The 56,641-nt window shown below is 33.6% G+C and overlaps 2 long non-coding RNA genes across 2 annotated transcripts; one reads left to right on the forward strand and one right to left on the reverse strand.

Moving 5' to 3' along the window:
* Positions 1-2,824: 2,824 nt before the first annotated feature.
* LOC143238694 (uncharacterized) lies at positions 2,825-46,591 on the reverse strand. Its single transcript, XR_013020715.1, has 3 exons — positions 46,103-46,591; positions 13,534-13,587; positions 2,825-4,182 (listed from the first exon to the last, which is right to left on the reverse strand). It is a non-coding gene; the product is annotated as an uncharacterized LOC143238694 (long non-coding RNA).
* Positions 46,592-46,734: 143 nt separating this feature from the next.
* On the forward strand, positions 46,735-49,198 carry LOC143240671 (uncharacterized). Its single transcript, XR_013021873.1, has 3 exons — positions 46,735-46,923; positions 47,347-47,454; positions 48,785-49,198. It is a non-coding gene; the product is annotated as an uncharacterized LOC143240671 (long non-coding RNA).
* The last annotated feature ends 7,443 nt before the right edge of the window (positions 49,199-56,641 follow it).

Here is a 56,641-nt window from a genome sequence, read left to right on the forward strand (position 1 = left end):
TTCTTTTCCTTTATAATAACAACTGAAAATTACCAAGCATTTTTCATAGGTTTTAATCTTTCATTCTTCAACATCTATTCTATTTTTATCGTGACGGTGTCTCTGGCACTGCGATAAAAAGTATACTAAATAGTTATTTTATTGTGCATATGCTTTGATTCGAATCCTCGTTTAATTTGGACAGGTGTAACCTGTATATATATATATAATGATATGTTACTGTTGTTTTACCCAGGTGACAAATCTTTTTTCTAGCATATAAACAAATTTCATTTGCAATCCATTGTGCTTTTGTTTCTGTGCTAGTAGCGTATTCAGGAGTCAGAAATTTGGTATGTTTGAAAATTCAAACATTAGACTGTTTTGGATTTCATATGGCTGTAGTGATGACAGTTATATGGCTGGTTTGTCTCTGTTGCTATTCTGACAATCACATCAGCTGGAAACTGGAGAGCCAAAAGCCATAATTACAGATAGAATTGGCATATAACTAGCATTTAGTCAAATTGCTGTTTGAACATATGCATTTTGAGTTCTAGACAAAAATTGTGTGTTTATTCCACTATATCTTTCACTGCAAAGAGAACTACAATGCAACAGATTAGTCTAAAACACACCGCAGGGAGGAAGTACTTCTTCCTCTCTAAATGTATGTGCACAATATGTTGGAACTAAGTGTTTTACCCATAGAATTTCAGTTCATCTGCTACAAAAGTGAAATAGTAGCTCCACTCCTAAGACACTGATTTCTGAGACCAAACTTGGTGATGAATATCTTCATACGTCAATCAACTTTTCCAAGACAAAGTTACATATGTGCTTCTACTATAATACGTAGCTCACTATCGTTTACCAGAAAAACGTTTGTGTTAACTCGCAAGTGTGCTAGTTTATGTTTAAGTGCTAATGTTTCATAATGCCATGCACCTTTCTGACTGTTTAAAAAAGCCTTATTTCCAAAAAAAATCGAGTAAGGTTCTGAATGCTCTGGACTCTTGTCCATGTATCATTAAAGTCACATACAATATGGCACCAAATCTATAGTTGACCATACTAGTCTTCATTCTCTCCGTTCCGGTGTATTATAACTGTTTCATATATTTAACAGGTGGTCAGACCCAAATCAGGCTACAATAATTTAATCTAGTTAAAGTAGGGGCAAACATAGTTTACCATTGAGTTTCTTTAGCATTTGTTGTAATGTCAAACAAAATGTTGTTGTTGTTGTTTTCACTTGCTATGAGAGTGTATAGATATCCTTTATCAAGCGACCTGGTAAGACGAAAGAAAACAAAGGGTCTACAGTCAATACATTTTCATGAGAGTTACTTCTGCTACCTAGGTAGTGTAGACATAACAAATGAATCTGGAAAAATCACATTGTTCCAACGAACACTGTTGTATAACACCACCCTGCGGTGTCTCAAGAAAAGCCATCTTCATCTTAGTGAATTCTAGAAATACGTGTATTCTGATGACGTAGTGTTAGCATTTTAGGAAACGGTAGTATTAATACCTCAAAGCATAGGGATACGAGCCATTACTGCATTCTAAATCAATATAAACTGCTGGATGCAGTCTCCGAACATTTTAGTGTAACTTTCTAGTCTGGAAGGTTCTAAGTGCTCTAAGTGTCTTTGAAATTAAGATGACATTAGTAAGTACTTCCACTTTCCTAGTTAGTTTTGACAATCATGTGTCTGTTACATGTCACTCTTATTACAGATAATCCTGCCATTACCTGGGTTACTCAACAAAGTGCAGGAGTACCATAGATACCAACCTAACTCGGTCTCAGGAAGTTGAAGCTAATCATTGCTACCATGCCCTGTCTATGTTATCTCATGTTCCTATGTAAATAAGGTAATAAGTAGATGTGAACTTGCAATATCCAAGACTTTTCCAAGTTCTTCTTAAACATTACAATTCCGAATACACAAGAACATGTACACTACTGGAGGAAGTTTTGTGCCAAAGAAAGGTCACTCCTAGTTTTTGCTGTTATCTCAGATTATGTCCTCGAACAAACTTGCAGTTTGCAGCAAACTTTGTATTTTCAAAATTTGTCCTCTTTGATCTGTGATGAATTTACTATTATATATTTATTCTAATATCGACATTTGTTTAACTTAAATTTATATTTAGAAATGTACATAACTTATACTTTTAAATCTTCACTGTGAAATTCCTGCCTATTCAATAAAGTTGTAGAAAATTTTCGAGTGCAAGAATCAACAGTACATTTTTGTGCAAAAAACTAGTGCATCATCAGTATTGTTCTGTGAGCTGAAATTTCTAGAAACTCTCCTCACACATATAAATGTAGCAAACGCTACACGCCAAGAGACATTATTCTTTACTAATTTACCACTGTTAGTATACAATAAACCACTGAAGTTATAACTGCGATTAACACTTATTAATCGGGAACATAAGATATTTGACCAGGAACGTTTATAAATTTCGAACGTTACAAACTGTTTAACTTCAATGGATTAACATTGAATGTTAGTATTTTTACAACGGCATTATGTAAAATCAGCTGTGAAAAACTCCCGTATGATTAACGAAAAACCCAGAGCTAGCTAGCTCCCCGTTAAATGAATTGTACTTATATCAGCTCGAAATTAATTCGTTCATCGTGAACCTTCAATAAATATCAAGGGGTTCCGTATCAGGCAAAAGATTCAATATTGTGTGTAAGTTTGTAAAAATGTTGAATATAGATCATTATTTGTAATAACCGTTATTATATATTGTGCTATTGTTTGTATGTTAAAATATATTTGTATTAGAAAGAATAAAATTGTGGGTATCAGTCTTGTTGGCAAGTATCATAAAATGAATACATATAGACATTTATTAACTTCTAAATCTAAATTACAATTTAACTCAGTGTCAGGCTGTTTGGAATTTAAAGTTTCCCAATAATAAAAAAGGTTAAATAAAAAAAAACAAATCACATTCAAAGTAAATATTTTGATTAGTGACACCAAAATACCAATTTATTCCATGGTAATCTAGTCCACTTGTGTTTGAATAGTGAGTACCTATTATTACACTTATGTTATTTTGTTTTGTTGAATTTCGCGCAAAGCTACTCCATGGCTATCTGCGCTAATTTAGCAGTGTAAGACTAAAGAGAAGGCAGCTAGTCATCACCACCCACCGCCAACTCTTGGGCTACTCTGCCACCAACGTGAGATTGACCGTCACATTAAAACGCCCCCACAGCTGAAATGGCAAGCATGTTTGGTGTGAGGGGGATTCAAACCCGTGACCCTCAGAATACAAGTCGATTGCCTTTACCACCTGGCCATGCCGAGCCCTTATGTTAGTAATGAAGCCATTACCTTGCAAGGGAATAAAACGAGTGATAACTCGCGTGCCCCCCAGTGGCTCAGCGGTATGTCTGCGGACTTACAACGCTAAAATCTAGGTTTTGATACCCGTGGTGGGCAAAGCACAGATAGTCCATTGTGTAGCTTTGTGCTTAATTCAAAACAACAACAACAATAACTCGTGTATATGAAAGAAAATTATATTTATTCTTTGCACACAAATTGCCCAAGTATTTTATGTTGTAAACTTTCTTTGCTTTTAATTTGATGAGTAGGAACTCATTATGAGACAATAAAGTTTGAAGTGAGCTAGAATGGGTAAAAAAATGTTATTACAAGTAACAAAAGTATAGCGTTTCATAAATATTATGTAATCATTAGTGTTGGAACAGTATCGTTGCTGGAGCAGGGAGAAAACTTCTGGTGTTTTGGTCCAAAAACTTCAGAATGAATTGTGTCAGTGACATGTTATTAAGGTGTATCAAAGTCCTAGTGCGGCAACACATTTTTAGCTTATCAACATCAGTGATCGTGTCTATTTTATATATTCAAGGGTAGAAAAACTCCCAACACACAGCAACTTATAAAATCTTCTGTCCCTCTCCTATATTTGGGTATAGCTCTTATTTAAGAGAAGCAGTGATAAGGTAGTATTGTTTTTATCTTCCACAATTTGAACATCCCCTTTTTTTTATTTTACTCGATGTTGGTAGTGATAAGCTTGCTTGGAACATCGTGGTTTCTTTCCATACTTGAAGATCCTTGTCCATTTGCTTTCTTTCATTCCACTGGATATGCTTGTTGACTTGGACATCACTTTCTTTACTACACTTCTGAGTTGCTGTAATTTGAAAAAGTAGCATATTGTAGATTCCCGTACACTAAACCTCATATGCTTTTCTTAATGGTTTCTTTTATTTTTTTAGGTTTTTTCTATGTCACTCTTTATTGTTTTCATTATTCGACTTTTTAAATAATTTTCTTTTTAATGTCATGAGTTCTTTGTTTAAAGAGTATTTCCATGTTCTGATTATTAAAACATGGAATCAGCTAGTTTCTTCTCATTGTTTAATTAAGTGAAGTATTTTAATTTTAAGAAAATATATTGAATACCTCAAGCCTGTGTCAAAATATGACTAAAAGTAAGCTTAAGTCACTCTGTAGAGATTTAAGAAAATGATATTGTACAGAGTTCAGAAGATTCAAGAAATTAAGATGTTTTTATGCAATATGAAATTACATTCTGTTTTGAAAAATGAAACGTTTGAAAGACAAATTTATTTCTATAAATTGAGCAACATTTTTAGCTATAAACATAAGTGGTGGTAGTACTAAGAGAAACGAAATCTGCATAAAAGAAACAGCAGCAAAAATTTGTGCTGAAATGTTACTGAGCCACGAAATATCTGATGATGAACGCAACCTTGGGTAAAGATGATGAGTGCCTCAGCCCGTCAGGTATCTGCTGCTCATATAACAACGAACCGTACCCTAAACATCTACTTATAAATAAGTACTGTTTGCATTGAAATGAAAGGTAGTTAGACAGTGAAACTTTATAATGCAAGGCGTTCTACTTTCATTTTTATTACCTTCTATTCATGGCAAGGGTCAGTGGTTTAAAACTACGCCCTTTGTGTTCCGAAACTGCTATTAACCGGGCTTAGTATGTGACCCAGCAATCAGTTCAGTTATGTGAACCTGTTTTGCGTTTTACAAATTAAAGTATTGGGCTACAAATAACCGAAATTTAGCTGGATTTTATACCATCTTAACTACCCCTTATTTCTTCAACAGTAAACTAAACAAGTAGTGGTAAAATTACAGATTTTGAATTTCACGTTTTGTTACTCAAGGTGGTTTAGAAAATAGAAATTAAATATGATAGTTTATCGTTATCCAGAAAAAGTATCAACATTTTTCTCGCCTTATCTAAAATTAATTTTCGAGATCTCTAGAATTATTAAGGGTTCTTTCCTGGCACAACGTTGTTTAAACGCATAGATTGTGTGCACTCAAAGAGAAAAGAATCTAACTTGTTGGTGTAGTCTCCATTCTTTGTTTGGAATAAAGCTACACAATCAGCTATCTGTGCTCTGCCCACCACGGGTATCGAAGCCCAGTTTCGAAAAGTATGATTCTCCAGACATGCCGCTGTGTCACTAGGGGATGGCAAAAGTAGGTAGCTGCTCCCCTTACAATTCATAAAAAAAAAAGATGCGCTTATTATGATGCAAATTCAACATCGTAGTTAAATCAGATATTTTTTGTAATTTTTATTAAAAGTTTAAATTTGTGTTTAAGCCACATAACAGATATTATTTCAGCTTGTTGACTTACACAGTAAAAGCTGATTCCTACCATGCACGTGTTGTTCCCCCTTGAAAATATTTCTGTTGATGCCCACATTTACTCTTTGTGCTAAACAGAGAAAACTGAGAGAGAGTCAATTTAAAGCAGTTTAACGCAATATATGAAATAACTTTGAAATTTAGGACAACATAGATATAGACCTAGGTTAAAATGGGGGAATGCGATATAAACAGGATATCAAGGATAAAATACCGGTACTTTAGCGTAGAAAAAAAGTTTGTATTCTAGATTTTCTTTGTTAAAGCGATACAAAAACTCTTATGCAAGTTATAATCTGGTGCTGGAATACCTTTGTAATTTCTGAGTTGTTTTACGGTCTATTTGTTTCTTGTTAAGTAAAACGTTACACAAGGACTTAGTTACCTCAGCTCTATCCATGGCAGATGTTGAAACCAGACTTACCGCTAAGCCACAGGGGGCTTGATTTACAGAATTAGTTTAATAGCATACAATATTAACGAAAAGAAAGTCAATAATAACGTTATAATTATATAGAAACAAAGCTCTACAGTCGTGATTTAAAGTTTATTAAAATATTAATAGCAGGAGAAATAGTTAGAAATATTCAAGTTGTGTACTTAATAATAGTGTTAATGTAGTAACCAAGTTGCTGATTATATTTTGTTTAATAATGCACTTACAGAGGAAAAATATATTTAGTAACCTATCCCATGCCTTGCTATCATGAGCTCATTAATACACTTATAACGAGAAAATATAGAAACAATGACCTGTGACTTCTCGCATTTTACTTGTTAAACCCTAAATAGGAAAAACGTTGATAGATACTGAGTTTTGGGCTTGTTATTGTGCATTTATAGCACGAAAACCGAATTAGGAACCACACCATCTTGTGTTTAGTATAACACGCACAGAAAAAAAAAAACAAGCCGTGACTTCCTACAGTATGTGTAATAGCGTGACTTCCTACAGTATGTGTAATAGCAGGATCCTTGAAAAGTTCTAGTATAGTAAAGCTTGATATTAGTGAATATGAGCAGATAACCGTTAAAAGTGTATTACCATTTCATACTTAACAAATTCTTAAAAGTTGTCAACTTGATAACATCTTTGTACAGTTTGGTTAACATGTCTTTCAGCAAATATAAGGTTCACTTCAGGGTAGTGACTGTAGCTCATAAGTTGTTGATTTGTATTTATTTGAACTTTGGTTTTCAGTCACAACAAAGCAAGACTAAATCAAAACTGTTAATTTTACTAGCGTTTATAGCTGAATTAATGTTTAACCGAATTTCCAAGGTATATCGACAATATTGGTTATTTATCAAAACTTGTTCGTAAGAATACGTGTATTAATATTCTTGATATTTCATTATTTACTAAGTCTGCTTATTATTATGAATATCTTATACATGTTAGCTAGTACTCAACATTTAACTTCACTGATTTAGCTCTTCCTTATCATTTTGTTGAATATCTTCCTAAAAGAGGCAAAGAAGGAGCTTTAGCGTTGTAGTGAACAAAGTAATTCAACCATGTTGTTATTGATTTTGTCATAATGTCATATGCCCTCGAAGGCTTACCAGGTGTTCTAAGCATCGACATAAATACATTGATTTTAATTCTGAGCCTCCAAGTTGTATAACTTCAGGGAAAATAATTCTGTTGCTTTTATCCTGGTGCTCTGTTTGTTCAATCCAGGGATTTTGACAATCTTTAGCATAAACAGTTTATCTCTCATGTCAAATCTGGAAATTATCATTTTAATTACCATCATATTGTCCTATTTCCTTAACTTTATACGTTACTAAAGCTATAAAACACATGATTAATTCTAATTTACTTTGGTTTGTTGATTTTATGGCTTGTTTCCATAGTAAACGCAATTTTGTAAAGGAAGAAGTATCATTACCTGTATAATTTGACTTCAAAAATCTATTAAACTAACCCTGTCTACCCATAGCTAGATAATGTAGCTGTCGTTTTGAACATTGAAGTTGTCGTTGACAGTGTTAAAATTAATGAGCTTAGGAAAATAGGTGTTTTCCGCTAAGAAGGTCGGCTTTAGCTCTCTCCTTATAACTATTTATGTAGACGTTCTTTCTGCGTCAAAATTCAAAACACGTATTTGAAGGTTAAGCGATCATGATAAGCAAAAAGTAATAAAACAAAATTTACTGTTTTTATTAACGTGTAATATTTAGAATTATGTTAAATCTATATCATCATTTTAAAAGATACTTTACAATAACTCTTACGAACGATAAGCCATTTCCAAAATGATACCGATATAATCATTCGGAAACATGATACACGTTCAATGTTAGATCTGTTATTCAAATTTTTAATTCCTTTGATGGCGAGAAAACCCACTTGTAGAGAAAATTATATACTTAAAAACGGCTGGTATGGGTAGAGAATTAAACAACCGCCTTCAAACATGTAGTCAACTATCGGTCAGTAACCCTTTCTTTCTTTGTGAACTTAACGATGACCGAAGAAGGTCGAAATGTTGTTCGCTCCTCTGTTAGTACTCTCTCTATCCATACCAGCCGTTTTTAAATATATAATTTTAATTACTTTGTACTTTTCTCAAATTATACTTTCTTTAGGGCCCAAAAATCAATTATACGACACTTTAAAGAGAGTATATCTAGTTTTCAATGTATAAATCCTGTTTGCTCTCACGTATAACATGTTATTAATGATTTGCTGCTTTCTGTGTTTTAATACATTATGTTTCCTTATAACACAAAATTGCTTATTAGAGTAACAGGTTAGTAAAAAAATTCTTACTAAAAATAAACTTAATTTATAGTTAACAACTCTGAAACCAGAATGTTCTCACACATATCACTGTGTACTTGGAAATGCAATGGCTAATATTGCGTACGTAAAACGTATATGACCGGGACTACATAAGAAGTAACTACGAAGAAAAGCTCATTAGTTAAATACAGTTTAAAATTTTGTTTTGACACAAGTCCTATGATGATACGAAAATACTTCATATTTCTTCCTATTGTTTTATAAAAATAATCAAATGTTAGTTTAGTTTTCTTGTACTATGTTATTCTGTATTTTATGTCGTCCAACTTTTTACAATCAATAATTGTGATTTACATTTGAAAAGAAAAAGGCCTGTCTGTATACCGTACACTCTGTGTTCTGATGATAAATGATAAATACCACTTCTCTTTATAGTCCGGTATAGTCAGGTTGTTAGGGCGATCGACTACTAACCTGAGGGTCACGGAATTGAGTCCTCGTCACACCAAACATGCTCGCCCTTTGAAATGAGAGGGCGTTATAATGGTACAGTCAATCCAACTATTCGTTGGTAAAAGAGTAGCCGAAGAGTTGGTGATGACTAGCTGCTTTTCGTCTAGTCTTACACTAAAGTATGTATAGTAGGCGCAGATAGCTCTCATGTAGCTTTGTGTCAAATTCAAAAAACAAACTTTATTTTACACAACTGCTTTTTAAAATTAACATTTATATTCACAGTTTATATGTAATCTTTACTGTCATAGCATGCTAATAATCTAGATCAAAACATTTAATTACCAGTACTTAAAATGGATGACACACTTATGTTCTGATTTATTCTACCAGTGACCTCAGTTTGCCTCAGCAATGAAAAGTGTTTTTTTTCTAACAACAGTGTTGTGTAGTGTGTGCACTTGGAGATTAGTTGCAGTGTGTTTGCTTTGAAATTTGTCTCCCTATTGATGATCCCTTAATTTTAAGCCTTGTTACTTAATATTAATAGTGTGCCAAGGTGTAAAATAATGCAAGATAATAAACCTGGGAAGAAATAAAGTATTTTAATATATAATGTTGTTAAATATTTGCCTATATGTTCATTACTGGTAACTTATTTAATCTCTGTAAACCACACCTCCAAGGTATTTCAACGTAATATTCACAAAAGCATTAGGAATATATTAAAGTGTTTATTAGCAGTGAATTAAACAACTTACTTGAAGCAAAGTGATGGTGGTTACTATTTATGTTCCGACATGGGTAATTTTCCCATGATGTTCCTTCTGTAGTATTTATCCAAAGGTAAAATGTTTTTATATTGTAAAATTCGCACAATTAAATCACTCACAAGCAACACAGTGTGAATTGTTTAAAGTTTAGCAATTTAAATAATGATATAAGCTGTACGAAAAAAAAACCACAGCTTGAACGGTTACGTTAACTATTAACAAATTTTTCATTTTTTCTCAAAATTGAAAAACAATCTTAGTGTTTCTAAATTGTTGAAGTAATACAACAAGCATCAGAATACGAATTATTCAGTTGGTGCATCAACAAGAGATTGGTTTAGATAACTTGTGTAATGGAACATTCTGGTGTATTATACTTTCTCCCTGTCGCGCCAAACATGCTCGCCCTCCCAGCCGTGGGAGCGTTATAATGTTACGGTCAATCCCACTATTCGTTGGTAAAAGAGTAGCCCAAGAGTTGGCGGTGGGTGGTGATGACTAGCTGCCTTCCCTCTAGTCTTACACTGCTAAATTAGGGACGGCTAGCACAGATAGCCCTCGAGTAGCTATGTACGAAATTAAAAAAAATAAACAAAACAAACAAACGTATTATACTTTCATTGTTCACATGTTTAAATCATGCTTGGTTCACAATTATAAATAACCCCTTAGTATCGGAGTGGCTATGATTAAAGTTCAATGTCTATGCATATTTATGGCGTTCGAAAAATAATAGTTGATATTTGACGTATTGAAACCATTGATTAGTTTACATCAATATTTAAGATATAATGGTATGATTCATAAGAGTCTTTGATATTTGTTAGAATAATGACATATTTCGTTTAGGATATGGTTTCTCCGAAGAATTCCCAACAATTGTTTTTTGAGTTTCAAACTGCTCTTCTACTTAAACCATGGATGTTAACCTTTTTAAGTAGCTGTATTCTAGCCACCTATTTAGAGAGTTAGACAACTAATATTCCTTGGTTTTAAATTTATGATGCACAGGCCACTTGGGATCCCTATGTAACTTCCAATAGTGTATTTATTAGCACATTTATAATTAATTAACAAAACTATACTGATATGAATCGGATCATCCTTAACATGTAGCGAATTCTCGTAAAGTATTTTTAACACAGTACTGTGGAAATAAATCATTATGAATTCAAATCTGTAAATCCCGTTATGCATTTATTAATATACATATAACAGGAATAAACATTTATAAACCTCTCTTTCTGACTTTCAATAGACAATGTATTAACATATTTATTACCAAAAGATATTAGATAAAGCAAAAGATGGGACTTAAAATAGTGTGTTTATTAAGACATTTATGAAGGGAATATTTATAAACAAAGATGTATGACTTCCCATTATCAATCAAGATTTATGACTTTTCATACTATATTTATTAACACATTTATAATGTAAAGAAATAGTTATAAATATTGTATTTATTAATACACTTACTGCGCAAAGAACTATTCGTAAACTAAGCTGTAGTGTATTTGGTAACGAACTTTTAACGGACATTTATAAACGAAGCTCTGTGACTTACCGCTCTATATTTGTTAACACTCTAATAATAACATAAGTATTTATATACTAAGCTCAATGTTTCCCTTGTTGTATTTATTATGGAGCTTATAATAGAAAATAATATTTGTTAATACTCTTGTAGCGTAAATACATAATTATAAACAACGATCTGTCTCTTTTCATAGAATATTTAGCCATGTATTTACAAGGAAAAGCTTCAAACAAGATCTACGTTTGTAGTAACGCATAATTTACGAAATGTGGACCGTGTAGTGAAAGTTCTATGCAGTTTTGTTGTTGCTGTTTTTTATATTCTTACATTTATAAATATTTTTTTGCTTGGTTTGTTGTTAATAAAAAAGCTTCTCAATAGGTTGCCTCTGTTGTGCTACAACGGGTATTGAATACCCGTTTTAGATATATAAGAGTTCAGACTTACCAGTAAGCCACTGGGAAGCTTTTATAATATGAAACAAAACTGTAAAGTAAACATCATGGTTTATCAATTAATGTTTAATACAAAAAACGTATACAGACCCATGTGATTGCTCATCGTAAGTAAAACTGTTAAGTTCTTTAAACCAAATCATGTGATCGTTATAATGAGCTTTTAACAGAATTTGTATTATATTAGGTTGAGGAATAATTCGTGAGCGTTTTTAAATAATTTCATTCAAGTATTACATGCAAGACTATACAATACTTCAATGCATGAACACATTACACCCAAAACATTTATTATGATACTTTATTTCATGTAATACCTAGGTATATAGTATGCATTGTTTTAAACGAAATTGCAAGAAATTAAATGCGAAAAGCAGATGGTGTCGAAAATGCTCGATTTTGTCCACTTGACATTCCATTTAATGAGCTGAAAATGAAAGCAAAAATTAAAGACATATGAAAATCAAACACACCATCTATTAGAGCAAAAAATTATCTACCAAATGACATGAAATATTTTGCGAAAGCGTTTCATTTATGAATATATTTTTTAACTTGAAAAAACGCTCACGAATTATTCCTCAACCCAATATTTTCTATGTTATAATTTGGGTGTTTCCTAACCATGGTGACGGAATAATAAAACTTTGTCTACTTTATCGGTGAATTTCACTAACCTGTATTCGAGACTATATGCGCTAGCCGTCCATACTTTTGAAGTGACAGATTAGAGTTGAGGCTGCTAATCAACATGCACATGAGTTACTCTTTAGCAACGAGTATTTGGGATTAACATTTACACTATAACATTCCCATGGCTGAAAGGGTGAACATATTTGGTGAGGGATTCGAGTCCACGACCTGAAAGTTGAGGGCTAAGCACCCGAACCACCAGGCCATGGCTGAGCTAGCTTTGTCTTGACTACTTCAGTTCTAAATATGAGAAACAAATAATGAAAAAGCAGCTGGTTCAGTAATTGTGAATGAAGTAAAGTATTTAATAAGAAGTTACTTGAATATTAGTTGAGAATTTTATGTTGTATTCAATGAGTCGATTCTTAATGAGACATTAATGCCATGATAATTGCTCGGGGTAGACATCGAGTATTATCTTTTCTGCCATTCAGTTACGTGGTTATTTACGAGTTACTTTATTAACCAAAGCGAAGTAATTTAGGGTGAGGTACTATTAGCTTATTATTTATAGTCAAACAGCGTTTGTGAACTTAGGCCTACAACTTGTGTTAAAGTGAAAGTATTCTGTAGAAAGTGTTATAGAAGAAATAAATTAATTCGTTATTGTTAAATACACTTATTTGTTTGGAATTAAGCACAATGATACACAATGGTTTCTAGCGCTATAAGGAGCAGACACATCCATGTGTCCATGGGGGGTGGGGAGATTAAGTCAAATTGTACTTTACGCTATTGTCGCCAAAAATTAAAAAATATCTTCCGAATTATAAAACACTTACAACACTGTTGTTATAAGTGCAGGTTATTTTGGTGAAAATTAAATAGAAGTTTGACTAAGCTTTAACGTGATAACGCAATCATGAAACAAGATCGATATTTTACTGGAGACAATGAAACAGTTAAAGAGAATAGAAAAGAAAGATATTAAAAATTAGAAAATCGGGACAGGAGATTAGAAGAAATGTTAGAAAATAAAAGAATGCCAATAAGAAATCATGCATTTGACAAACTAATGGATAAAAGAGTACCATGGGAAGCATATTGTGGCTCAGATCGAAATACTGATGGAATAGTAAATAACAAGCTATTCATCTTAGTGCTAATTTAATAAAAATTAACATTAAATAACCATTCAGATGACAGTTGTCAAAATGCCAAACATCAACACTTACCTTATCCAACAGATTTGGAGCGACACAACAGAAAAACGAATCCAGAGCAAATTTCTGAAACAAGATACGAAAGAAAGAAATTATCTTAGCTAACTTGTGAAAAATTTTAAAAGTTTTGTCCAATAACGTAACAAGAATTTTCTCATGAATTTATGTAACAAATTTATAGATTCCATAAAAACGGACACCAGTAGTACAGTTGGATGTCAGCGGACTTTTATTGCCGGAAAACATGTTTAGATACCAGTGGTGTGCACAGCACTAATAGCCCTTTGTGTAGCTTTGTGCATAATACCAAAACAAGCAAACAAAATCCATGAAAATGAGTATATGAAAATTTGGTTGAGAAAAACTAGCAGTGCATCTTTATAGGAAGCACTTTAAGTGTCAATTGTAACAGAATATGTTAAACTTGCAGAGAAAATGTTAAAGAAATCATCTAGAAGAAAAAGGATCATCATACCCAGTAGTATCGAAATATCAACTATGTCTAACAACAGTCCATTATAAGTGAAAAGATTAGTTAGAAAATGTGTGACACAGAATGAAGGAAATAAATAGGCACTGCAGAAAAAAAATATTGAATAAAAATTATTTTCAAATAATACCGAAAAGCATGCATTGTTATTTGTGTAGAAAACCTGACCATTACATCTTAGACCGTGAAGAATCAACAGCTAGTACATCAAGGATACAACGTTCCAAGGATGAGTCTTCAAGCCAAACCAAACTAAACAAACAGCAAATGGTACCAGACATTGGGAATGAAGTTATTGTACCACCAATAGGTCATATGTATTCGTTCCAAGACTTACAAAAATAAAGTTACCTTTAGTAACTGAGTCAAACAGAATCAAAATCCGTCATGTTCTAATGAATTTAATAGTTGAAAGAACTATCGTGGATCTATGGAATGAAAAAGAGTCATAACATTCGAATCCAATCTAGATGGCACATGCAAGATGTGAAACTGTACTGGTAATTTCACGTTAGAAAGCATCTAAAGTAGTCACTTATAAGGCGAGACATAGGAATTGTGATATCAAAGATCTGTATAACCAAGAATCTAGTGGTCTTGCAGGTAATCAATGCCGAAGATTACATTATTTTCATATAATATCTGCACATTTTTCCCAGCAAACTTCATGAATTACCCAAATAAATAAAATTTATTGAAGAAACAACTCCAATATATCAATTACAAAGATAATTCCGACTTTTAAAACAGAGAAAGATTTTTGAATAACAAGAAGTGAATAGCTGAATAGTCAAGTCCTGGTCCATGACCTCGAAAAATTGTTGGTGAGTGAATGGCCAACTGGAAAACTCCAAATAAAATTTGTCAACAGAAAGTCAACAACCTGAGAAACCCATCGTTCTTTTCGTTATCACTTTCAGTAGCTCTACAATGATGAGGCTACCAGTAGATATATACAAATAGATGTCCATGAAAACTCTACAAATGACAGAAGAACATGTGACGAAAAGGATAAGAGGTTATATCATCTGTATACCACAGCTTTCGTAAAAAAATGCCAAAAAGATGACTTGATAAATAGACAGTTCAGTATAATGTTGTATTTTTATTGAGATTCTTTAAGGATTTAAGGACTCCATAATCCAGTAAATGGACAGTGTTGTAAGTGACATTTTTATTCATATAATTTAGTTGTTAGCTAGAAGAAGTTGCTTAATTATGATGTAAGCACCAAGATCTTTCACATAATATCTAGTGACAATGCTTTATTAATTATAAACGTGTGTGTATGTGGTTTTTCATAACAAAGCCACATCGAGAATCGAATCCCTGATTTTAGCGTTGTAATTCTGAAGACTTACCTCTATTTCATGAGTAATGAAGAAAAAGTTAGCTCAGTAATTGTTAATTCAGTGAAGTATGAGATGAGGAATTTTGACATTTCTTAAGTGACATTGCAAAGCATCTTTTATATGACTTTTAAAAGCTTTAAATGATATTAATGCAAATCTAAAAGGACTACAATTACTGTCAAAATATTTATCATTTCTACTGAAAAGAGAAGTAGCTCTAGCCAACTTCTAGTCTTGTGACAGTTGCACATTTTTCAAGGACTTAGAAAAATGATAGCAAATGGTTCACACATCCAGTCATTCCCACTTTTTTTAATAAACTCAGAATCAATATGACTATCTTGTTCGATCTTGTTTCCATCTCGCCAAATATTGGTCTTTCAGTGTCATCCCACAAAGACCCTAACCCAACCTAACGTTTTGCTTATCTTTAATGTATTTAAGAAATCCTTGCAACTTATTTTTTACATTTTTAATCAATCTTTTTACACAAAGTTTTCGATTTCCTAAAATCCACTTTCACAAACTCTTTTAATTTTACATATTTTTACAAGTATCCCACCAATGTAGTGAAGTTGAATTTCTTATATATTTAAATATTCTGTGTTAGCCCAACAATTGGCTGCGTGTGGTGTTAAATAGCTATCTTCCCTCCTGTCTGTCACTGCTAAATTAGGAAAAGCGGATATAGAAAGTGCTTGTGAAATTTTATGCAAAATACGATCCAAACTAATATCTTTTGTGTTTTTTATTCACAGCCACCATTTTTTGTCTATAAGAAATATTCCTATCTAGAATATTTAAAAATTTGTTTAAATGAATTTTCACATTTGATCAATTTTTCCAGCTAATTCAGTTGCCCAATTTACTGCACATACTTATTGTCTCGTCTCCTCAAAATTTCATTTTGAAAAAATTTAGAACCAAAAGCTAATTTTTTTACTTATTTACATATAGAGCAAAATATCAAATTTAATTAAGAAATTATCACTCACTTGCACCTAAATAATCCCATTCTCTGCTCTATCGACCATTTCTTTATTAGACGTAAACAATAAATCTAAACTAGCATTTGTTGAAGAATGATATTTTCTGTCTTGTGATGTGACTAAAAATCTCCAACCTATATACCAGAAATTGAAATAATTATAACCTACTTAACAGTTAAATTATTTACCTCTCTGTAGAGGTTTTTATAAATTTCATTAGTTTCATCTAGTGGTCTGAATAAATTGCAGTTATAAAGAAAACACTAACTGAAACTCAAATAGGCTCAACCTCAGTGCTATTAGATTTGATATTATTAAATTGAACAGGTTGTGACTCACACTTTACATATAAAGATACCCTTCCCTTATTTTTTGTACTTACTAAATATTAAACAACCTATAAAGCTATATTTTAAAGAAACTCATTTCGTTATGAATATTTACATTTAGCCAGGTCTTAGTTATTCTCATGATATGAAAATTCTTCGTTGTAACTGTTGCCTACCTTTAAAACTATATTTATATTTTGTTTACACACAATAACCCTCTGTATATGCTTATTATTTTGGCCCTTTCCATTGACTAATCCTAGTTTGAAGTTGTTCTCATAGTTGAGTGAATATCCCTTTTAAACAAAAACGAAACCTTGGCAGAGGTATAGTTTAGAGAAAGAGAAGTCTGAGGAATTCTCTCCCCAACAGGAACGTTATAGTTCATCTCGACCCCGCTTATGGAACATTATTTATCTGTACGTGGGAATCTTCCTGTATTTTAATTTGACTTGTTTGAGGCAATGAAGTGAGGTGGGACAATATGAGAATATCGATTGAGAAAGCTGAGCGACACAAAGGCGGCAAAAAGGAAGTGGACAAGTCCAGAGCCCTTCGGCCGAAAAGAAGCAAGCCGCTGACCAACCCCGCGATAATCAGTGGAACGTCTCGTGATCAGGACCACTTAGTGGCTGGGATCTATAAATCCAAGTGCCTTAGAATCTGTTGTGGGAGGAAACGTTTCCGAGAAAACCCACTTTCACAGGACAGGTGCTGAATATTCTACCTGTCCTGTGCCCAGAGTTGAAAGAGAAAAAACCAACAAAAACATGCATAAACATAAACATATATATACCTTATTTATGTTGTGTGTTTTATTGAATGATATGTGGCTGTTGAGATAGGTTGTATGGTGAGGTCTATTTTGTAGGAGCGCTGGCTAATTTCTATAGTGACCCAGTTAGTTCACTTTTGCTTTTAAGTAATATTTGTATGCTAATGCTTAGCCTATTCCTAAGGGTGGGTAGATTACTGATTTTGTGTATATAGTTAGCAGGTGTGTATGTTGGTAATTGGTTTTCTGCTCTTAGTATATATTATTTTGTTGTATTTGGATCTTCTGTAGTGTGTTGTTAGACGTGTTGCATGTGACTTGACATCCATATTCTATTAACGGACGGATGTAAACCTTGTATATTTGAATGATGGTTTCAGGTGAGCAGCCAGAATGCTTGCTAACTATGGTCAAACAATGTGAAATACGTTTTTTAGATGGATAAATGTGTGTTGTTGACATGTTTTTTTCCGTGTTAATCTAGCGTTTAATGTGATGCCAAGGAATGTGATGTGCTTGCTCATGTTAATAGGCGAGCTGCCGAATGAGATGTTTACCTTTCCAGCGTTTTTCTGTGCCTCTTTAATTTCCTGTAAGAAGTGATTGCCTGTGTTTTTGTTAGGTTTAAAGCCACTCACTCTCCACGTGTTGCTTCAGCACACGCCAGTATTTAGTGATTTCTGACCGCGAGACATGGCCATTAGCGAGTTCCTAGTAATACTCCAGATAGCAATGTCGTCAGCGTATTGTTAATTGTAAATATAAGTTAGACTAGGGTTCACTATTGAAAATAATGTAAAGAAGTAGCGAGTGGACGGATCCTTGGGACACTCCTGCAGTGATTTTGAAAGATTTGGATTTGTTGACACTTACTTGAGCTATTCTATCTGTAAGGATGTTCGATATTCATCTGATAATAGTATGATATACTTTCAAGTTGTTTAATTTATACTTGATAGCGTTATGCTAGACGCTGTCAAATGCTTTTTGAACATTTAAAAATACGCCTATGGTTACCTAATTGTTGTTGAATGCTTTGTAAACTGATTCGGTGAGTCGTGTGAGGTGATCTATTGTTTCTCTATTTTTTCTGGAAGCGTTTTGAGATTCGGGGAGGATGTTATTTGTTTCACAGAAATGAAGGAGGAGATTTGATATTACTTTCTCCATCAGTTTGCCAAGACAACTTGACAGGCTGATGAGGCGAAATTTTTCAGGATTAGTCCTGTTTGTTTGTTTCTTGGGAACAGTGGTGATGACAGCTTTTTTCCAAGTGTAAGGGTAATAACCTGTGGTTAGTGAAAGATTCATGATGTTTGTGAGATATTGCAATAGAAGATTGGAACCTTTTTTGAAAATAATATTAGAAATTTGATCATGTCCGGGGGAAGTGTTTTTTTCAAATTTTTAATGTTAATTTTGAGTTCAGTGTTGTTGATTTTTTTATTAATTGAACTGGAATGGCTGTTTAGAATGTTACTGGGGAATTGTGGCGTAAGGAAGATTTATTTGTATGTATGTAGTCGTTCACATGTTGTTGGTGTTGTGTGTCAAAGTCAGCAGAGAATTCGTAATAGTCGGCGAGTAGATCGGCTTTCTCTAAGTCCGTCCTCGAGATTATGTTGTCGTGTGTGATGTGTTAGAGTAAGTAATTCGTGTTTTTGTCCTAGGAAGTGCTCTTAAATTTTTTCCAAAATTCTTTTGGGTTATTCTTAGTTCTTTCTAAGTATTTACAAAAGTTAAGCCAACTTATTTCTTTTGATATTTTAACTTGTTGTTTAATTTTTGCGTTTGTTTAAACAAGCCAACCCTACCCTATTTAAATGTAAACCATGAATTCCAAAAACATTCCTTTTTCCCAATGAATTGTTCCCATAAGCCTAACCGGCCAACCTGATCTTCCTTAAATATTAACCTATACTTAGTATCCATCCCTTCTGAAGTGCTTATAATTTCATCTTTACAGTTTGAATAACTGTTGGATAAGGTTCAACAAAAATAATTTATTGAACTGTAACAACACTTATTATATATATTATAAAACTTAGCACTTACAAAAATATAGTTAATAAACATGTGCTTGTTCAGGACTTGATATTAACGTTTGCTTATGTTTATATTTCAGAACAAAGCAAGAAGAAAAAACCTAATTCCAAAAAACAACAAGAAGAATATAACGTTCAAAATCATTTTTCTACAATAATGACAATTTCGAATGGCCATCAGCAATAATTCACTAACTACGAGGGCTGTTCAAAAAATACGCGGACTGTTTTAATTTCGCGGCTCCAGTTGGTTCCAGAGGAATCCGCTTGGTGTCGCTAGGTTTGTACAGATCAGCTGATTACGACGCCATTTCCCGATTGCAGATATCTTCATTTGTGTATTAGCTACGCGGTTTTAAGTGAAGTGCGATTTTTTCGTTTGGCGGATTTCAGAATGAATGACCTGAAGGAGCAACGACTTGCTGTGAAATTTTGTGTTAAACTTGGAAAATCTGCGACTGAAACTTTTGCTATGCTTAACACGGCTTACGGTGATGTTGCTATGAAGCGTACGGCATGTTTCAAGTGGCATGAACGTTTTAAGGATGGTCGACAGTCCATTGAAGATGATGAGCGTCCTGGACGTCCTTCCACGTCAACTGACGACCCATACGTCAACAAAATCAACACCCTGATGCGAGCAAATCGACGTCTGACTATCAGGGAGCTTGCTGAAGAGTGTGGGATATCAGTTGGATCTTGTTACGAGATTTTGACCGAAAAATTGAAGATGCATCGCGTTGCTGCGAAATTCAGCCCTCAGAACTCGTGAGTTTTTGGCCAAACGCTCGATCACTGTTCTTCCCCACCCCCGTACTCACCTGACCTTGCTCCTTACGATTTTTTCTTGTTCCTCAAACTCAAAAGATCCTTGAAAGGAAGAAGATTTCAGACGATTCCCGAGATTAAGGCAAATGCGACGAAGAAGCTGGAGGACATTACAAAAGAAGCGTACCAGGACTGTTTCAACAAGTGGAAACAAAGTTGGGATAAGTGTGTGCGTTGGGGAGGAGAGTACTTTAAAGGGGTCCCAGACCTGTAACTTCTAAATAAAGTACATTTTTTTTATGACGTCAGTCCGCGTATTTTTTGAACAGACCTCGTATATCGTGATTCCATTTTATCAAGAACAATAGATACAATATAATTCACTATCTCAAAAAACACTGATAATATTTGCAATTTCCTATAAAATATCCCAGTTTTCGTATCCTTACTTTTAACTCCCTCTTTACAGTTTAAGTAGAGATACTTTACAAGAAGAATACATTTCATGTTTTTGAATCTTAAATTTGATCTTATCTACCTTTCAGTTTTGTTTCAGCTAACTGAAAGTTTAATAGTTCTGTTATGTGGTTGTAATGCCTTTTGTGAATAAGACAGAGTACGTTCTATTAAACGAAGAGAGAGGAAATACTAGCAGTAGCCCTTTGTCTTGTTAGAAAACGACCTCAAAGTCTTTTGAAGTTCACATTTTTGTTTTGTTGCAACTGTCTATGACATTACGATCTTCTTTGATGATGAGGAATTTTGACTAGGGAAAAATATCTTTATATTAGAAGTATGAATTACACTTAATCTACGATCTTCAAATTTATACACTAATGAAGTAACACACTTCTTAACTTCCAAAGGCTCATTCCACCTTGGAGAAAATATTACAATATAGGTATTTACTACAGAATATAATGGAAGTGTCCTTAATAATATTAAATCACCTATATCAAATGTGTCTGGGTGTCTCTTACAATTGAAGACTTGTCGTTGTCACTTTCAAGCCTTTTAAATGTTGGATCTTTCTTTCTGAATGATATATCGTAATTATTCTGTTCATTCATCTATGGTTTTAGATGCTTTTGAGTATTTCGTTAGTCAGTCCCAAGGGAAGAAAATATTTCATCCCAGATAAATTTTGGCTGGTCTGTAAATTGAAGACTCACAAATATAAGTTTTAATAGCTACAGAAAATAAAATAAATGATTATCTTAAATTTTATGATATTTTAAACTGTAAGCAGACATAATTCTGTCTATATTTCTATTTTATCTTTCAATAACGTTAGACTGACTGTCATATGAAATTGTAAAGATATGTTTATTTCTCATAGCTTTACAAGTTTCATCCATTTAAATGAGACACAAAATGTGGTTCATTATTTGATAAAATAATCTTTGAAATACCATATCTACACACACTTATTATTTTTTTCACAATCACCTTCACATTTATTTATTTAAGAGAATATGATTTAACACATTTATTGAAATAATCTGTTAGAATCAACAAATAACTATTTCTTGTAATAGATTTATAATAAAGTTATATGATGTTTACTCTTATTATTTCATCAGGTTCCATCAGTTTAGTTGTTTGCACAAATCCAGCAGACCACTTCTAATCAACTTTAGTGGTTTGACAAACATGACATGACATATATTTTAAATCAGTTTCTCATACCAGGCTAATATCCTTTCTTAATAATTTTTATAGTTTCTCTGACAACTGGATAACCAGTCACAGAATGTTCGCGCAGTTCCATTAACACCACCAGTCTCAACCCTTTTTGTGAAATAAAGAACAATTTTACTCGTCGTTATATTGTGTTTGGATTAATTCACAAACTGTGAAAATATATAATAATATTTTGTTAGCACTCTAGGTTTTAAACAAATGTAAAAATGTTTATTTTTATCATCTTGTTCAGTAGCCAATTTTGCTCTTGTGTTAAATTGAACAATGGCAAAAATGTAAAGATGACAGCTTGCTGATGTCCAATTCTGGGCTTCTTCTGGGAGAGATTAGTCGGATGTATAGATAGGGTAATTAGTAACTGATTCTGATTTAATGAAATTGGGAAAAGTTATGAATGTGATTTTTGTATGAGAAAAAGAAAGTTAAGCCTAAATAGTGAATCTCCATTAAGAAGGACTGTGTCCATTTCGTTAGAGGGGGAGACAGTGAATCTTGTTGAGAATAGTGAGCTTGATTTAAATATGGGGGAGGCAGATATGAAGTGGCTTAAGACAAAAGTTACTGAAATTTTGTCAAGACTTGATGACTTTCACTTAATTAAAGTAAAGGTCGAAGAATTAGTGACTTCCCTTTCAATTTTATTCAGAGAAGGTAGAAACTATGAGTAAGGATATCACAACTTTGAGAGCTGAAGTTAAGGAGTGTAAACAGGAAAATAAAACATTAAAGCATGAAAATGAAGAATTGTGGAAGGAGATGGCAAGTTTTCGGAGGAAGATGTGTGACGCGGAACAATATTCTTATAACTATAATGTTTTGATTGGAGGTATTCCAGAGAAGCCTAATGAGAATTTGCAAGAAGTTGTTGAGAAGATTACAACTACTTTTGGGGTTGACTGTGCTCCTACAGATATTGACACTGTTCGTCGTATAGGAAAGAAAACAACTGAAAATAAGAGTCCGAGACAGATTGTTGTTAAGTTTTGTCGTAAGCAAATTAAATTTGATCTGCTTAAACTTAAGAAAACTAAATTTCGCTCTCTTAATACTAATGATCTTAAGGTCTGTAATGAATCTTATCCAGTTTATGTTAACGAACATATCTCCCAATATTATCGTGATATTTTCATGCAAGCAAAACGAAAACAAAAAGATCTTGGCTATAAATTTCTTTGGGTATCGAATGGTAATATTCTTATAAGGAAATCAGAAACTACTCAGCCCGTTGTTTTACGCTGCTTGATTGATCTTAATAATTTATAAATACTGCAATGGCTGATGATTTTGATGATATTGTTGGTGTTACACCAACTTTGTCTTCTCTTTCTGATTTACCAAATGTTTTTTCTGTTGGTCATTTAAATTTAATACATGTTAACATTCGAAGTCTTACTCAAAATTTTGACCAATTTCTTGTTTTTTTACAATCAAGCGTTGTTAAATTTCATATAATAGCTTTTCTGAAACTTGGTTTGTTGAGGATGGATTTGTTGCCTTTTCGATTCCAGGTTACTCCTTTTATTCTTCATCTTCTGGTCTAAATAAGGCTAGTGGAGTGGCAGTTTTTGTTAAATTTGAGATACTGACTATGATAAAAGAAGTACAGTACATTAAGTCTGATGCTTTAATTTTATTTTGTATGATTCAAAATAAGAAATTTAATCTCTTTGTTGTTTATCGATCTCCTAGATTGCCTGTATTGAAATTTATTGATGAGCTTTCATTAGAATTGAATTTATACAAATATGATATTAATATACTTGTTGGTGATTTTAATATAGATGTTTTGGCATTTGATGATGTTTGTTATAAGAATGCATATTTTAAGTTTTTGTCTGAGAACAATCTTCGTATTATTATTTCTTCTCCTACACGGATAACCAATGTTACTAATTCTTGTATTGATCATTTTTTAATTAGTGGAAATACTGTTAAAAATTGTTATTCTTATATTGTTGAGAGTTTTTGACCGATCATTTTCCAATTGTTTTATGTATAGACATTTTATCGGATCTAGAACATGTCTCAAATGTTCAAAAGATTAAGTATAATGATTTGAGTTCTTGTTTGAATTTTTCAGATTGGTCTTGTGTTATGAATTGTTCTGATGTTAATGTTGCTTATGATAATTTTGCTGAAGTGTTAACTGATTGTATTCAAAGTTGTACTACTACTGTTTCTGTGTCACGAAAGTTTAGAAAAATTAAGCCATGGATTACCAGTGAATTGGTTTTGTTAATGATTAAAAGAGATAAGTTAAAAAAGAAAGTACATCAATTTCCTGATGATATTTATCTAAAGATTAGATTTAAGTGTTTAAGGAATTATGTTGTTAGCTTGACCCGTAAGACTAAATGGACTTATTATCATAACCTGTTTAAGAATGCTAAAACTATTAAACAGAATTGGAATATTGTTAACTCTATTATTGATGTTAAAAAAAAATAAATTTTGTAATTTTGGTACTACTGATTTATCTGATTTGAATTATTTTTTTGTTAATGTTGCTAAATCTACTTGCTCCGATCCTAAATTTTGTTCTCAGGGCATGCCTCCTGCTCCTTCTTCTTCTTGTTACCTATATCCTGTTACTGTATCTGAAACTATGAATAATATTTTCTCCTTATCAAATTCAGCTTCTAATGGTGTAGATGGTGTTTCGGTTAAGATTTTGAAAGCTAATGCTAATCTTTTTGCACCAATTTTGACTTTTTTAATTAATTTATCTTTTACTCAAGGGAAGTTTCCTAATGCTTTAAAGTTATCATTGGTCATTCCTATTTATAAATCTGGTAATATTTTTGATTTTACGAATTATAGACCTATTTCCTTATTAATACATTTCTCTAAACTATTTGAAAAATCTATGAAGATTAGAATTTTATCATTTCTTGATAGACATTCAGTTTTGTCTCCTTCTCAATTTGGCTTTCGGCCTGGGCTTGGAACGTAGGTTGCTGTTGCTAAACTTGTGGGAAGTATTACAGAAGCTTTGGATTCTGATCTTCATCCAATTGCTGTTTTTCTTGACTTTTGATTCTGTTAATCATAAAATTTTGTTAAATAAATTATCTTATTATGGTTTTAGAGGCATTGTTTTTGATTGGTTTTTTTCTCTTACTTTCACAATAGAAAGAAGTCGGTTTGTATCCATAATAATTATAGTGATTGGCTTACAATTAATGTTGGAGTACCACAATGTTCTGTTCTGGGCCCTTTATTATTTCTCATTTATATAAATGATATTCTTTACCAACAGTTTTCTGGAGATATTCAAGCCTATGCCGATGATATTGCTGTTGTTTATAGTAAGCCAAATCTAATTAATGAAGCCATTATTTCTAGTGATCTTAATAAAATTAAAAATTGGCTTTTCTGTAATGGCTTATCCTTAAATATATCTAAATCTTTTCTTCTTCAGTTTAACCTTTATGGTGTCATTCCAGCTTTTCCCTCTATTTTTTATCATTCCAATGATTGTTATACTTACCCTAATTGTAAGTGTCCCAAATTGACTCAAGTTTCCTCTGTTAAATATTTAGGAATTATTTTAGATCGAAAATTAAATTGGCAATTTCATATTAATTCTTTAGTTAATAAATTAAAATATAGTTCTATGCTAATTTTTGAACTTAGTCATTGTGCTCCTTATCATATTTTGTTAAGTGTATATTATGCTCTCTTTCAATCTTTCTTACAATATTGTATTTCAATTTGGGGTGGCACATATAAGACCTTTTTAATTCCTATTCACAAGTTGCAAAAAAGTGTTTTCTCTTATTTTACCCATAGGCTTGATACCGATTTCAGTAAATTTAACTCCCCTCTTTCATATGATAAACTTTATTTATATTTTTTAGCTTTATCTACAATGCATGTTTCTTTTAATAGGCCTATTAAACTCACTTCATATTTTACACGACTTCAATCTTTTTTTCCAATTAATGTACCCACACCACGTAAAACAGTTACACTTCATCAATATCTTTATTTGGCACCTCGTATTCATAATTTTATTCCTTATAGTATAAGATCTTCTATTAATCGTGTTAAACAAAAGAAATACTTAAAACAATGGATCTTAAATACTGATGATAATATTCTGGGAACTTTATTTTGATTTTGTAAGTTTTGATTTTACTTTATTATGTGTTTAACCATCACAGGACGAGTTAACTCTTTGTTGATGGTTTTATATTGTTATTTGATTTTTTGTGTCTAATTTATTGCTTAATAAATTTATTATTATTATTATTATTATTCTCTTTTCCTTTTTTGTGAGTTATTCAACTGTTAAGCCCTGCAACTTTAATAACCAATGCATCAGTCTGACAGCTAACTTTGAGCTGTCTGTAACCATTTTAAAATAATATTGTCAGTTATAACTGTAAATTCTTCTCCACCTAAGTATATGGTAATTTTTTTCTACAGCTAGAAATTCTAACTCTGTAGTATATTGCTCATTTCTGCATAGTTCATTCTTCTACTGGCATATGCTATGATATTTTTCTGACACAAAATTGTTCCTAATTTTACATTTGAATTATCAGTAAAATTATCAAAAAATCATGTTCACCTTTTCTTGAAAGTTGAAAGACAAGGGATTTACATGAATTCTGGTTTAATTTCCGAAATGCATCCTCAAACAGTGGAGATCATTTTCACTTGATATGTACTGGCCACACTTGTTATGTTTAACAAATATTTGTATACTATCTTATTTCACACGACACACGTAATCAGACATAAAGGAAAAATATACTTCTTCACTTGATACACATGAGTCTTCAATGAGGAGGCTTAGGGATCCTTATCTCTCAAATTTCTAGGTAGCAATGTAAGATATGTCATATATGCGCTACAGGATAAAATTAACATTCAATTACCAGCTAAGAAAGTCACGTAGTAAGACTGCTGACTGAATGAGCTAAGAAAACCTTACTTAATGAGCCCCTGTTGGTGATTTTAGATACCATGTAAGCATTAATTTCATCATCAAATTACCACTCTTGTATTAATTAGAATAGTTGTTTGTTCGAGAAACCAAGACCTGGAATAGCTTGGCTACTCTTTATTTCTGAGCCCTTGTTTCGTGGTGTAACATATCATATGTGCACTCAAAGTACAATTACTACTCGTGTATCAACTATGATAGCCATGTAGTCTAAAGATTGCTGACTAAAAGGATTTAACAACCATTGTTTTTAAGTCCCCAGCTGGTGTTGCAAAATACCATGTATGCAGTGCAGTGCAAAATTACTACCCGTATAACAATGAGGATGTTTGTTTAGTCGAGAAAACAACAATTAAAAGAAGGTTGCAGACCTTGCTTTCTGAGCATCTAAGTGATTTTTCAGTGAAAAATTTTATTCTTTTATCAGAATAGTGGTAGTTCAATCAAACAAGTTAAGAGGTTCTCTAGATAAAAGACTTCTATGCACTTACGCGTGTATGAGTTTGTTTGTTTGAAATTAAGCACAAAGGTACACAATGGGTTTCTAGCGGTGTAAGTCCGCAAACATACTGCTGTGCCACTGGGGACACGTGTGTATGAATCCTCTATGTGCAGTGAGAGTGTGTGTTTTCTTAGAGCAAAGTCATATCGGGCTATCTGCTGAGCCCACCGAAAGGAATCGAATCCCTGATTTTAGTTTTGTAAACCTGTAGGCTTACCACTGTACTAGCGAAGGGCTGCAATAAGAGAGTTTTCACAAGTACATAAGTTGTATTACATGATTAATCAATGGAATAATTCTTGATTCATAAAACCAGTTGATATTCTTTTGGTCATCTGTTTTCAATATTATCTTTTCTCAATTTCGATCTGTTATTTCATTGTATTAAAGTAAACCTGCCCTTATCACTGCTGCATTTGGAAGAAGTTAATAGTGAATCAATTCTATTTAATGTTTTTGTATATATTGGTGTTTTTTATGTTGCCCATTACATTATGGACTGGTCTTACTTTCAAGTCGTCAGAACTCTTAGCTGAAGAGTCATTATTTCTTGAGTAAAGCGCTGATGAACAGCAAAAACATTAATGAGTAGAAACACATCTTGAGAGGCAACTAGGCCTACACTGGCGTATATGATATTTCCCCAACTGTATTTCTGGTCAAGCACAATTTCTCACTAATAAGGAATTCTTGTTTTTGAATGTGTTGTTTTAACAAGAAAAAAAATACTAATACATACACATTAAAAGCTTTTCTTTCCTTTGAATAGATTGCCATTACAAAACTCATTAACCCTAAATATCCTTACTTTATATCTTCTCATATAAGAATATTTCTGTAGTTTTGAAGCAAACATAATAAAACAAAAAGATTATCACAAACAGTTGTTGCTATTTGAAATTAAGTACAAAGCTATAAAATGTGCTGTCTGTGCTCTGCTCACCACGGGTATCGAAACGCAGTTTTTAGCGTTTCAAATTCGCAAACATACCGTTGAACCAATGGGGTCTCAAGAACAGAAACATTGCATACAGAAATTATAGAAAATCTTCGGTTTGTGATTTGGTTCTAAGTTCTGTAAACTTTCCATTAGGATTATTTGTTTTCCATTATGAGAGCTTCCAAATGTCATTTTTTCAGAAATCATATGTTACTGGTTATTCAAGTGTTATTTACTTTATATTGACTTAGATAAACAGGAATCTTTTGTATCCAGTTACATTTAGGAACTGGTTATTCCTTATTTGGAGACTAAAAAAGATATTGATGTGAATTTGTTATGATTTAGCGAATTACAATTTTTGACTATCAAGAACTTTTCTGTTTAAATTTTTAAAAGGTTAGAAGATCAAGATATCAAAGGCGTGCGGTCCGTGGAAGCAAGGGAAGAAGTGATATTCCAATATATGTGTAAAAAATTGATTTTAACTATCGGGTAAATATGTCGTTATAATTATGAACTTGCAATTGATTCATACGAAAGCAATCCACTATGCCGTACATTTCTACTCTTACCAACAAATAGTAGGATTGATTAGCAATGTCGAGAAAACCCAGAAATAGGACTGATTGTCACATTACAGTGCTCCAAGGCTGAAAGGACAAGCATGTTTTGTGAGATATGGATTCGAACCTGCACCCCTCTGATTGCGAGTGGAGCGCCATCATCACGTGATCATTCAAACCTTAGACATTACCTCCTTTTCCCTTTAGTTAATGTTCAAATTATTTTATATTATGGTGTGTTTTTTACTATTCTTAGAGTGAATGCAGTGAAGCACTCGATTTAGTTGCTTTACTTAATGTTCTCTCTCCATAATCCCCAGTTACTTTTATAACTAATCTAAGAGGGGTCCAGAGCTAAACACAAAGCACTTTTAAGACACTGCCCGTGGTATGCGAGCATGTGTGTTGCAAACTTGTTCCTACTAATTGAGAGGTATGAACACAGTTTCAAGTACCAGGATCCGATGGTATGGAGCTGGAACACAAAATCAGATGCCAGTTCGTTATGTTTGATTTGAATGTCGCACAAAGCTGCACGAGGGCTATCTGCGCTAGCCGTCCCTAATTTAGCAATGTAAGACTAGAGGGGAGGCAGCTAGTTATCACTACCCATCGCCAACTTTTGAGCTACCCTTTTACCAACGAATAGTGGGATTGACCGTCACATTATAACGCCCTCACGCCTGAAGGGCCGACATGTTTGGTGCAACCAGGATTCGAACCCGCGACCTTCGGATTATGATTCGAGTCCCTTAACCACCTGGCCATGTCAAGCCGTTTGATGCCAAACTCAAGTTCAACAATTCTGGGAACTTTCTTCTGAAACTCATTATGTCTAGGTAGTTTTCTTAGTAGAGGGGCTGTAACATACAGGTAAAGATATCCCTGAAACAGCTATGCATATTTATGAAGAACTTATTAGCTCTAAGCCTGTTATGCACTTTGCATAAACTTAAACAAATTCTAAAGTAAATTTAAACTCAACATGGTTAATAAATTAATTTATAATTATGAACAAATAAATAAATAGAAACCATTTCTCACACTTAATACCATTGCGTTTCTGTTAGTCCCTCGCTGGTACAGCGATATGTCTACGGATTTACAACGCTAAAATCAGCGATTCGATTCCCCTCGGTAGGCTCAGCAGATAGCCCGATGTGGCTTTACTATAAGAAAATACACGTGTTTCTATTAAGTTTCTTGTAGTTTGTAACTTGATGTTCAGTGTTATTTGGCACATTTGTAAAAAAAGGACGTTTAAAAACTAAGCTATGTTCTTGCCTTCTTGTTTTATTACTTCCTATCGCGTATTTATTAATTTGTTTATTAAGGAATAATTATTATAACTGCAAAAACGACTGAAGAAAGATGACCGTGTTTACTACGGTATTTTATTAACACATTCATAAGGGTCAAACGGCTCGTATGGGTAATAACACTTTTATTGATAAGGAGAGAATAACGTTTCGACCTTCCTAAGTCATCTTCAGGTTAAGAAGATCTCGACGGCCCGGCATGGCCAAGCGTGTTAAGGCGTGCGACTCGTAATCGGAGGGTCGCGGGTTCGCGCCCGCGTCGCGCTAAACATGCTCGCCCTCCCAGCCGTTGGGGCGTATAATGTGACGGTCAATCCCACTATTCGTTGGTAAAAGAGTAGCCCAAATGTTGGCGGTGGGTGGTGGTGACTAGCTGCCTTCCCTCTAGTCTTACACTGCTAAATTAGGGACGGCTAGCACAGATAGCCCTCGAGTAGCTTTGTGCGAAATTCCAAAAAACAAACAAACAAACTCAATACCTATACCAGCCGTTCTGAGATACATTTTTATTTCAAGTGGGTTTCTCGTCATTAAGTAGTTAGAAACGTTTATTTGCTAACTCAATCATAGGAATAGGAAATGGAAACCAGGCCTAATACTTTCCTTCGTGTTTTTTTATTTATATGCTATTTCTGAAAATAAATATTCAAAAATCAAACACTCATTTTTGTGCTGAATGGTTATTAACACACTTTTAATAAGTAGGGATTGGCAAAACTAATCATCGTCCTAACGATTATGTACGTTATAAACACAATAATTTTAAAACAGAAAACTAGTTTACTGTTGTTTTTGTACTCATGATAATAGTAGAAAGAAATAGAGAACAATTGTGTAAGTTGTATTTCAATACGTTCATTAACACACTTTTACCAGAGATAAACGGTTAGAAAGCAAGTTATGACTTCTTAAAAAATACTTATTAATACTTTATAAAGATAAAATCACATCAATATGTAAAATGTTTATTACATTGCTATTTCTGGACGTATTAATTTGTAATACTTGAGGACGTTTGGTAATTAAAACAGTTTATTTATATACTTTAAGCGGTATGAAAAAGTTCAAATAAAGACCTATGTTTGCCATTATGTGTTTATTTACCCAACTATAGCTTTTTAATTTTGAAGTGTGTGTTTGAATTCAAATACTGGTCTTATATTTATTTAAATGGTGACTTAACTTTTTATTTCATTTAACAAACACTAGAGACTAGTTTAGTGTTAAGTGTGAGACTTTAATTTAATTTACCTAGAGGTGAAAAGCTTATAAGAGATTTGGAATAAAGTCTACACATTAGTTTTATCAGTATAACACACACACGTGTTCTTTTTTTGTATATAAATAAAGGTATGTTCATTATCTATACTGCAGAATTTTGCTTCTAGGTGATTCTGGTCGGAGATGAGTTCCATTATGTTGTATGGTATCGTTCAATGCTCCTGTTAGTGCACTTAACTAACACTGCAGAAAAACCATTGCACTGAAAATGTTACAAAACCAAACCCTGTTCTTGCATTAGCATGTGTATTATTATCATAACACAACTAGAAAAAAAAAGTTTAGAAGCTGAACCTGGTACCTGTCACCGTTTGTTTACTACGCACTTTCACTGGGAAGCAATTGTTAAAACTAAATAACCTGACTTCAGTCGGTTTAAATCAACCAATATCGTTTGAAAAAACACGGACAGAAAGAAAACTTGCTATTCATGGTGTGTTTATTAACATGCTTACTGTGGTAAAAAACAGTTGACAAGAAAGTTCCTACTTTTCATTGTTTGTTTATGAATACAGTTAAAATAAAATAAAATATATATAGAAACAAAGATCGTGCTTTTCACTGTTTGTTTGTTAAAAAGTAATTAAAACAGAAATAAACACTTAAATGTTAAATACCCAGAGTTACCATATTTTGCTTATCAATACATTTATAATATGATAAAACAGTAAGAAATAAAGACTCTTGCTTTCATTGTGTGTTTATTAGCATGTTTTACTTAGATGAAGTAAAAAACATGTTTACCATAACCTCTTTAATAATATAGTCACTTCAGGAATAAATAAGCAGAAAGGAAACCCTGTGCTATTCAATGACTGTTTCATTAACATACTTATAAATGTTTGTATAAAATATTAGTTTAATTTCTATAGTTAGTTTTAGCTTAAAATGTGTGAATTGGAAGCTGTAGTAGTTTTAAAGCTATAACAATAGAAGCATTTGAATATCTCAGTAAATTAATTTTTAGGTTAGTTTTTGAATATGAAAAGTTTATACTTATTTAATAATTTTAGTAATTTACTACCCTGTATCAGTAAACAAACATAGAACTTTTTATAACAATGTCAATCATAATACTTAACTGAATTTTTGCAGGGCATGTTTTTTTAATTGGCAATACATTTGTAAAAATTGGAAATCTCTGTAGCTGTTGACAGACATGTTGGACAGCGACAGGTATATTCAGTTACAAGATGTAGATTTGTACTTATTCCAACTAGAATTTTCATACATCATAAACTCGACTAAGAAAAACTATAGTAATACTTTGTACATTAGTAACACTTGCAGATATGTTAATTGTATTCTTATACCCAATTATCAATGTTTCCTTGACAGAACTGAACAAGTTAATTCACTAGAGCTATGAAAAGAAAGAAAACTGTATGATTTATAACCAACATCATTCATTAAACATTCTTAGTTTAAAGTTTGCAATAAAATAGACAAGTTCAACTTAATAAACTTCCATTTACAAAGACGAATGTTTAAAATAAGTAATGATATAAACTTATTTCAATTTTCCACATTGAGAACATTGTGCAATTTCAATACGAAATTCATTTCATTCCAGATATAATTCAACAATATTCTTGTTACAAATTATGAGATTAGATGTTTAAGAGAATATCATGACCTTTAAACTTATAACCATTAATTATTTAGGATATTGTTTATTGAACAGCTTTAATGTCATTAACATAATAAATTTTACTTACTTTTAGTTTAATTTCCTTCTAAGTATTATTATTTTTGTTGAACTTTTTCATTTCAAAGACTTAACGTGTTCTCGTCGGCTTTTACAGAAGATTTAACGAAAGGTATGTCTTCTTGCAGCCATATATATGTGTTTATTAATGGGATTTTTAGAAATAAAGAGAGTGTTAAGATTTTAGACAAACCATACATCTATATGTGTTTATTAATGGGATTTTTAGAAATAAAGAGAGTGTTAAGATTTTAGACAAACCATACATCTATATGTGTTTATTAATGGGATTTTTAGAAATAAAGACAGTGTTAAGATTTTAGACAAACCATACATTATATTTAATACGCTTATTTTTATTTGTATCATATTCAATTTTTCTTTCATTTTTCAGTTGTATTATAAAAACTGTTACTGCTAATTCGACCCAATTTTAACAGTAGCATTTATCTTAGTAAATTTATCACAGATGCACCTTGTTTCTAATACCACGCACTAAAAGTGGCTTAATGAGTTTTGTTTGTATAAAGGCTTGTTAGAAGCAGTTGCAGAAAACCAAGTGTGTTATATTAAAGTTACATTTTTTCACGGACATTTGCTTCAACAGTAGTAGTTCAAGCCAAGAACTAGTGTTTTCCTGTTCCATAGATATTGCATACTGTATATCTACATATAGCAATCTCTTTAACAGTATTTATTTTACTATTTAATATATCGAATGTCATTGCATATTAGCTTTATTTGTTTTTAGCATACTCTTATTATAAAGCTTAATTTTAATATTCATTTTAATATATGCACTTACGACTAACCCAAACTTTCTAAGCTGGACGCTCTTGTAATATAGTATTAGAATCACAGCCGAAAACATTGATAATAGCTAAGATACACAACAGGTGAAATAACGCGTTCTAATATTTATAAGTAGAAACGTAAACGGGTGTGTTTATTTGCTACTTGGGTTGGCCAGTGGGCAATCCGGGGTGTGTGACCAGCAGGTCACAAATCCTCTCCGCCTTGACCCTTCCGGTCAATGGGAAGTCGAGTGTACTTCTACTAATGTTCTAATGTTGCCGGTGATCAACTAGTTCCTTTGACATCTGTCCGGAACTTTGTTGTGGTTGTCACGAGAGATGCCAAAAGAGGTCCTGAAGTTGAGAATTCTATCTCCCTTTTCTGAGTGCATAAGAGACTCTCTGATTCTCTGGCGTGCTGATTGCTGCCAGCAGACCAAAGCCATGGAAATTGGTTGAAAAGGGAATATGAATTGCAGATCTTCTTGCAAGCCAGTGCAGCTACTTCAAGCCACATCTTCCTCTTTAGATGAGACCTAGGTGCTACTTCAAGTCTTGTGTGGCATAGAGAACATCTTTGTTGATTGGATGGCTCATCAGTGAAAGACTACTTCCTTGTAAGGATATGAAGTCCATGATTTGGATTTTGCCTAGCCTTGGCAAACGGCATGGTTCTTTGTGATGTTTGTCTGTCCTTGATACGTGGGAATCCAGTGAGATGATGGAATACTTGCACTGTAGTTGATTTGGTGTGACCTATGATGATCCTGAGACACGCATTCTGCAGCCTTTCCATCCTTCCAAGTTGGTTGTTGCTGAGTCGTGCCAGGGGTAGTGCATAATCAACTACTGAAAGCAAAGGCTTCTGTACAGCATATTCAAGTGACATTCCTTACACTTTAGCACTAGGTGCACTGTCACAGGCCATATAAAGGTTGGCCATAGTGAGTGGGCTTGGTAGTCTGTGGTCGGACACTCTCATTAACTGGATTTTCCTGTTGTGGGTGTTGTATGCTTGGCCATCCAGACGTTTCACTCTGATAGTGCTATCTATCCTGCTAGCGATGACTAGTCCACTATTGCCTAACAATCTATTCAAAATCCATCTTTACAGATCGATATCAGCATTGTCTTGAAGCTTGGTCTCCTGCAGAAGTATCAGGTCGAATGCCCCAATTACTTTCTCCAAGATAAGTTTGTTTCCTCTTATCTTCATAATGTTGCAGAATGCAATCATAAAATATTTCATTCTCAGTCTTTCACACTTTCCAATGAGTCGTCTCTTTCCAGCTCTTTTCCCAGGCCTCTTCTTCCTAGGACCTCTTTTCCTTCTCTTACTTCTATTTACTATTCTTCTATTGACCATTTGGGTCATCTGTCCAGGCACAAGCACACCGTAGCGTTGTCCAGCACCCGCATGGGCGCTAATTCTCGAGTTTATTGTATCTGTAGGCGACAAGTAACTGTCCACTTGTTGGAGCACTGCCCCTAAGCCCCATACGCCCAATGGAACAGGTAGACAGAGACTGGTCAATGCCTGTTGCCAAACCTGGCGACTGATCAATGGCGCTAAATAACACACCCACCGTCGTAGACGAACCCTGGCAGGTATCCTTACGCCGATATGGCCACCCTTACAACCGGTGACTGCCACCTACCGTATTGTGTCTGCTGGTAGCAGCATCAGCAGTTGGAGTGTCCTCTCCAGGACTCAAGTTGAGCCGCAGGTTGTTTAGAAGAATTCTCATCCACCGGGAGGACAGTCACTCCTCCTCCTCTCTATCATGGATAAAAATCCTAATCCACAAGGCAGAAGAAGTATTTAACCCATAGTTGGGTCTTGAATGGTGGATATCAGGACGTGTCCACGCACTGATGGGTCATGCACATCGTACCTCTGGGGCTCAAGATGCTCCGAGATCTCTTGCAATTTAGCCTGAGGCCGTGAGATGCCAGTTACTGTGTGTTGCCACGAAGAGGCACTGCAAGAGTTCTGGTGCAGAAAAGACTTTGTACTAGCAGAGGGAGACTTACATGGTCCGCTCCCCTTTCCACCTACACTAAACTACACTACGCCCACTACCCCACTAGTTGCATCACTACACCCTGTGGTAGCACAATCTATACAGATTGTCAGATTAGTTTTTAGTTTCACTCCATGTCTGTAGTTTTTTTTTCTGATAGGAGACTAATATTAAGTCTCCTGAGCTAAACACCTCATGACATATTAGAATTACAGCCGAAATCAGTCAAAGTATTATATACATTATAAGTTTTCGCATTATGACATTACATAGCCCTACTTGGACTTGCGTATAAAATTACTTACCTAATTTATTGAGTTACGTTTAGCATGGTTAATGTGGATAGTTTGCTTTGATCAAAAAGTATAAGTATACTGCTGAGATTAACAACTCCAAGATGAAACTTTCATGTGAATCATGATGAAAATAAAGATGTACAAATTTTTTTCCAACGTTTCTTACGGTTTGTTCAATTAGTCCTATCAGTGTGCAGTTTAGTAACGCTAAATGTAAGAAAAATGTATATATAGAAAGTTATGTTTAAACAAACAATTATTGATGTCTAAAGGTGTTAATAACTGCATATTTGACTTACCCATAATTGTTAACAACTCCATATACCTGATTTATGAAAATACGTTAACAGATCTGCATATTTGACTTATGTATAAAGTTCTAACAGCTATGTTTATCTGACTTACGAAAAAGTGTTCACGACTGTTATCATAATATAAAAATCAGCATCGTATTTTGTAAGGTTTCTAAGAGTCGTTATTAGATATATATCTACGTTTAATTTTCACTTCTGTTCTGAACATTTTCAATCTAATTATTCTTGTATTCCACATTTCAAAATTCTCACATATCCTGCTTCGTATGTCTAAAATTAGTCCCTTACTAATTTGTACATCTAGAATGTGATGAGCTCCTATATTTCACATCTATCCATAAGTTACGAACTCCTTTACTTCACTTTTGCAATATAGATATTTCCTGTTTTGCGCACCAACAACGTAGCTACTTTCTGTAGTCTATACCGATAATGTATTAACTTACTGTGTTTTAAGTTTATAGTGCAGTTTAGTTACGTCCTGTTCTTAACATCTAGAATCAAATTTATTTCTGTTCTACACAATTATAATGGTGTTTCTTTTTCTTTCTGTCTTGCACACCTATAGTGTAGGCATTTCCTATATTTAACATCGACAATATATTAACATATTATCTATATTGTAAGGCACTTCCTGTATTTAACGTCGACAACATAGTGAAAACTTCTTGTGTTTCGTATCATAGTTATTTATTTTCTGTATACCTATAATGGTTTATGAAATAATAACAAAACGTATATAAGATATAATGATTTTTTTTTAGATTCTGCAAAATTCAAACTTGTGTGGAAACGATGTCCTCTTTTATTTATACACCAGATGGTGGGTTCTCTACTTCCTGGCTGTGTTTTTCCGTGTAAGTGATGTTATTAAGTTTAGCACATGGTTCTAGAAGTAACAACGATATTATCTACTTTTTACAACCACCTTACACTTAGAACAGCCTTAGGAAATATTAGCTAAGATAACATTTTATGTAACTGGAAAAACTTTTGTTCAGCTATGTAATTCTATGTCTGCAACGAACAATTCCAATCTAGTTTACTTCGAGATATTAGCTGAACAACTTTCGTTTCATGCATTATTACATCAACAACTGCAAGACATGATAGGGTAAAATGTCAGGTAAAAAGACTTGTGCTTCACAGTTAGTTGCTAATAGATAGCCCTTACGGCTGTGGTTAAATTATTTATGCTGTGAAGCCTTGGTATAAAAGTGGGGGGAAGGGGCTTAATAATAGTTCATGTTCTACACTCAGTTTTTATGGAGGTCATTGACACAAAATACTTTTACCATAATTAAAATATAGTTTTATAACTAAAGGAATTGAATACTATTTTGGATTTTGAAAAGTTTTTTTTGTAGAATAATACGTTTCCACTTAATGCTAGAATCTTTGAAATGATTTAATTTGATCGTAAGAAAACATCTGATTTTTTAAAAGTAAAACAAGTTCTTATCAACGCTAGTAATAATTAACGGAAACATATTAGTTAGTATTAGATGGAATCTCAATGACTTAATTTGATAAAACTGAGATATCCTGGTTAAAGAAGAAATAGAACCATTTATACAAAAATACAATATTTTCTAAAGTTTATATTCTGACTTGGTGTATTGGTTGTTTGAAACATTTCCAATGTAATTCAAGAGGTGGTTTGTTTTTTCCACCGGCATTTGATTTGTTACTACTTTTATGATTTAAGCTGTGTTTTCCTGTACACAAACAAAAATTAAAGAATACATTTTTAGGCTGTACAAAACAACAACAATAAAACTCCACTTAATAACGTCATATGTTACCAGATCATATCACATCATTACAACCTTCAGAAATGTTTGGTAAAACTAGCGTAATACTAGGAACAGATGTGAAACAGCTCGAAATAATCCTCGTGTTTGGATACTATGATCCTAAAAAAAGAAAGAAAACAGACAAGGATATAGGCTAAATAATAACGGGAGTTAACTGAAATATCTAAATGTTGGTTTGGCTACTTGTCAGAATATTGCGTTTCACCGGATATCTATATTGTGTGACCTTAATCCATAGCGCCGTCTGTTGTTGAAAAACAAGCTTTATTCTTAATTAATATACCACAGAAATATTCTAGTAGTGCACGTGTTAAATGAATGTGTGGTCCTTGAGAGTAGTGCGGATAAAACGCTGAATGATTAACGTCAACTCCACTTATTGGGGCAATAGATCTTGAAGGCAAACTAGATTTCCTGAGAGAAAACTGAGATAAAAAAAATAGTTTCTATTCCGTTTATTTCTCTCAAACATTTTTAAAGTTTAAATAAACTTCTATAAGAAAGTGCTTCAAGAATAACATTTTATGTTTATCACAAAAACTTTTAGAAAGCTAACAACTCGAGTCTCATTAAACGTAATACTAATAATCTGCTTTTTTCCTTCTTGGATGAGATGCTGTATTCAATAAGTTATCGTGTAAACAGTGTCTCACGGTTTCAGCAGTTGGAAGATTTCCTATGCAACAGTGTATGTTGCTAAACGACAAAAGTCAAAGACATGCAAAGTATGTTAAAACGGTGTATACATATATAGATGTCTTTTGACGATAAAACAATAAAACTTATGATATTTCATCAAACTATGCTCACTGTTTTGCAGTTCATATTTCGTTACTGCAGCTATTCGAAGCAGGTTAATGTTAATAAGTTTTAACGACTGAATAATTTGTTAATTCTATATAAATAAAGTAAGAAAGAATGGCGTATCTTGGTGTTCTGAGGAAATGAACAGGTGAAGGTTGCATTATGATGTAATATTTTATATGTAGATCTTAATATGCTGACCAAGAGCGTAATTACAAGAGCAATTGATACATTCTACCAAAATGATAACCTAACTCTCGGATTTCATCGTATTTCTTATTTTCTAGTCTGTATTGCTTCGAAAGTGATGATCATGTACTGACTAAGGTATTGTACCATCATTACTGTAGTGAGCCCTCTAGCTGCTCAACTGTTTATCTGATGGGTTATTACGCTAAAAGCTGGTTTTTCTCTACTCATGTTAGGCACAATACACATAGATTTGTACTTAGCAAATAAATCTTCTAACCAAAACGGTATAACATAAAACTAGCTAATTAAGAAACAACAACTATTAAAACATTTCTGATAAAAATCATTTGTTTGAAAATTATTAAATTTAATTTTAAAATATTATTATTTCATATAGCAAACCTGGAGCCAAGTAATGGAAACCTGAATCCTCTTCTGATTGTTTAAGAAGTAATTCATATAAATCGAGAATGCAAGCAATTAATAATTCAAGATAATTACGTCATCACTTGGCATCAAATATAAAATACTTTATGCTAACTACATAGCAACAAGAGCTTAAAGTTAAAATGCTCCTGTTAATTACAAAGTCAAACAAGTTAAAAGTTAAAAATACTAAGATTAGCCATCGGTCAAATTTACTAAACACTAAAATAGCTAGTTAACCGCATAGTAACATCAGCTAAACGCCAAAATACTATTTCTTAAACGCAAAGGCAAGTGATACAAACATTAAAACTGTTGTCATGATCAGTTGGAAAAATATTTTGTTTAACACCATTCGAGTAAACTTAGAAGAGATTTCGGTTTGAAATATTATTGAATAGTTCGAGAATATAAAGTTTTGTTTTTGTGCTTTCCTTCAAAATTTAGTTGGAGATGTTATTATTTACGATTTGAAAACTTTTACGTAAGTGTCATTGAATTTTCTTATGAAGAGAAATGTATAAATAGGTTTTCAAAGTTGGTTCTGAGCTTATTTTTGAATGCATACCTCGGAGTTAAAACATTTATTGAACTACTACCAAACGCTTTAGAAATTGAGTCTGCGAGCTGCCTACAGTAGGAATTGAGTAAATGGTGCCTTATGTAACACGTAGATTAAACGACTGGATTAGAAACTCTAATTCAGACACAGTCATAGCTTGTTCATAACTGCTGACTAGAGAAATAGCAAAGATCAGCAGCTCCAGTCGCCTATGGTATAACTATTCTTAACCTAATAGAAGTATTAACCAATAAAGTTACACCAACACCACAACCAAAAGGGTAGAGTGTGCTCCGTGGCACGTAGGGGCTCAAACATTAAACCTTCAAGACCAAAGCCTGGCAAGCTAACCACTAAACAACGTCTGACTGTCTAAAATATACAAAACATTCAACTAAACCATAAGACGTCATTATTATGTATAACTTTGAATTGTGGTTGAAGTGGACCAACAGCCTTAAACGGTTAATTATTTTGAGTCGTTTCTTGGGTCATTAATTCTGCTTTATGGACCAAGTGAATATATTAATGCATGATTCGTCTTAAATTAGAGTTGATGTGTCTGTTCTGTCAACTTCAGTTAATGGATAGGCTGCTAGCTATAGCAACGATCGCTATTCTATCGTCATAGCTTCACCGTAAGTACTTGAGGGCCTGGTACGATCCAGGACTTTGTAGAGAATTCAGGGATTTATAAAACTTAATTATAAGTTAACTAGAATAAATAAACACATCACATTCCCTTATAAATATAAATAGCACAAAGTAATTTGTACAGTACCAAAGAAAATATCACTTATCAACATCGTTCAATATCTGAGACTAATACAGATCTACCCCTTCCCCCTGGTTCAACGGTACGTCTGCAAACTTTTGATACAACGATCGGGTTGACCATAAACCAAATCACTACAAATACGCAATAAATTCATCCTCCAAAGATAATCAAGTATCAGTAAATACAAGATACAGGCCTGGTGATTAGGGCACTAGATTTGCAATTTTCAGCTCGTGGGATCGAATCCCGCTTGTCTACCATGCTTTCTTTGTTTGGATAGAGAAATGATATATATATAGCGTTGAACCCCATTATTAGTTGGTGATGAGTAGTCCAGTACTTCGTGTTGTGTATGTGTTATTTCTTAACCGACTTGCTTTTAACCTCGTACTTCATAATTAGTGACAACTAGCAAAGATACCTTGAGTAAATTTTCAAGAAAAAAATCAAACAAACAAATATCAGAAGATAGTTATTACAATAGATCTAATGCACTGGATTTCTACGAAGAAGTAGTTTCGAATCTCCCCTATTAACAACACATAAACAGTTCTTAGGGGCTCTCGGAGGGCGGTAACTGGTTAGAAGTTGAACAGTAAAATATAACTAATTAACAATTAGTGTATGGTTATCGAAAAATTAGTTATTATTTAATGAATAAACTCTTGTTACCAGATATCTAGTAATCTTGCCAAAGATTTATATTCGTCGCCACAACGTAAGTACTTAAACATTAAAATGGTCCCAGTTAATTGTAGTTCTACTTAAAATAAAATATAAAATGTCTTAAGCAAACACGAAGATACAATATTTAAACATTAAAATGAATGCTGTTAACCACATTCGTCTTTTTCATTGAGATACCTACATGCAGGCGTTGTCCATCATGGCTTTCTAATTCTATTGTCTCTAAGGCTCGTCAATATATCTGTGTTGTTATTCACGGTTCCTAACAATTTTGTGAGTATATCAAGCATTTTTATTCTTTATCTTCCTACACTTCTCATTCCTTCTATCTTCCTAGTTATTACTGTGTTTCAACTTTTTTGTTCTCACCACATCCTCATGAAGGCATTTCCTCTCTATCCTGTCTTCATGATGATGTTACGTGTTGCACTAACTTATACAGATCACCAATACCTTTCACTACTCTTCTTCTTTGTCCATGCAGCGCTCTTATGAACCTGTTTCAGCTGCTTCAAGTGGTGTCTGAACTTCTTAGCAAGTAGAACCTTGTAACCTGAATACTAGTTCCTTCATGAGACATAGGTAAGTCTACGGATTAGTAAAACTAAAATTCTGGGCTGGATTTCCCAAAATAAACATAGCAGATAGCTCAATGTGGCTTTGCTCTAACACAAGTAAAAAACATTTCCATACCTAAGGTTGATGATGGTATGTCTTTCAGCTTTAATTATCGGTCTTTTTTTTCTATACTTCTGAGAATCCTTTCACTATAAATTTAGAAAAGGTTTGGGTAAAATACACTCTTGTATAACACCTTGTTTTATTTCTTGAAATTTTCCAGTATTCATTTGTTATTTCTATGGCTGTGTTTTGCTTCCAGTACATATTGTTTATGATTCTAATGTCATCTTGACTGCTTTTCTAACGTTACCTTTCATTATGAATGGTTCTTTTCTATTTTCTGTATTATTGGTTTTTTACTCTTGTCATCATCATATAGTTTTTAATATATTTTGATCCTTTGTACGGTTTCTGTTTTGTTTTTTTCCATAATAATGTTTTCCTCCTTTGTCTCCATGCATTTACTTAAGGAGTATCACTTTTTTCAGTAATATCTGTTATTTTTAGTATGTGTCTTTTTATGTTTTTAGCATACCGAACTGAATCTCTTTTTTATCTTATTCTTAAGTTTATTATATTTGTCATTACTTACCTTTCCTTGTCTTCTTTCCACAAGATTAAGTACTTCGTTTGTCATCCACTCATTCCTGTTTTCTCTCATTTATTTTGGATTTTTTTTATTTTTACTGAATTGCTGAAACTTTATGTTGTATCCATTAATATTCTATAATTCAATGTTTTACAAAGTGTGATAAAAAACTTTAAACTGCTGCTTTGAATTTTTATTTCCTAATTGTATCACGTTGTAATATATCCATGTCTAATTCACTTAAGGTTGGTGCTTTATATATGTATATATATTATAACCATACAATTTTCAAGCCATAAACCAAAACACATTAACATGAAATTTTTATTTTATTTTAAAATACGTTGCACATTTTGTTTAAAAAAGAAAAGTATCCTAGGGTACAAGCTACAACACTGGATTATAAAATGTATCCTAAGTTTTGGAGGTGATTGCAGGGACAGAACCCACATTGCGGTGGGGTTGCACCATCTATCAGTCTTAACCTTTAGTGAAATTAAATAATTCATATTTAAATGAAGTTAAATGAATAAACAAATTCACGAGAAAGGACTGCGTTAAAAACAGCAAATCCCAACCTCTGATTACTTATATTATAACCATAAAATATTCAAGCCATAAACCAAAACTCATTAATATGATTTTTTTAATTTAGTATATGTATATCTACAGATTCACTTGAAGGGGATCACATACTGGTACGTAATAATTAATACGAAGATAAGTTTTTGCTTTTTGTAATACAACTTTGATGCTCTTGTTGATTAAAATGTAATCAATTTCATTTATAGCACGATCTTGTGGATTGACCAAGGTACACAGACGCTTTGATTATCGCTGGTAGATTGTAAACGCAATGATCATCTTGTGTTTTTGTCCATTCTATCAGATTTTCGTTTTTTAAATTTCTCGATCCTAATCTATATGAGCTTACAACATCATCTACTTGACATTTTTAATTTAAGCATTAAACTTTCTAAGTATAATTAAGATGTCTCGAGATTTACAATGATATTTGGATTGTTCGTATTTTTAATAAAATGTTTTATAATCTTCATTTGGTTGATCTGTTTTCAGTGCATAAACTTATATGATAGAACGGCCTTTAATTAATTTAGCAAGTAGAATTCCGTAAAATATGGCCCAATATCCATTATTCATTTGCTCTGCCTTGGTCCAAGATTACAGCAACTCCGTTCTCATGTTTAACTCTGCCTAAGAATAAAATTCTGTGTTCATTTATTATTATTAATATTGCTACGGTCCCTCTCACTTCATTTATTTTTAATGTTTGTATTTCATGTTTGGTAGTGTCTGATTTTCCTTTTTGAAAAAGCGTTCGTAAATTCCACATTGCTAGTTTAATTTAATTTTTAAAGCGAACAGTAACTTGGTGACAGTCTAGTATCACCAGTTGCACAGAGATGCCCCTACCGAGCGAAATGATTTTGTTGTTGGGACCATTTTTCAAGCTATCGCATCTATGATTTAACAACTATTGGATCATAATGTTCTTGACAAATACAACGGTGGTTTGCAATTATCTTTTGTGGAATTTAGTTAAAGTTTAATCTTTTAGCCTTTGATAAAGAGTCTTATCCACAAGGCAATGAGGTTCTCACCACCCAGTTCGCCATGATGTTTTGAAAATGACCTAGAACGTCCTCTATGATCACCGTAGGGACCATCAGGTAAATTACAAGCACACTTCACTCGATCCCAACAATCCATTACTTATCGTGTTGCCCCTCTCCCACTACATGGACTTGGATATTGTTTTTTTTTTTAAGAGAGGCGTTAATCACATAGACACGTTAACTAGGATAAAATTGTATGACTTAATTCGATAGATCTCTTAAGTAAAAGTTCGTATAAATTATGTTAATCACGTTTTATACTTTAACTCAGGTTCACATTGATTGAAGTTGTCAATACAAACATGTGAACTCAAACTTAAAAGAATTTACGTTACTAATATAATTACTCGACCCAAAAAGAAAATTGAATTGCTCATGATAAGAAAGAAATTCTGCCCTCTTAAAAAAATGAAATATTTAGATTTTGTATAATATTTAAGGTTCCTGTTCCACTTCAATCACAATTAAAAGAGTTGTGCTTCATACTAACATTTTCTGGCTTAGTTTCATATTTTATCTTTCTGATATAGACAGGCGTAGTTTAGTGGTTAGCTTGCCCGACTTTGGTCTGGAAGGTCCAATGTTTGAGCGCCTACGTGCCACGGAGCACGTTCTACCTTTTTGATAGTGGTAGTGGTGTAACTGTATTGGTCAATACTTCTATTAGATTAATAATAGCCATACCATAGGCGACTGGAGCTACTGACCGATTGCTCTTCCTCTAATCAGCATTTACGAGAACCAGTGATGGCTGTGTATGAACCTTAGGGGTTATGATCTACGTGTCGTGTAAGACGCCGTTCAGTTAAAAATACCAACATTAATGCTTATTTCAAGTAGTTCACTAGTCCAGTTTGGAAAGTGTTCCTTTTTTTTTCTCTGAACCTCATTGGACAGTATTTCAAGTCAATGTTTTCACCTCAAGGTGGCCAGTTACAAACAGAAATTAATTAAACCTTATAAACCTTTCTTTATAACGAAATCCAATGACATTAATATGTAAAAGTGTAAATAGTATCAGTTCTAACTAGATTTCAACAGCACACAAACTACGGTATCATAGTTGAAACCAATCCTCATCTTTTTAAGTCTACACTGCAACAGATTGAACAAAACGCTCTGTTCCTCGTGGGAAGTGAACTTATTTGTGCTGCCTATAAAATATTTTTATTCGCTGTTTATTTGAACAGAAATGTAATAGCAGGTAGAAGGTATATGATCACTGTCTGTCAATGAGAAAACAAACGCTTTCCTTTTGCTATTCTGTAAAATGTCGCATAGTTTTTAAATTTAGGAATGCATATTAGTTTTTACTTACAGCAATTCACTCCGTCTCATGGCTTTTCTGAGTCCAGTTTCTCGATGTTTCACGTCTCACGAACGTTATAAAAGTTCACTCGTTGAAAGCTACTCTTATGATATAAGTGGAAACATTTACTACACTGTTTTTTTGTTTATTGTTAAGCACAAAGCTATATATTGGGCTATATGTGCTGTGTCTACCATAGTATCGAAACTCAGTTTTCAGCGTTTTAGATTCACAGACGTACTTCTCATCCAGTAGAATCATCATCATTACATTAACGCGTTTTATAATTAGTACTGCACTAAAACTAGAATACCAATACTCACTTGTTTATGAAAACATGCAACAATAGACATTATTAGACAATGCATTTACGATTATGGGTCACGTTGTACTACATATTATCTCCATTCTAGAAGTTAATACGTCGGAAAATCTAAACCTTAAAAAAAAAGTAAGGTATTTAGAAGCGTCGCACAACCGCAAGGGTTTAGAGTGTATGTGTGCTGAGTGTAAACATAAATACTCAAGGTCAGAACGATTCTAACGAAGGCAGTAGTTCCGGGAAGCTCCGGGAGGAGATTTGTCAAAACGAAAACAACAACAAAAACTCTAAAGACGTATACACAGAACATAAGGATAATTTGTTCTGTAAAAGTCATCTCCAAGTGATGAAGTGAATTTTACTTTGATAGTTACTACAACACGTTGTGTATAACAATACAACATTTGGTATCTTCTTTTTCCTGATAGTGCTTTCATGGTCGGCATTTTGCTCTAATGATGACGCAATTGAGAAAAATAAGGGATTTTTTTATCCAGCTGTGAAACTTGTAGGTGCAAAGAAATAATTTTTTTTTTCTTATAATGTCACTAATACACTAAGTGGGCGTTCATTTTATTCTGCGAGTCATATCCTGAAGGGTATTTTATTCTGATAATGAGACCAATACAAGAAGAGGGAATTTTTTCTAACAGTCATATCATGAATAGCATTTTGTTCTGATAATGAGACTAATACTTGAAGAGGGAATTTTTTCTAACAGTCATATCATGAATAGCATTTTCTTCTGATAATGAGACTAATACTTGAAGAGGGAATTTTTTCTGAGAGTCATATTCTGAAGAATATTTTGTTCTCATAATGAAACCAATACTCCAAGAGAGATTTTTTTTTTCTGACAGTCATGTCCTGAATGGTATTTTGTTCTGACAGTTACAGCTAAACGGGGGCTTGTTTTTTAATTTTTTTATAGTCATGTTTTATTTTGATGATGACACCAATGCAAGAATTGAAGCCTTATTTTTCCAGCAGTCATTTTCATAGTGACATAACTACACACAGTGCTGGATCATTTTCTATGGTAAGGATGTTACTAAAGGGACGGGATGTATTTTGTTCTTATAACAACAACAAATATTGGCTTGATTCTTTTAGTCTGGTAATGATTTCACTGGATATGATGATTCTGTGATTTTCAAAATAATGTTATCACATTTTTTAATGAACGTTCTAAAGTATTAGTCTGAAATATGATTATTAGGGTAAGAGCAGCATTACTGAAGAGAACAGTAATTTGTTTTTTTTTTAATTTCGCACAAAGCAACTCGAGGGCTATCTGTGCTAGCCGTCCCTAATTTAGCAGTGTAAGACTAGAGGGAAGGCAGTTAGTCATCACCACCCACCGCCAACTCTTGGGTTACTCTTTTATCAACGAATAGTGGGATTGACCGTAACATTATAACGCCCCCACGGCTGGGAGGGCGAGCATGTTTCGCGCGACTCGGGCGCGAACCCGCGACCCTCGGATTACGAGTCGCGCGCATTACGCGCTTGGCCATGCCGGGCCAAATTACTGAAGAGAACAGTAATTTGTTTTTATTCGTCTACCTACATGGTAGTATTTTACTGTAATATTTTATTGTGATTTTCTTTCATTAAACTAAACAGTTACTGGTTTAATATAGTTACGTTATAATTTACTAATTACACGATGCAATGAACAATACAGGTTTTTCCAGTTAAGGCAGAGTATTATTAAAAACACATTGCTTTGGACTATGATTGGTTTGGTAGTTATTGCTACGTATTGCTTATCAGAAAATTATGTTTTATTGTTTAACGTTCTATCAAATATCACTATATTTTCTTAACACTGAGATTTGTGTTTTGTTTTATAAGAGGAAATATCTAAAGTTCTATGTATATATCATAATATTTTTAATAATGCAGCTACATTAAAAAATAACAAAAAGGAAATCAAGTTGACTGATAAAATTCAGTCTTTCATTCAACAGTATTTTGATTTTCATCTAGAGTTATTGTAATCGTATTTACTGGTCGGAACTGAACCAATAAAAACTGCTTTTATGTTCCAAGTATGATTTCATGTTGAATACAGAAGAACAGCGTAGATCACTATTTAGTTACTATGTTTAACGTGACATAATTTTAATTTATGTTTTAACACTATTGCTGTTTAATCTCATATGGCGTACAATGTTAACAGTTTTTGACAACATTGTTTCTCGCTGATACCCTTTAACACCATGTTTAACAGAACATTGTGTGCAGACTATTGAGTTATTTGTTGTTTACGTTTGGTTTAACGGTAGTTTTGAGCTCAGCATATAATTGGTTAATATAAAAGTATTATTTTATTGTTTTAAATGTTTATTTCACGTCCCTGGAAGATTGGTGAAGTCATGCACCATACAGAATCGTCCTTGGCCGACATTTCGGTGTTTGATCTTTCCACTCTACTCACCGAAATCACGAAATCAGAGCGCCTTACGGGGCTCGGCCGTGACACCAGGGGGACAAACCCCACCTCTTTCACTCACGACGTGGCTGCCAAGAAAAGACGACGTCCTTGTGAAGAACACCATCTTTAATACAGCCGAAAGACCAAACAGCGAGGCCACTTTAAACTCGTGAAGGCCACGTGCGAGGGATTAATACACACCCGTTCTGGGAGTGACGAAGTTGGATAAGATAAAACAGAAGAATAAGACATTTTGTTTTATATTCAGAAAAATAAAAATACGATAACATTATAACACCTGATCTTGTTAATAAGAAAATCATGAATCGGTACAAGTAGGCTATAAAACTAGCCACGCGACTAAGGTTTGTTTTTTGTTCCGAAAAGCTTTGGGATCCAGAGATTAGGGTTAAATAAGAAACAAACACAATTCATACTTATTTAGATGAAAAATACTTTAATAAATTAAAAGCATATACAAAACTGTAATTTAAAAAAAATGGAAAATAATTAGACTAAACATCAGCAAGGTTAGTTAGATCTTTTACGTGTAGTATTTGGACGATTTTAACTCAGTAAATAACACTTACACAGGGATACATTTAAATTCGTGTTAACCATTAAATCTCTGACTGTTTAGTTAATTTCAAGCTCTAATCCACCAACAATATAGTGACACGACACCATAGCTCGCGGATCCAATTTAAATCAGGCAACCATGGCTGTGATAGTTTTGTTTTCACAGGTGACTGTCATGTTCCTAATTTCTCAAGATAATTTGATAGTAACTCACTACTGAGAAGATAAAGACTACATTTGCAACAACTAAATGATACAAAAGCTACAATCGGGCGAACAATAACAAACTCACAGTTTTAAACAAAATAATATAAAATATATGAAACATAATTATACTTCAAATTCAAAATTGTAGGATTTTAGTGCTAAGTTTTTCTAAACTGTAAAACTACTCACGATTCACGGAATGTTTAGGTTTATAAGTTTTAACTACTTTGAAATTTTACTAGGTGCTACATTTAAACTCTTTAAAGTAGGAATGTTCATAATGTGGTTGTTTGGCATTTTATAGCGCAAAGCAATTGGGCTATCTGCGCCAAATAACCGATTAACAAAATAAAAGTAAAATTCTTAAAATTCGTAACAAGGAATCATGTTAAAACAAAACAAAGTTTAATTTTTGATGGAAAGCTTGAATAGCATTAAAAAGTCAATGGCCTTTAAAAAACCTAAAGCATTTGAAAGGTGGGCAGTGTCACTATTGCTAGTGACACTGTCCAGCGTCAGGGGTAAACCTGGGGACAAAACATGTTTAAAATGGTGCCGTCGTTACGACTCTCAAAGACGGCATGACAGTAGGATGTGGATTATTGTGACCTGAGTGTCACACAGACCACGCATTAGTGCATCAGTCCCAAATAAAAGAAAACGATGAGTTGAAAAACTGACCAATGCGTTGTCTAGTTAGGAAAACGTCTTTTCGATTCTTACGGAAATAAGATGGCCAACGTCCAATAGAGGGTTTTATCTGGAAAAAGCATGTGTTCACGTTACTCATTCCAAGTCGACTGACAACTGAATACAGGACCATAGTCCATGTATGGAACAGGCACAGCAGTGATAGTACCAGAGCAGATAGATTTAGCTGCGGTGTCGGTGAGCTCGTTCCTGTGATTACCAACGTGGCCTGGTGTACCACAGATCTGGATAGAAGTAGATGTTAAAGAGAAATGGGCCAGTCGGTTTTGAATATCGGCAAGAATACGGTCAGAACTAATATGAAGCGATTCCAGGGCGAGTAGAGAGCTAAGCGAGTCGGCACAAATAGTACAATTCGAGTACTGCTTAGCTTTTATGTGACCCAGGGAAATAAAAATGGCGTACAATTCGGCAGTGAACACGGAAACAGTAGAGGGGAATCTGTGCGCAACAACAGAACCACAACAAACCATGGCAAAGCCCACACAGTCACCTGCATTCGAACCATCTGTATAAATAGAAATGGAAGGATGGTTCAAAGGATGTTCAGCAAATAACAGACGGCATTTCCAATCTGGAGTGTCTGCTTTTCTCAGATGACTCGAAATAAGGTCACATTTGGTGATGGTAATAAGCCATGTTGGGATGGGCTGACCAGTGGATACAGCAATGTCATTCAAGGACAGACCGAATACAGGACCATAGTTTAACAATATCTAACTGCACCTGAATATGAAAGACAAAGTATGGCTCACCGAAAAAGCCTGTGGCTTTCCAGACTTTCCCAGTTCAGAGCCAAAGCTTCTGATGATGAAAGGGGTTCAGCATCTTTGAGACTGAGGTCCTGGCAGAGTCATAAACCAGAGACTCATAATCCAGTTTTGATCGAATAACGGCACGATAGATTTTTAGCATGGAACATCGGTCCGCACCCCCGAGAGGTGGAAGAGAGGACGGAGGATGTTCAGTGCCCTTGTGCACTTGACACGTAGCTGCTTGATGTGTGGAATAAAGGTCAGCTTACGCTCAGTGATAAGCCCCAAGAATTTAGTCTCAGGTACCACGAGAAGCACAGCTTCACCAACACGGAGTTCAGGATCGAGGTAAACACCCCAGTGGTAGCAAAAGTGTATGCAAACGATTTTAGAGAAAGAAAAGTTTAAACCCTTTGCTGTGGTCCACTTCAGTAAACGATTGAGGGCAGTCTGTAGCTGCCGCTCAATATACCTCATGTTCAACGACTGACACGAGATGTGGAAGTCGTCGACATAGAGCCCGTTTGTAACAGTAAGAGGGAGTTGTCCAGTGATGGCATTAATCTTTATACTAAAAAGTGTGACGCTCAAGACACAGCCCCTCCAAGTTCCTGTAGGAAAGATTGGAAAAGTGTTGGACCCACATGACTTGTTATCACCTGCCCATTAAAACAAATTTAATAAATATGGGCCAATGGCCATGCAAACCATATCAGTGGAGGTCTAGCAAAATTCAATACCTCCAAGTAGTATATATAGTATCATTTATCACACATAAGGTCAAAGAATACTGACACAAAAGGTTGTCGCTTGAAAAATGCTTCGCTGTTTAACGTTACAAGTCGAATCAGATGGTCCACGGTGGAGCGCTGTCGTCGGAACCCACACTGGGTGGTCGAGAGGAGGTTGTTTGATTCGAGGAACCAAACAAGACGAGCATTAACCATCCTCTCTGAGGTCTTACAGAGACAGTTCGTCAAAGAAATTGGACGGTAGTTTGTTGGAATCTTGGGATCCTTCTCAGGCTTAGAAAAAGGTAGGACAATAGTCTGACGCTATGCGTCAGAAAAAAAAAAAATTTCCTGCCAGGAGAATATCAAGAGGAACAGAAGATAGATGGCTCAGAAGTTGTATTTGTATTTATAACAAAGCTGCTAAAGCTATCTATCATCTCTAATTTTGAACCAGTACCAGAGGGAAGACAGCTAGTCAATAGCACCCTACCATCTTCTTCACTCTAAAAGGTTGACTGTCATTCTTATAACACATTGAGAGTTTAAAATGTGTGACCTTCTTTGTGATATCACATGAATTTGATTCTGATTCGACAGCTTAGGAATCAAGAGCTTTTACGACAGAGTTAACTCACAACCCGACATCACACACACACAAACTGGGTTGTTCTTGAGTTTGTGAAATATAACTAGTTTTTATTATTATTGTTTTGTTCGTTTTAAAATCCACTTGGAATCGAAGTTATATTTAGTTATCTATTCCATACTTTATTTAGTATTATATTTCCATATTTGTAAAAGTTCACGATTTCCGTACACAATGTTGCACAGGCGGTTGTTTATTAAGTACGTGATCAATCATTTAACAATGTTTTAAAATGATTAATTTTTTTAAAAACGAGCAATTGAAAATACTGAAATAAAAACTGGATTGTTTCTCAACTATTATGAGTTTAATAACAGGTTTACTTGTTTCGGACATACTGAGTGTGCTGCTAAATGTCCAGACCGTTTTGTACAATGGGAATGAAATAATATTCCGCCGTAAGCACTTACATCTTTGTTGTCACGAGCTTTAACACAGAGTAAAATATAAAGACACAAACAAATATGCTTTCTAAGTCACGTGAAAGTGAAATAAACTTTTTTTTTGCACGTTGCTATGACAATGACATTTAGTTGTTAACAGAATTTTTTGGCCAAACATGGTCAGGTGGTTAACAAACTAACAAACAAACAGCATTCTTCTGTTGCAATCGTTTGAATTTGCCTTATGAGATTATACTGTCAAAGGACTGAATCATAGATACTAAAATGGTGTTATTACACCATCATTATGTTGGTAAACCTGTTTCCTCGTCTCTGTAATACTCTACCAGGCCTGCCCGGCATGGCCAGGTGATTAGGGTGCTCGACTCACAATCTGAGGGTCGCGACTTCGAATTCCATCACACCAAACATACTTGCCCTTTCAGGCGTGGGGGCATTATAATGTGACTGTCAATCCCAATATTCCTTGGTAGAAGAGTAGCCCAATTCTTGGGCTACTCTTGTCTTACACTGCTAAATAAGGAACTGCTATCACAGATAGCTCTCATGTAGCTTTGCGCAAGATTAAAAAAAAACCAAAAACAAAACCTATCAGGCCAGGAATATCATGCCCAAGTCACATTATTTCAAATATATATTATGTTTATGTTTTTTTCTGGAAAATATATTATAATATTTACTACTTGTTACAATGAGGAATTAACATTTGTTCATAATGTAAACGAAGAAGTAAGTTGGAGATATATCTTTAATATTGTTTCCTCTAAGTCTGCTTTACTGTCTGTGGTTTTATTGTATGGAATATCAAATGATTACTTAAATGATTGTATTACATAATTATATTATTCGTTTAGCTTCTAAGTTGTGTTTTATTCAATATGCTTTATAATATGATCTGACTGCTCAAACGTTTTGAAATTTGTCATATATAGTAATTACAACGTGACATGTTATTAAATTTTCCAACAACTAGCAGTCATGCCTAAAATGGACATTTAATAAATAATTATTCACACGTAGATTTACTATCCACAATTTTGAAGATTTGCTTTTGTCTAAGAAAATAGCCTATCTCGTGTTCGTCTTCCCTCTAATATTATGTAAATGCTTCCTTTTCCTATTACCCAGTGCACGTGATGCCATATTAGTTTTTCCTCTGAGAATTCTGAAAATACTTATTTTTCATATATCAGAATATCTAATCGGTTGATTGTGGAGACCCGGCATTGCCATGTGGTTACGGAGCTCTCTTCGCAATTTGAAGGGTCGCGCGTTCGAGTCCCCATCACACCAAACATGCTCACCCTTTCAGCCCTGGGGGTTTTATAATATATAGTCAGTTCTATTATTCGTTGGTAAAAACGTACTTCAAGAATAGGCGGCGGGTGGTAATGACTTACTACCTTCTTTGTAGTTTTACAATGCTGAATTAGGGACGGCTAGCGCAGATAGCCCTCCTGTAGCTTTGTTCAAGATTCAAAACAAAAGTTGCTCGTACTTCCCAAGTCTGAGGGATGAATCTCAAAACTTATAAAAAATTAATTCTCTGAGTCGCAGTAGGAACAGCACAGATAACAACTTGCGTAGCTTTGCGCGTAACAATAAAATATTTCTTCTTAACTATACTGAAAACACTGGTCTTGTATTAATAGAACTTGTTTTGTCGCTAACATTGCTTATAATACTGTACCTACTAATATTAGTATATTTAATTCCATGTTGGTCTGCTCTCTAACAATAATTAAAAATAATTATAAAGTTACCTGTCAAACGCAGATATTCTCCTGTTCATTTTCTTTCTAATGTTCCCTATTACTGCACATTGTTTGTCATCATTAGGATAGTGTTCTTGTTGTAAAGTTACATCTGAGGTTTATTTAATAGTTAACATTGAATAGACTAGGATGTTGCATCATTTGCTCGTGTGCAAATTCACCTTTAACGGCCAGATGGAAAAGAATTTTTGTTTGACCGAGTGCTGCTTTCGAAATTGTTAATTAATTCACCGTCATCGTCGTATGTTTATGTACTCACGATTTCTTTCCGCTTCCATTTTCGATTTCAACAGGCTGAGTCACTGACCGTCCAATAGGGGGTACTGACACACGTCAAGGAAGCCTCCTGGCAGTGACTTTCAGGTAGTAAACTTTCTGAATTCCATTTACTCTGATGGTTTGGAACAGAAACAAATGGTAGATAAAAATCAATTAATTAATAGAAATATTGCACATTGGATTTGCTTTTAAACTGAGCTCTTTAGTTTAAAGCGAAACAATAAAATTTTCTTATTTTTCTGAAGGTTTTGTTTGTTTGTTTGTTTGTTTGTTTGTTTTGAATTTCGCGCAAAGCTAAACGAGGATTATCTGCACTAACTGTCCCTAATTTAGCAAGACTAGAGAGAAGGCAGCTAGTCATCACCACCCACCGCCAACTCTTGGGCTAATCTTTTACCAACGAATACTGGCATTGACCGTCACTATATAACGCCCACCCAGGTGAAAGGGTGAGCATATTTGATGTGACGGGAATTCTAATTAGCGACCATCAGATTATGAGTGAAGCGCCCTTATCACCTGTCCAGGCAGGACCTTTTTTAAAGGAACTGACAGAATCAATATTCATTACGTTTTCTCCTTTTTGAAATTAAAGACAAAAAGTTAACATCTTTACCATAATTTTATACGTTCGAAACTGTTTGGTGAAATAAGGAAACAACTGTAAAGTGTAAACACTTACATAAAAGTCTAGTAAATCTATAATAAAACTCTCAAAACATGCAGTATAAGATTAATATCATATTTATCATATTAATTTCAGCATAGCCATTAAAATTGTGTCATATAACCAAAAACTTTCTCAAAAGTCCGAAACGTTTATCTCTTACTCTGCCAACAAATCTTGCGACACATCTACAGGAAACGTTTACCGGTTTACCTCAGAAGCCGTTGTAATAAAGTCACTCGACACCTGTGTTTTGAATTTCACATTTTTCTCTTTTTAAACCTTTCGAAACTTAGTACGTTTCACCCTAAAATATCTAAAGAAAGAGATGTGGAGAATATAGTATGACTCACAAAAACACATTAACTGGAAAGTTTTATCGATAGTGACACCGTACAAATTTCTAAACTTTCGTTTTTAGTAGTTTATAGTACTTAAACTAACAGATAGAAAATAAATAAATAAAACATAATTTTTAGTGAGATCAAACTACAGAAACTTCATAAGATAATAATGTTAAATTCCCGATATCTGAAAATTATTTTCACAGTTGATGAGCTAACGTTGGTACGATTTGTTTCCGAGAAAATGAGTCTGATTCTTCTCTAAAGCTAACTTCCACTTCACTAAAGATTAATTGTTTTTAGGATCACCAAAATAGGACGAAAATTGCTTAAAACGCATTAGTTTTGTTTATGAACAGTATATTCAAAGACTGCAATATTTTGACTAAAACACAGGAATGTATTCACAAACGACGCTTTTGACTAAATATCCTTGAAGTTGCACAAGTAAAAAACATCCTTGTAGTTGTATGTAGTTTATTACTGTATTATTCCGAAAATCTGGTTAATGTTGAGAAAATTGTCTTCGATGTTTTTATGTTAAACTGACACGTTTAAATATTATTACCGAAAATATTACTTTTTGTGAAGCCGAAAGTAGTTACTACAACAACAACAAATGATATTTATAACTAACTTCAGACAAGTCTACAAAACTGTACAGTTCATAGCAAGAGATATCACC

The sequence above is a fragment of the Tachypleus tridentatus genome, chromosome 13 (assembly GCF_004210375.1).
Source record: "Tachypleus tridentatus isolate NWPU-2018 chromosome 13, ASM421037v1, whole genome shotgun sequence".
Lineage (NCBI taxonomy): Eukaryota > Metazoa > Arthropoda > Merostomata > Xiphosura > Limulidae > Tachypleus > Tachypleus tridentatus.